Below are 72,089 nucleotides of genomic sequence, written 5' to 3' on the forward strand. Positions count from 1 at the left end.
ATTCACATTTGAGGAAAGATCACTCTTAATGACAAAACCATAAACAGACCACCACCCCCAGACATGTAAGCAAAACAAGAGTTCACAATAAGAGTTCACATTGAGCTGTTATGTTTTATGATCCTCACACTCTTGCTCGCAGACACACACACACACACACACACACACACACACACACACACACACACACACACACACACACACACACACACACACACACACACACACACACACACACACACACACACAAACATACAGCAGCTGAAAGATAACAGCTGTGACAATGTGTGATAAAGCAGACAATGTTTACTGGTGGTGGTAATCCTGATATCCCTACTAAGCAATGCTGAAATCCATGGCGATTTGTGGTGACCGCACCGCTGGTTCGCTCACTCGATTAAAAAGGAGCTTGAGCACAGCTGCTTTGTAGACTCATCGAGTTCAGGCTGAATGTTGTTTTGGCCTGACTGCTGACCCTGATAAATAGTTTGAGTTGAATTTCTCCCTGTAAGCTTTCTGGCCTAGCATGACCTCCTGGCACAGTGGGCTTGTGGGCATCAGACAAGAGCTTTGCTGACGATATCTCTGAGTATTAGCACTCAACGTTCCTTTTGGACTTACATTCCCTACTGTTTTCTCTCAACGCATTTATTGAGCCTTATGACATCGTCATGCTGATAATGTCTACTGTGGATCTAGACTGTAATGCACATGAAATGAAAACTCACTGTATTTTCTTCATTAATACATGCCTTTAGTCCTATTATGGATGATTTGTTGGTCCATATTAAGAAAAAAAAAGCATCAGTTTATACTGATCAGTATACATCATTATATAGTCAAAGGCCTATACTTCCTTTGATTGGTAGCGTACACGAATGCAGGTGGTCGATGTGCTCTGAAAAGCTTAATCTTTTTCATTGTCTGCTCTATTTTTCTCCAGAAGTTATGACCAAAAAAAGTGTATTTGTACTATTAATCTAAAGTTGCAGCTGTCTCATAGCCTTGTAAAAAGTAAAGTGCTTGTAAATGCAGGCTTAATATTAATGAACTAAAAGGACACTGAAGTGTACTTAGAGTACACTTTCATGACTATGTTTCTTAACAGATGTGATCTTTGTAATAAAGTCAAGTTAAAAGTTTTCTTTAAAGTGCATTTCAAATAATTGTTTTGTTAATCTTTTTTATGCTTCAAAGAAGTTAACTTGATGTGTTGACTAATATACTAAAGCGCATGTAAATTACTTGACTAAACTTTTAACTGTATTGTGTTAAAAGTTAATTAAATTTTAATTTATTTTAAATGTACTAAATTGCAGCTTCATCATTACAGATGTGTATTTAAAAACATATTTAAATACATTGGATGTGAGTTTTGATATAACCCTAAAAAAAATATTGTTTTCTAAAGTATGCTTCTTTTTCCCAAGGACCTTTACCAGAATGTGATTCACTGTGGACTCAGATCCACATCTGAATTTATTTCATGATCCAATCAATTCCTTATAAATAAAATCAAGTATTGCCCTACATATTTCCTCGTTGAATATTTGGTTTTTATTCATGCTATGTAGAAAAAATGATTGTTTGTGAATGCATGTTAACTTTAAGTGCTACATTAAGTGCTCTAATATTTTCAGGAAATAGGATTGTTTTTTCATGGTAATCATAGTTTAACTGTAGTATTTGTAGTAAAACTACAGATAAAACCCTGATTTGGGTCCTCATTATCTTGATTAGAAGGATTTGTTTTAAAGGATTTTAGCTGTCATATTGCCAAAGTTGTAATAAAAGTTACTCAATCCCCTAATAGATGATTTAGTACAAAAAAAATTCTACTGATATACAAAAATACCATTACTACAGTTAGTATCATTGTAGTAAACCTCAGTAAGTTTTTGCAGAGGTTGTCTTTCTCTACATATTCACACATACAGAATAAAATGGTGTGAACGATAAGAGAATACTGAAATGGTTTTAGCTGGCGTGTGTTCCTCTTTTGCTGACTTTACATTTTAATAAGGTGGAGGATTAGCTTAATGTCTGTTTCATCTTCTGCGCTCAGAGAGGGGACAATTCAACCCCTTTCCATGTGTTGCCATGGTGACAGACTTCCAGCAAGCCTCTAACTGTAATCTCCAGTCAAAATGTTTGCCTTTGTTTCATTGCCAGTGCCTTGTTCACCATGACAGCTTCTCGACTGCTGGCGGGTTTGAAAATGTGTGCCTGTCTGTAAAAGCCGCACAATTCAGATTTTTATAGAGGCTGCCGTTTGTAAGCTGAAAGAAGAAAGGGGACATATTTTAGGCCACAAATGAATAGTTGTGATTGTGTGTCAGTATTCAAGATGGAGCAGACATTTCTGCAGCCTCTTTTCATTCCCAGAGTTCATTTTCTGATCTGTCATTGCATTGTAAATGCTCACACACACACACACACGTAACACACATGTAAAAAATAAATAAATAAATAAATGTGGAATATGGATAAAATGGTAAACAAGGGTTTTATCCCAGTAGGTGATTGATAGTTGTCTACAACAGGATTAAAGATGTACTACCTATGAAATTTGTTTTATTATGATTGAAGGTGTGTGTGTGTGTCCATACATATTCTTGTTTTGATGTGACACCAATCCTCTGGATTGCGGGGAGTTGAAATAATCTGTCCTGCCCATATTTATTTGATGTAAAGATATTGAAGCTGGGCAGCAAATGTAAACCAAATAACATTTCAGCAATCTGTCACATTTTCTGCTATACTGTACTCGACCAGCTGCCTACTGAAAGACTGAAGGCAAATATTTCACACTTCTTCAATTCTTGTTGGACACAAACAAGGCTGTGTAGACACTATTCACCAGACCCATATAAACACAAGCTGAGCTACGTCTAAATGTGTTATTAGGAAAATACTATTGTGATGAAAAACTGTTTAGGTTGGGCAGTTCAGGCAAAATTTGTGTATGTGTGTATGTGTATACATATTTATAAATATAATATACTGTGTAGATCTGAGATCTTTGAGGCATTATTTACACCAAATGAATTGATTTGAATATTACTGAATCAAATATGACACCATGGAAGTCATTTTTAACAATTACATTTTCGGGAACTACATTATTACAATTTAAATAATTGTTTTCTATTTGATTCTTTTATGAACAGAACCATAAATGAAAAGCATTTATTTGAAACAAAACTAATAAAACCCTTTCCTTTCCTTTCCTTTCCTTTCCTTTCCTTTCCTTTCCTTTCCTTTCCTATCATTTCCTTTCCTTTCCTTTCCTTTCCTTTGCTTTGCTTTGCTTTGCTTTCACATGTATTACATGTATTACAGTCTAATGTCTATTATATAAACACTTACTAAACCACACATTTTTGAACATATGACTGATATGTTAAATGTGTGAATGTGTTAACATTATGGTGTGAGGTAGTAGAGCAAATAGTAAATCTGATATGGAAGCCATCAAATGACTGGTCACGTGACTCTTATTTTAACATTACATTCCATCCCTCATTGTACAAACATTTTTTGTTGTCAACATATTTTCCCACATAATGCTCATCTGTTTTTCCTAAACATAATCTTTGCAGTTAAGTGTACTCAGGAGATTGATTTTAGATTTAGCGTGTGATTCTGGATTAACTCAAGTAATATTGTTTGAAATATTTGTCATCAGTGGTTTGCCATTGCATCATTTGGATACAGGGCGGGGGTCTTGTCTCAATCATCTTGTTTATTGCCTATGTCTTCATGATATCCAGTCCAAAAACCCAAGGCAACAACATTTTCATTTCATGAATGTCCAGACATTTAAAACCAGTTGTGGGAATATGACTCTTTTATAAACCAGATGTATATGATTACATGTGGAATATATAAGGCAAGCGGAGAAATCAATTTTCTAATCTGCCTGAACCAATCAGCAAGCTTCATGTCAACTTTCAGTCACCCAACATCCATATTCAGCTCTGTTTTCCTAGCCGCACCTGCTTAGAGCAGTGTAATTATCTGAGGACATCATGAGCTTATTATGAAAGCTCAGTGGGACGATGCACATAAAAACTGAGAGTAGGTCAGTGGTTAGATGTGTCTAAGCTAATGGGAAAATATGCAATCATGCTTATAAGCTCAGAGCTCAGTTTTAAGTGCTTTCATACTGCAATCCCTTTTCTGACACTGCTTGGGATTTTAATACAAGTTCTCCCATTCCACAAACCTGCTTGAACCGCTTATTGATCTATAGTCCAGTCTCTCTTTATCTGTCACCGTGAAGGAATTAAACGTCTCACTTTGTCTGTTTTCATGGCAGTACAGCACATGTCAGGATTATTTTTTCGATGTTTGTGGCTGGTATTATCTGAACAGATGTATACCAAATGGCATCTGCTGCACTCCCTTTGGCTTATGTAACATGTTTGTGTCCTGAGAGGGCTGTGAAGAGCTCCATGTTAGTCTATGCGTGATTTAATGGAAGCGGTTTATGTGGGTGCATCTCTGAATGTGTCCAACTGTGAAAAGATGGGAAAAGTCTATTTTAGACTGGGCCTTTTTGGGGTATATAGGATAGGATTTCAGCTTAACATATTAATGTTGTGTTGTTATTATAAAACAATAAGATTAATCATGTCCTCATAATAAGTTTGTAAAAGAGTCAATGTGGGCATTTTCATTTTGGTAATATTTATGAACTATTATAGTAGTTATTTTTTTTAAAATGGGTAAACTTTATACTCCAACACAATACCAGTGGTGTATAAAGTACCTGAAAGCCATACTCAAGTAAAAGTAAAGATATCTTACCAGAAAATGACTGGTAGAAGTTGAAGTCACCGTTTAGAATACTGCTTGAGTAAAAGTCTTGTATGTGATATTTACTGTACTTAAGTACGAAAAGTATTTTTAAAATTTTAAACGTACTTAAGAATTGAATGTAAGATACAGGTTAATGCAAAATAAGCATATATATAATTTTCAGTGCACAGCTTGAGTAGAAAGATTGTGTTCAGTTTTAATTCAGTGTTCATTTTGTATTTTGGGGTAAGAATAAGAAGCACTTCATCCAGTACTTAGTGTCTTTCATTCCAACATAAGAAAACATTTCTGGAATCTGCATCTGAAATATCATGTATTTACACAGTTTATCTATCTAAGAGGGTACATGGATTCATTTTAACTGCAGATACATATGTAAAAAAAAAAGGCCTAATGTTTTTGTTTTAACATAAAACATTGAATACTGACATTTGAACTAATTTAAAACATGAAAGAAAAAAAAAAAGTTGAAATGTCAAATTAAAACCGCCAGTAGGTAACAGCAAGTAAATGTTAATGAGTGAGTCATTGAGGTCAAACTGATTCATTCAGAAACAAAGCATTTTACTGTGTTAATGAATGAATCACTGAATCATTTAATCACTGAACCATATTATTGCAGACGATGCTGTATATCGCACACCCCAGGCTCAACTTGAGTGGAAAATGAAATCATCCACGGCTCGCACTTGTTTGAACATGAGCAATGGTGTTTTTAGGAGTCTAACTTGCAAATGCTAGACCACTGATTCGTCAGACCTGCTTTTCTGCAGTCGGTGTTCTTCTGATTATTTTGTAGTAAGTAACGAATATACATAGGGAAAATGTATCGGAGTAAAAGTTTACATTTTAATTAGGAAAGGTAGTGGAGTAAAAGTAAAAGTTGGCTGAAATATAAAAACTCTCGTCTTGGAAATGAGACCTGGCATTAACGCCCTCGGGACTTCCTTCCTTCCTACACTACCTGAAATCTTATTGCTCAATGCCAGTGAAGTTGCAGCTGTCACTGGCCAATGCCACCTCTATATAATAAGCTGTATTGGCGGCATAAGCTCAGAATCTTCCGAATGAACCAACTCTACAGCAGACCTGAGCAGTGAACACGGTGGCCTATGCTTATTTCGTTCCCATCTCTCAGGGAACCAAAGTTACGATAGTAACTGGAGATGTTCCCTCGAGTCACACCATCCACACCTGAAGTTTCCACTACTTGGGATTTAGGTGCCATACCAAGCAGTCCCCTTGAGACAGGAGACAGGTGGCAAACTGTGTTCTCCTCTGTCGCAGACATATCTACCTCCATTTTCCTGAACCATTCCCAGATCAGCCTCACTGTCCCGCACTTACTTCAGTGCGAAATTTGGGTGTAGAGTTTGATAATTCTTTGAAATTCGATAAACAGATCTGTTTTATGCTCTAGCTTCTTCTACCTTTGGTCCCTTTCTAAAATTAAACCATTTCTTTCTGTAGTTTCCCTAGAGTTTGCAATCCATGCCTTCATCCCATCACACCTGAATTACTGTAACTCGCTGTACTATGGCATTTTAAATTCTCAAATCTCTTGTTTACAGGTAGTAAAAATGCAGCAGCTAGATTTCTGAAGGGGTGTAAAAAATTGGATCATGTTACACCTACTCTGAGATCCCTGCATTGGCTTCCTGTTCAGCACAGAATTGAGGTTAAAATTCTTCTATTCGTCTACAAATCATTGAACAATTTATCTCCGCCTTATCTTACAAACCTACTTCATCCCTACATCCCCATAAGACGAATACGATCCGAGGAAAAAAATATCCTCCAGATCCCTAATAGAGCATTTGAAGTGGCTGGCCTCCACTCTACCTGTGTTTAAATCTTGTCTAAAAACTCAACTTTTTACTCTGCTGTTTAATAATTGATTTCACTATAGTCGTGTTATGTGTATTTGACATTATGCTATAACATTTTTTACTTATTGTATTTGTGCTATTGACAGTGTACAGCACTTTGGTTGGTTTTAGCTGTTTTTAAATGTGCTTTATAAATAAACTTGAACTTGATTCTCTTTGAGGAATCCCGTCCCTCGATAGCATATCCACGCCTCTGTTCAGGCAGCCCAGAAAGTGCGCTGCTTGAATGGAGAGCAGATGGTGATCGGACCACAGCAAAACACATGTTGCCTGTCTGTAAAGGGCTTTCAAGTGTACTCCGTCCTGATGGTTTATGTAAGATACCACAACATGTTGTACGTCCAAAACAACAGATGATTCCCTGCATGAGGAAACTCAGAAGAACACAAAGACCGCTCTCACATCAAGGCGATTTATGTGCCAGGTTCTCTAAGACTCTGTCCACTAGCGCAATGAGCTCCCCAGTCTGTCATCGACACATCCATCTTGACCACTTTCTGCTAGTGACCAGCGTGGGCACCGCATTGATACAGGTCAGGGTTCCGCCATGGTTTCAGCACGTTCAAGGACCTGCGGGTGACCACAATGCGGATGCTGCCAATTTTCCACGCCCTTCAGTACAGATATTTTCAGCCATATCTGGAGGGGGCGCATATAGAGTAGACTGAGGTGACACACCATTGTGGCCACCACCATCCGCACCAATAGCCTCTGATATTCCTTCAGTGTCACGGGACAGCTCAGCCTGAATGCATTCAAAATGGACATTAAATTTTGCATGCGCTCCTTACTCAGATGCACTCTCATCAAGATCGAGTCCAACTGCAGCCCCAGATACATGATTGACTGGCTGGGGCCGTAAACTGATACACTATACCTTTGAATGCAAATCTCAGAATGCGCCTGTGACAAGGGGCGATCTGGAAATGAAAATATGCATCCTTCAGGTCCACCAAATAAACCAATCTCCGGGTCGACTCTGCACAAGTATCAGCTTTATCGTTGTCAGTTTGAGAGCACGGTTGATGGGACTAATCTAAGATTGGACGGAGACGACCATCTTTCTTTGGAACGACAAAGTACTGACTGTAAAACCTGCTCTCTTTCACTTGGTTGGACCACTTCTATCGCATGTTTCACAAGGAGATTGAGAATTTCTTACCCCAGCACTGACTCGTTGTGTGCTGTCGACATGACCAAGCCATTGAACCAGGGTGGTCTGTGCCGAAACTGAAGTATGTAGATGCTCTCTATTACATTCCATAAACCAATCCGAAATGCCCGGAATGGACTGCCATGCACTCACAAAAAGACACAGAGGGCAGACTCTACTCCAGAGCAGGGTCTAACCAGCATAACTGGTAATACTTGTGACATAAGTATACATTGATTGGCCAGATGCCATGCCATGATTTAAAACGCAGTGTAAACATACATTAAACATTGTGTCAAAACATTTGCTACAAAGTGCAGGCACTTTGTAGCAAATGTAGCACTGCTAGTTGTCATTGGAGATTCTTAGTCCTCCAAAAAAAGCGCCAAAAAAAAAAACGGCTGTTGAAAATCTAATTACATTTGTGTCAGTAAGTCATAAATAGAATGCAGCATCCAGTGTTGACAGCACCTCTGATTATAATGAGATCTACTGTATATTGTTTTGTCGCGAAACTGTGTGTGTTATGTCACCTTTAATGAAATCGCAATCATCTTACAAGATTAATGCTGATTAATGTTTTTACTTAAACTAATACATTACATTTAAATATATTATGCATCGACATAAATTAACCGTGAACAATAATTTATTTATTAACATAAACCTGCTTAATAAACATTGTAAACCATCTGTTAGTTCAAGCAGTGTGAACTTTAACTTTAACATTAATGTTAAGCTGAATTAAACCTTATTATTAAGATTTTGTCAGTGTGTTTTCATTGTGCATCAAAGACTATTGTTTGAAAGATTAGAATATTTTTCCTGAATGCACCCTTTACGTGCTTTGAGCTCCTTGCAAAATAATTCACATTTAAAGTTAAGTTAAAGACATAAAAAAACTAAGGATAAGATTAAACTTAAAACAAAGCTTAAAACAAATCATCCTGTTTTTATGTACAGGCAGAGATTCTACTGAGTTTTGTTGGTTGAAAGTTAATTTTTGCAGTACAGTTCACAGCAATAGTTCAGTGTTTATGAAAATTATCAAGGGAGAGAAGGAGTTCCTTCAAGTGCATATATAGTACAGCTTTTTGTCACCTTTCATGTCAGTTTGCTGAGAGAGACTGTATTTAAAGCACACTCAGGAGAAACTGAAGTTTTAAGTAAGCAAGCTCGATTAGCATGCTGGGTCAAGAAGGGCTGTAATGTTTCAGGACTCAGGGCTTGTCTGTTTTATAATTGGGTTACTGCTCTTCTCAGATGCCTGTGTGTTCTTGTCCTCCAGGGAGAGTTTGATGTTTTTTTTGTTTTTTTTTCAGCAACCTTTGTCTTCTGCCTGCGAGACGCTATTTCATTCCTTGTATGCTTGCTTAGCATCCTCTTCTGACAACCTCCTTCACCCTGTCTCTCAAACTGACAGCTTTGTTTCCCACAGTCTGATTTGTATGTCAGTATGTAAAAAGCGTCTCGATAGATGATCTTACCGTTTTTATATCATACACTTTGTCATTATTATCATTTTTATTATAATTTCTTTCTCTCTTTCTTTAATAGCTGCAGTTGTTCATGTTGACATCCTTGTTCGTCCCATCAGCAAGTCAGATTTTAAGGTTTGGTTAAAGCTATAGGCTTTGGGGCTTTGTTCATCATTTGTGACACCTTTTATTTTATTTTCCTTATTATTTTTTTCTATTTAAAGGACAGATAATGGTTATGATTGTGCTTCTAGTTTAAAATGCATGTGCCATGATTTTGGAAATGTACTGTTGTGTTTCTGTTGGTTTCATATGATTGATTAATTGATTGATAGATGAATGAATGTTAAATAAATGGATATTTTTTTATTTAATTCAGTTTAATTACTTTATTACAATATGAATTCATGTGAGTGTATACATCTCAATAATTTTTTTATTAAATAAAATGTGTTTATTAGTAGTACAAACTAAGGATGCACGATAGATTTTTGCCGATATAGCTGATATGCTGATATTTAACACATTTTAGAAGATAACTGATGCAGATACTGGTATATTTCCTTTTGTTTGGAAACAATACAAAGTCTCTTCTGTACAGAGATAATAAACTTTTTTTTTTTAATTTTGTTTAGTTTTTTAACAAAAACTTACTGAGAATTAAATAAACCATGATGTTTACACAGTGAACACAATCTTAATGTTATTTGAGTATTTGACTTTCATTAAATTACAAGTAGGCCAACAGTTCCCCTTCAAGTAAATAAAACGACTTCCTGGATGGGCATTAGGACCTGAGGGAGGCTGTTGCTACTGCAGTACTGTACTCGCATTCTCATATTAAATCTTCAAAACTGTGAATCTAAGCATAATTAACTTTTTTGCATTTTAATGATTCTGAAAGGGTCAAACATGCTTTTATCTCTACCCGTCCTGACTATTGTAATGGCCTCTATGTAGGTTTTAATCAGGCTCATCTGTTAACAGGGACACGCAAGCGTGAACAAATTAAACCCATGTTGGCTTCTCTTTATTAACTCCCTCTTCATTTTAGAATTGATTTTAAGGTTTTAGTTTTAGTTTATAAGTCATTATATGGACTGGCAACAAGTTACCTTTCTGATTTAATACAACCGCATGATCCATAAAGAGCACTTAGGTAAGCTGACTGTTTACTCTTGGTTGTACCTCGAACAAATCTGAATAGCTGGGGTGACCGGGCTTTTGCTGTCGCAGCCCCAAAGCTTTGGAATAACTTACACCTATAGTTTAGGCAGGCTCAGACACTTGCTGTTTTTAAATCCAGTCTTGAAACATATTTTTATACTCTGGCGTTTCAAAGGGTATAACTAAATCTCAAATTTTTTTGGAAATTCTCTTACTTTTTTGTGGGGGTTTTGTTACCTTGTTACACTTGTAAATAACAGACTGAAAACAACAGAACAATTTAGTTTTCAGGAGCATGTTCATTATTTTCATGTACACATATGAGCATATGTGCTTGCAAACATCGAGCCCTTGGACCTGTGCATGTATCGATACATTTATACACACGCTACCCAGACAGACACACGTTAATTTGACACATTTGAAAACAAATTATTTTAAGTTGTAATAATATATCACAATCAGTGTTTGGAATAACGGCGTTTAAAAGAACGGCGTTAGGTAACGACGTTATTTTTTCAGTAACGGGGTAATCTAACTAATTACTTTTCCCGTCGTTACAACGCCGTTAACGTTACTGAATGTTAAATGCGGCGCGTTACTATGCATTGATTTAATATGCAATCCGAACGCACCCCTGGCTCACACAGCGAGTGAGCAGGTGGGTTAATAACGAGATAAGCGATTATGATTGGCTAAGGCAGAGTCATGTGTTTCATGGTAGCCAATCAGAGCCAGTGTTTTTACACACACGCGCCAGCGGCGCAAAACACACACAGTCACACACACGCAACAGCTACACAGAGATTCGCAGCAGCAGGAGAAATGGCGAGTCAGCAATCCGATGAAAAGTTTGCATTTTCAAGGTGGAGATATAAGCACTACTTCAAATTCATTGTAGTCAAAGGCAAGAACGTGCATGTAATGTGTGACACACGCATCTACAAAGCTAGTGGCCAAAAACACTTTTCTTACAAAGAGTGCAGGATAAAACTCTTGCTGTCTGTTGACATGCAATAAATCTCGAAAGTTATGTACGAACACCTGTCTGTTCTACTTATTTCAACTGACTTGTAAAACTGCTAAAAAAAAAAATTCTTTGACATATAGCAACTTTTCTTACAGTAACGCAAATAGTTACTTTCCCTGGTAACGAGTTACTTTTATTATAGAGTAATTCAGTTACTAACTCAGTTACTTTTTGGAACAAGTAGTGAGTAACTATAACTAATTACTTTTTTAAAGTAACGTTCCCAACACTGATCACAATATTAAATTTTTTTTCTGTATTTTTGATCAAATAAATGCAGGCTTGATGAGCAGAAGAAACTTCTTTCAAAAACATTAAAAATAGTAATGTTTCCAAACTTTTGGCCTGTACTGTATCCCCCCAAAACTGCACAGCTGTAGAGTAAAACATTAATAAAAAGTGATAATAAAAAATGCGTCTTAAAACTGACATGATTGTACAAAATCACAGTCTGGGGACTCAGAACTCTGCTAACATTAAGTTTAAGGTAAAAATAACTGCCATGAAATTATAGTATCTTACTCCTATGCAATAAATTGTTCATTCACTACATCTCTTTACCTCTGTCTTTATCCTCTTCTCTTCTTTTTGGCACTGTATCTATCACAGACTATGCTCCTTTATAATGTGTCATGTAAATTCGGCCTTCTGTCACAATCAGGAAACTTTCACCGTGTCTAGAACTGGCGCGAGCTGCCAGGCCCGTTTCTACGAGCTGTGTGTTAACAAAAGCAGTGCTGTCTACATTGGATGCGGCGTCGGGCACGCTACACAACAAATTACCAACACCTGATCGTGCGCGCGCTCTGTTTCTGACGCACTTCAAGCACTCGATGGGCGGGGGAAGATTGAAGAGCCGGACTTTGTTTTTTTTTGCTTTATTTGGTAGTATTTCGAATTAATGGGTTTTAAATAGTAGCCTATTAGAAAAAAAAAAATGTAAAAAAAAAAAAAAAAAAAAAATTTCACTCATTCACTCATTCTGGCGCCCCTATGGATGAGTGGCGCCCTTAGCATTTGCCTATACCGCCTATGCCGCGGGCCGGCCCTGGCGACACCTGCTGGCCTTGCTGCTGCTCCTTGTAGCTGTTTTTTCTCTAGAATCTTTATCTTACTATCACTCTTTGTTGTTTAAAGTGATAAAATATAACTTAATTCCCACCATATTTCTGATATTATCGATCAATCTTCGATCAATCAGATTAATTTTGATCGTTCACTTTTATTTTAAATCCGTGAGTGCAGTACACCTGCATTGCGTTAGCACTCGTTAGCCTTTCATTAGAGTTTCCATTTGTACCTATCGCCGTTTTCTTTTATTTTCTCTTCTCCTTTCTCTTGCTACTCTCTCTAGCTCCAGTTTTTCACAAGTTCATCAAACAAATGTGGTAAGAATATTTCATCAAGCACGGTGAGTAATGACTTCTGCTATTGTTATTTGCACCTCTTGCCAGATGTACAGTTTATCTATATCTGTCGCTGATGAGGGATTCACATGTGGTAAATGCAGGGAAATAGTTAGGCTGACAGAGAAGATTTCAGAATTAGAGACACACATCCAAACTTTAATTGAGGACAGTAAGAATGTTAGGGCTCTAGATACGGCTTTGGATGCGTCTAGCTCAGGGATTCCTGTACATTGTTCGGTTCCGGCAACAGAGCCCCTGCAGCTGGGTAACTGGAAGACAGTGAGGCAGCATAGTCATGGGTCAAAACACAGCTCTTCTGTTCCGATCAAAACATTAAACAGGTTCTCCCCACTCCCCAAACAGGTGATGCACCCACTGAGAAACCTGATGAAAGTGCTCTAGTTATTGGCGATTCTATTGTACGGAACGTGAATATAGAGACACCAGCCACCATAGTCAAATGTTTACCGGGAGCCAGAGCGCCTGACATCTTGGCAAATTTAAAAGTGCTGGCTAATGCTAAACTTAAATACAGTAAGATTATTATTCATACCGGTGCTAATGATGTTCAACTTCGCCAGTCGGAGATCAATAAACATAACATTAAAGAGGTGTGTGAACTTGTCAGACACTGTAATATGCTCTGGTCCCCTCCCTGCTTACCGTGGTGACGAGATGCATAGCAGATTGTCATCACTCAATGGCTGGATGTCTAAGTGGTGCCCGCGGAATAACATAGGTTTCATAGACAATTGGACAAGCTTTTGGGGCAGACCTGACCTGTTGTAAAGAGATGGTCTTCATCCCTCCTGGGGTAATGCTGCTCTTCTCTCTAGAAATATGGCACATAGTCTTAGAGTTTATATTTGACTAACTGGGGCTCAGGTCAGGAAGCAGACAGATTGGCTAAACTGACCGTCTGCTAGCTGCCTAACATTACAGAAGTCAGTTAATTCTCAGCACATAGAGACTCTTTCACCTAGATATCCTACTATAGAGACTGTGTCTATTCCCCGAACTAGAAAATACAAAAAACGGCAAAACCAATTTAATTGAGGTTCAACAAATAAAAAAACAGATGCAATACGGATTAACAAATGATAAAGCTTGGCTTATTGAATATTTTGTGCAAACTTCAAATAGCCAAAATTGTAAATTCTTCTTCTTGTCATGGTAGAACCATCACTTCTACCACAAAAGACTGCTTTGTAAGTTATCTTCCTAATGTATCCGAATTCCTCAGCATATCCAAAACCTCAGAACAACTTGATGATGTAACAAAGACTATGGACTCTCTTTTCTGGCTTAAGGAAGGTTAAGGAAAACAGTCTGACAGCATGGTATAATGAGCATACTCGCACCCTAAAGAGAGCACCCCAAAAAATGGAGCGCAGCTGGAGGAAAACAAAACTAGAGGTATATGGTATTGCTTGGTGGGAAAGTAACCTATCCTACAGAAAAGCATTGAAAACTGCTAGATCCGATTACCTTTCTTCTCTTTTTGAAGAAAACAAACATAACACCAGGTATTTATTCAAAACAGTGGCAAAATTAACGAAAAATAAAGCATCAACAATTGTTGACATTTCCCAACATCACAGCAGTAATGACTTTATGAACTACTTTACTTCTAAAATCGATACTATTAGAGATAAAATTGTAACCATTCAGCCGTCAGCTACAGTATCACATCAGACAGTGCACTTTGGACCCCCTGAGGAACAGTTTTACTCATTCTCAATTATAGGAGAGGAACAATTGTATAAACTTGTTAAATCATCTAAACCAACAACATTTATGTTAGACCCTATTCCATCTAAGCTCCTAAAAGAGGTGCTTCCAGAAGTCATAGATCCTTTTCTGACTATTATTAATTCCTCATTGTCATTGGGATAAGTCCCCAAAACCTTCAAACTGGCTGCTATTAAGCCTCTCATCAAAAAAACACCACAAACCACAACTTGACCCTAAAGAACTAGTTAATTATACCGATATTGAATCTCCCTTTTCTGTCCAAGATACTAAAAGTATACTAAAAGTAGGTAGTATCCTCACAATTATATTCCTTCTTAGAGGAAAATTGGATCTGTGAGGATTTCCAGTCAGGATTTAGACCGTATCATAGTACTGAGACTGCTCTCTTTAGAATTACAAATGACCTGCTCTTATCATTTGATCGTGGTTGTATCTCTCTGTTAGTGCTATTGGATCTTAGTGATGCATTCGACACTACTGACAACAACATTCTTTTGCATAGACTATAACACTTTGTTGGCATTAACTGTCATCTTGCATTATTGACACACTGTTTTCCTAATGAATGCTGTTCGGTTGCTTTGACGCAATGTATTTTGTTTATAGCGCTATATAAATAAAGGTGACTTGACTTGACTCATGTAGAACTTTTTATAGTGATGATCCAATCAAGATTTTAGACATTTAGGGCCTGAATTTTATTTTTGAAAATTAATTCCTCACTTATGGTATTTGGGTGTTGTACTGGGGGTGTATGGGTTTGTTCCCCCTCGGCTAAGGCAAAATATGGCAAAAATATCAAGATTTATTTATTTATTTTTTTTTTTTGAAATTTTGAAATTCTTTGTCATTTTGTTTTTTTCTATTTTGCAAGCTGTTTGAGCATTACAGCCTAACTAATTTCCCTATTATAAAGACAAAGCCTTTTAAGGTAGCAAAATATGAAAAAGTATGGCGGATATTTAGGCCAAAGTGGGTGAAGATAAAAATCTTTGTCATTATTTTATCTTCGTTATTAAAAACTGAGAACAAAGATACATATTACAAATACTCATAATATACAAATGAAATAAACAGTGTTTCATTTTCTGGTACAAGAGGTCTATTTATTTAGCAGGAGAATTAAAAAAATCGAATGAACAAATATAAAAATAAAACACTATATACAATGATTACTATTAAAAGAAAGAAATTAATATAGGGATGGGGCAACATGTGAGTGAATAAACAATGAAATAAACAAAATTTTAAAAGTACAGTCGGCAGCGTGTAGCCTACCTGTAGCTCAATACAACGATATTTCTTCAAAAGCAGATCGTGGAGACATTTTTATTATCCACAATCAAAATTCTTCATATCCCACACCCCTACCCTCGGCAGAAATCAAAGACCGCAGGCAGATCAGACTGGAAGGGCACTTAAGCATCATAACTCATAGGGGCAGGGTCTCCCCCAGCCCCCCTCTTGTGTACGCCACTGCAATGTAGACTTTAATTATATGAATTTATGGTGTTATTAGTACATTTTTGTGTCAATGCATGTTCATTTTTACTGCAAACAATGCGCTGTTACTTTAATTCAATGCATGAAAAATACGCAACACATACACACAGCAAACAGAGTAGCGTGAACCAGGGTCAGATTATGACACAGCGGTGCCCTAGGCACAGACTGATTAAAGCCCCCTAACCCCCACCCCCCCAAGTTGAAATTTTGTTCATTTTTTATTTGAGATTTTCTACTAATTAACTATATCATAAGATATCATGATTCTTAAATTTAGGTAAAAACATTTTGCACCTTTATAGATCATGTTAGTTTATCTTAAAGGCGCAATATGTAATTTTTCTGCTTTAAAAATAGCAGATATCACTATATCTATGTTATATATATTTTTTTGTTGTGAACTTACATTATCCCGACAGTTTCCACGAACTTTCAAATCCGGAGAAAATTATAGTTTAATTAGAAGACACGGCACGTTTCTTTATTTCCGTTTTGTCGCCCGTCTAGGGCGTCATATAAACTTTGACCCCTCTAGTTTATCTAACTTCCTGCGGAACCGCCAAATACAAAGGTGAACAGAAGCAAAGACGAGACGAAAAAGAAAAAGTAGTAGCTAGCCTTGATCGAGACTATTATATTTTATATTTATATTGTTTATATTCGTATTTATACCTCAATCAATAACTTAGTTATGGATCATGATTATGCTTTGCCTGCACGTTCTGTGAAGCGCAAACGTACGGGTGAAATAAATGACCTGAGAAGGTTTTGGGACAAAGAAGAAACGAGACACGGGTAAATATTGGAGTTGCATTTCCAAGATAAAGAGAGCTTCGTGACAAGCTGAAACTACAGAGAGATGCTTGCATTCTAATAAACAGGTATGCATCCATTCAGCTAACTATATCTATCCGTATATTTTGTGAAACGATGATGTCTTGTGTAAAACGCAGACGGACTAGCTCTCATGTAGAATATAATGTAAATCTACATGTGTTCTATATCTAGCTGGATAAAGTAGCTTCAAATGCAGTTCACTATCTTGTTCGATATCATAGTATAAACGTAGCCTAATTATAATTATTAACGAAAGGCAACCGTGTTTTTTTTAACATATATTACTACTAGCTAGATGGAATATTGATTTGATAGGGGTCTGATAATTAATATATATCTCCGTTCGAAAATACGTGATTGTCAAAATACTAAGGCCGGTGACACACTGGCTGCGTGGCGTCTCTGCTGTGTGCCAGAAGCGTGGCGCGCTGCTGCTGCTGTAGGTGACATAGAGGGAGACCGCCGACAGACCAGGCTCTTGTCTTCATGACAACAATATCTATACTTCATGTTGAACATATATATAAAGCCTACTGATAAAGGACACCGTCAACAGTATTGACGGCAAAATAGACTGTTTTTGACAGGTGCAATCTTTGAAAATCGATAATTATTTATTTATTTTTTAAATTACATTTGTATCTGAATTTGTCAACCTATAGACTTTCAAACATCAAAATGTCATGAATTAATATGTATTTGTATACAAAATTACATATAAACATATTTTCCTATTATATTTTGCCTGGAAACGCTTCCAACACGCGTGCGTGTCGCGTGAAAAATAGGCGTTGGTTCTATTTCTAGCATGCACACGTTTTCTGCGCGGCTCGAGCTGGGCCTGTGTGTCCAGTGTGTCGCCGGCCTCAGTTAAAATGAGTGAGGAATGTGGGGAGCGACAGAGTGCGTGTTCCAATGAACAACAACTCCCATGAGCCTACGCTCTTTCCCGACGTCATCAAAGTATGTCTCATGTTATTATTTTGATTGAGTGACCCCTGGTGGCCAAAAATTCCATACTGCAAGTTTAATGGCGAAAATAAGACACGGCCTTCATTCTGACCTGGGCCGAGAATTCTGATAAGCTGTCGGACAAGGGCCCAGCAAGGGCCTAGATCTTAGGCCCTTGCATGGCTCTACTCTGTATAGGAGAGACTTGTTGTTTCCAAACAATACGAAATATATTGGTATCGACATCTGCCAGAATGAACTGATCACTTGTGTGAACACACCTTTGATTTCACTACATTACCTGGTGGACAAAAGTTTGTCATGTAATGACATGGAGTTCTTCTAATTTCTTACAGAAACCATCAGATTTTTTATATTATTATTATAATTATTTTATTTTTTTTGTGTGACAAAATTAGCATTTCAAGTAGTCGGTCATGAATGCACATTATGGCCTCAACTTGATTTCAAATGATGCACTAAGCTGCCCTCAGCTGTTTATTTTTAAGCCATGGATGAGACAGTCCTAACAAGTAAGTAAAGTGGCCCTTCAGACGTTCACTTGAAGAGACTAAGAAGCCATCAGTCAATCAATCAATATGAGAATCAGTCAGTCCAGCAAAGCCAATCCACTGTCTTTAAGAATGCCGTTCACACCAGACCACCATTGATCGCAAGTCCATTCAATTATGAACGTTCCACATCAACACTTTATGGACGTACAAGAAAATCTCATGCTTTCAGATTAAGTCGGTGCTGTCGGACTTAAAGCGTATATATATATTACTTTCTTTTTTCCCCCTCCTTTAGAGCTGCCCATCCACAAATCCAAGCTCAGACATAAAAGGCATAGCATGGATTATCTCTTCCCTCTCAACTCTCTTAGCCCTTCGGCCTGCAAAAAAATGACAATTATTTTTGATATGCGGGATATCTTTCATGAAGAATTTACTAGATTTTTTCCCTCCTTTCAACCTCTTTCTGGAGTTTGTCATGTGTTTATCTGCAAAACGGTAATGTTGGGAGAAAAATCCTCATTAATTTTGTAGCAGTGGGGTGCCTTTTGCCAGGTTTGGTGAACAGGGATGTGAGGGTATTGATCTGAAGCTCAATGTGGGTTCACCTGAGTGACTGACTACTCCGCTCTGGACTTCTGCCTTTTATACAAGGGTGGCTTGGTTAGACTTCATTAGAGTATCTCTTCAAAGACACGTCCCCCCGCTCACTTATAATGTGTGATACATTATTCTAATGGAATTGATCATTTAACAAAAAATGTTTAGTGGAGAGGGATGAAAACGTTGTTTATGTGTGAAAATAAATTATATATAGGCTATTGAGTAAATTAATTTGTGCTTCACTTGGCTATAACTCATGAAATGTAATTGTGCTTGTTGAGTCATGGAAAATTCCTGAAAATTTCCCTACATTAGTCTCCGGCACTCATCCAGTCAGGTCCAGAGTGTTGTTCCCCAACAAAGGGCATTTTGTAATGGAATGTTTGAACTTCCTGTGTAACCCTGAGCTGTGTTGACGTAGGAGTTTTGAGATTCATACCACAGTTTGGCATATGCTACACGAGGTGGTCTAACACAACTGGTTATGCAGGAGCTCCGCTGTAGACATGAATTATTTAGTACCCGTGCTCTTTAATTAATGATTCTTTGTATAAGCAAGTGAGTTTTTTTCTTTCACTCTGTGAATTCACAGTGGGAAACCAGCCTTTTTAAGTTTTGAAGTGAAGTGTATTGATCGAAAGACTGAGAAAGTCTAGATTACTTGAGTTGGATTAAGTGGAAATAATATATGTGACCCATATATTATAGGCCAATATTTCTTGTAATAGCCTCTTTTGTTGGTATTGCAGTTTTCTATATTAAAATAGCATAAATGTTGTTTTCTTATGACTATCTTTACCACAGAGAGGAAATGTTTGCACTCAGTGCTGTGAAATAGATTGAATTAGGAGTTAACCCAAATATTCTGTCATCATTAATTTTTTATATTGTTCTTCTGAGGAACACAAATATAGAAGTTTAGCAGAATCTCCTGGGGGGTCATGTCTATGCAAACCATATTTGAATATGCACAAACGCAAATATTATTTTTTTTAGTGAATAATGACCAAAATATGACTAGATATATCGAATGAGGTCTATGAACCAGGGCTATTATAGTTTTTAATTTCTAATTTTGTTTGTATTTCCATTTATTTTAAATTAGCTTTTTCAATTTATTTTCTTTTTGTAATAATCGAGGAACTTTGCTGCAGTACCATGGGTGCAGCAGGTGCAATGATATGACAGCGATTGAAAATACTGCCCAGCTAATTTGTGTTGTTGCAGAGTTGCTGGAGATTATTTTCAGCCACTTGTGTAATATCATTGTACCTGCTCCGGCCATGGTATAGCAACAAAGTTCCTTGATTATTATGCTGGGATGAAAGTATTGTTCCTAGCCATATCACACACAGTTTTCATTTTCCGTCGGTCTTAGTACACGATGTAACTACAGAAGAGTCAAGTTTTAAATAGGAAAAAATATAAAACTCTGTGGGCATTTTTGAGTGAGATGCTAACGGTCTTATCAGATTCAATGGTCTATGTTAAGCTAAGCTAAAAGTGCTACCGCCAGACCCGGAGATCGGCTGAATGGATTCAAAAATGGTAAAACTCAACTATTTAACTCTAGAGGAGTTGGAAAATTAGCATTTTTTTAAAAAAGTGGAGTGTTGCTTTTAGGTTTTTAGTTTTATAATAAAGTGAAAGTGACGTGACATACAGCCATGAATGGTGACCCATACTTGGAATTCGTGCTCTGATCCAAAGTACACACACACAGAGCAGTGGGCAGACATTTTTAGTTCAGAGCACTGTACATTCACTCCCCCACCTACAATTCCTGCCAGCTCGAGACTCGAACTCGCAACCTTTGGATTACGAGTCCAAATCTCTAACCAAAAATTGCCACAAATTCATTTAACTCTAGTTTTTGAGTAGGGTTGGGTATTTAATTTTTTTTTTTTTTTTTTTAATACCGATAACTTAACTCTGATACCGGTTCCTGAACGATACTTTTTCCGATACTAATTTTATGAAAGACATTTAAACATGATTATTTTACACATTACCTCAAAAAACAAAAAATAAAACATTACACGGTACCCACAGTATTTTTTTTTTGAAGGCTTTTACAGACTCGTAGACTGATTTCCTGTGCCACTGCACAAAGGAACAAAATTTAACCAAAACAATAAATAAGTGCAAATACTTCAAATCATAAAAAAAAAAAAAACTTAAAGCTAAGAAACACGCGATTGTGACAGTATATGATTTGTATGTGATTTTCATGAGATTCTGCCTATTTTTATAACAATACCATGTGTTTACATGAGAAATACAAAGCAGTTGTAGCGATTAGCTTGATATAAAAGGCTACAAATAACATATTTCTGCAACATTATATGACCAAAACCCTCATTAGATCGCAATTGGAGGTTATTACAAACCCACAATGGTGGTTTAAAGTGAGTTTTGAGTAAAAGCATAGTAATTTATGTAGCAAGATGCTACAGTGTGAATGAATGGTCACGTAAAACATGTTTTCCTTGATGCCTCCCCAGAGCCAATCATCTGCACATGACTTGGCCACATCACACATGCTGCATGCTTATTGGCTCGCTGACATTAATGACATTAACCCCTTGTAGGTATCAAAATTTGGTACCGGATGATAGGACATGTTACGATACTCAATAGTATTGATGCAGTTCGGTCGGTGCCAAAAACATATCGAACGCGATACCCAGCTATATTTTTGAGTCGTGAAACTTTTTTTAATGAATTAAAATGGGTTAATTTTGTTTTTGTTTGGATAATATGTTGCTATTACTATTTTGAATATATTTTGCTATTACTATATAAATGTTTTTCTTTATTGCATTTTTGATAAAACATGCTTCAGTTGGCTATAACTCTTGAAACTGAATTGTGCTTGTTGAACAAATATTAATACCAAAATCAACAGTCAAAAAACATCTACAACATTTTTTTTTTACATTTCATTTTTGTATACATTTTTGAAGATTGCTTTCTTTGTTTGCTTATCCCAGCTATCTCGGTAAGGCAACGCTGGCTCAATCAATGATGTTAGTTTTGGACAGGGTTACCTTTTTGTCTGACAAGTAGTGGATGAGGGACATATTGCAGAAACCTGTTTGAAACCAGTCATTATTTTGCCATTCTTTTTGGTGGCGCAGAAGCTGCACACTTCTCCTATTGAATGACATACATGATTACCAGGCCTGTGAGTGTGTCAAATCTGTGGTGTGGACTGTTGCTGAAAGATGCATGTAATGTAACCACACTTGTGACCATTAAGTGACGAAGCCTGAAGGTGTATGTGTAAATGTTGTTGCTGGTAGCTGCAATGCTGTGTATGCAGACATGCCAGTTTCAAGCCCTGCAGCGAGAGGAATTCTGCCGAGGTAAGGTAAAGTTTGAGCTCTGCCATGCACAGACATCTGCTTCCTTCCATCCCAGCAGTGTTTAGACATCTGCCCCATATGCGCCCCAGTACTCATAAACTATAAACACGTACTGTAGAATACAGCCTAATGACAAACAGGAATAGATTGGGAGCAATATTCACCTCAGCCCCCTTCCTTTTCCTCTGTTCTTTCCTGTCAACTTTTTGTTTTTTGTTTAACTAAGTAATTTTTTTTAAATTGTATTATCGCTGGCAAGAGTCATTTTTAACAATCATCTTAAGTGGTTTTGAATGAGACCAGGAGAGAGAGAGTCACATAAGGACTGGGAACTGAGGACTGCTTAAATTTTTTAAATAATACTTTAAACAAATGAAATTCAGAAATACCTTTGAATATCTGCATTATTCCGTCGATATGGACTGAACATCATAATAAATGCAATGCAATATAAATAATAGAGCCAATGTTATGAAGTTCAGGTTCTATCATTTATGCACCCTCATGTTGTTCCAAACCAGTGTTACTGTATTTCTTCCCTTGTATAGGGTGCTGCAGTGATGAAAAAAACAAAACAAAAAACTTTAGATTTTTCCATTGGCTTTTGGATTATTGTAGAAAATAAGCTCTGTGGCCAACAAAAGATTCTTGCACATTTTGATAATCTTCCCAATTGAACATCACTTTTATGGATTTTGAAGCCTAAATACCATTGGCAGAAGTAAAAAGCTATAGGCTATACACAAACTACATCACTGTCAAATGACTTCAACGTCACCACTGTTAAGCATCCGACAGCTTGTTCAGTCTTTACTTAAAAATCAATTTGCCTGAAAGTTTGAGTTAGAATAATTTGCAAGAGCACAGTATTAACACAATGAGTCTGTGAAAATGGACTAATGAGTAGATGAGTTTATCTGTTCTGACTTTTAGTGTCCCTGACAACCTCATTTAGACACTTGTAAGCAACCAAATTTTCAACACAAGTAAAACCTTCTAAAAAAGTGTAAGGTGGTATTACTGATGTATCTCATGTCATAGACTAAAGTGTGAAAATATCTTGAGCTTGTGTTCACCACAGACATTATTTCAGGCATTGAACCAAAAACCCATTCAAAGTTCAGGACGGTGGAACCAGAAGTACTAAAAAATGTACTCATTTCTGGCATTTGGCTTACAAAAACAAGTCATCCCTGAAAAGAAGATATGTACAATATAATGATGCACAGGAACTGAAATCCTGTCCTATACTGATAAGCCAGTGCATATTTTGATGTTAACCTGAAAAACTTCATAAATAATAAATCATAAGTATGTTATTTAGTAAATCAATCAATCAATATATATATAATTTAGTATACCATGGATACTTACATAGAAAATATAGACGAATGCTTTGTAAGGTATAAATTCACTAGTTACTTTGTTCATTATTGATTTACGAGTGATTTATGGTTTCACAAGTCACCATGAAAAGTGATGATGCTTCGCTGGTGATTTTTTCCCCTTCTTTTTTTTTTTGGAATATTCTTTTTTTTTTTGGAGCTTGACATTCCGTGATCACAGAACTTTATGGAAAATATCTGCGTGAAGATTTCTCTGAATTGGGGAGAATTCCTTTTTAAGTTCACTGATAAACACATCAGCATCAGAGTGAGTAACTACAGTACATGCAGTGTTTCAGGCTTGATGTACGCAGCACTGCAGCATTTAACTGGTTTAAACTCCCATAAGCAAGTGTTAATGGTGCAGGGTGTGCTTTATTACTGCAGTGAAGGAAGTTAAACATACAGTGTGTATGTGTGTGTGTGTGTCTATAAGACTCAATCTGCACACTGCTTAATCTGACTTGACAAGAACTGTTCTGCTTAATATGCTAGACGCTCTTGTCTTCCTTAGACTAAGCAGCCAGACAAGATATGATGCAAGGCAATCGGGCATATCAGACTGTGATGTTTGAGTTTATTTCCATGTCTGCTGCTCTTATCTCCACATCTCCTGCTAGATTCCAGCAGATAGAGATAGCTGTTAATAACACCGATTTATCTGATTAATTATGACTGTCAGCTAAAAGAAGTTTCACATCCAGTTATTTAACATCTCTCACAGATTTGGAAAAACCCATCCTTCCTTTAAAATAATAATGCTGTACGTGCTATGCAGTCATTCACCCACTTCACTAACACTTATTCCTTCTGTATGAAACCTCATTCACTCATTTTGCGATTTGCATATGCTTTCAAATTAACACCTCTAAGAGAAATCTAGTCTGAAATAGTTTGGTGATCAAAGGTGACTGCCAGGGTGAAGATCCCTGTGTGATTTGAGATTTTTTTATGGAGATGTGGAAGGGGTGTTGTATTAACTGCAATTCTCTGTCCATCCTATAGGTGGCAGTAGAGCTTTTGATGTCAGTATGTGCACATGCTGAGCTAAGCACTCTCTTCTTTGAGCAAATGCAGTGTGTCTTGACAGCTTGTCATAACTAGTCCATGTTCTTTTAAACACTAAAACAAAAGACGTCTTTTGACAAGATGGTCACTTTTTTTTTTTGCAAAAAGATTGGAACAAAGACTGGCTTCAGATGTCTCCCTGCTAAATTCAGCACAGAGCAGCCAAAGCTAGTACTTTTCTCAGACAAAATATCTTTATTACTTTTTCTCATACTTACATGACCTATTTGAACAAACCCTTAACCCTAAGCAGTGCACTACGGATGAGAATGAGACCTGAGAAGAGGTGTGCTTCATAATAAAGCCCATTGTTTTAATAGTATCCTTTGATTGAACCAAAATGTGTCTTCCACGTTTCACACACACACACACACACACACACACACACACACACACACACACACACACACACACACACACACACACACACACACACACACACACACAGATCTTTCTCTTTATCTGTAGACCCTAAAAACTCTGTGATCAGTTGAATCCTTAAGGGGTTATTAGCATAAAACATATTCAACTGAGAGTGCTGACAGAATCACTTTTGACTTTTGTCATGTCATGATGGATGACATTATTCTTTCTTTGTACTTTGGGAGACTTCATACATTAGTTTTTCTATCATGAAACTGAAGTCATCTGGTTTCCCCCTTTTTGGTTAATGATTAGACTGAGGCTGTTCTACATCTGTGAACCATTTATCTATATTGTTATTTTGTGTATGTGTATTTGCATGCATGCACATGCAAGTTTGAACAAGCTGAATGTGGTGTGAATCAAATTATGGTTGTAGTTCACCATACTCAACACCATACTCATCCTCATGTCAATCCAAATATTATAAATACAGTTTTTTTCCCCCTCCTAATTTTTACACAGAATACACTGTTAAAATTTTCTGTGTAACTGATGGTAAAAAAAAATATATATATATATATATATATGGTGAAAATGTTTATTGCATTATAAGGTGGCATATTGGTACTTGTATTTGTTTTACAAAGAACAATTGTACTGTTTTATTAAATAATCTGTAATCATAAGCAGTATTGTGGCGCCCGGGTATGCAGGTGCATATGGGCCGGGGCAGTTTAGAGGCCCGTCGAGCTGGGGGAACTTTTAATTGAAATGAGGGAATGAATAGAGCCCTGCATTGGCCCGGCCCTTCTCCAACAACTTATGCAAATTTTCGGCCCATGTCCGACTGGATCCCATGTCTTTTTCTCTCTCTCTCTCTTCCCCATTACACAGCTATTAAAATAGTTCTGTTTTGTTTTTTAGTGGCAAAGTGGTCATTTTTCTTTTTGTTTCTTTATTAAGTTAATTTAGAAATATATGCAAGTGCTATATTAGTATGTTTTTGTAATGTTATATTTCAATTTCGCAAAGAAACATGCAACATTTTGTCCACGCAATAATAAAAGGACACCTTTAATTTATAATTTGTCTTAATTTAACTTATAACAAGTCAAAAATATTTTCAGGAAAGTATGACACTAAAATAATGCTTAAAATGTTACATAAAACACCCTAATGTGCATCAATGATAACAATAAACAATATGATACAGTATGTGGTGTCACACAGGGACTTCTGGGAATGTGCTTTTACTGTTTTTCATTATAAACTGTTCATAGTTTTTACATACAAAATCCAAATATTTGACCGTATTTTACTGTAGAATTATGTATAATGCATTGTTTAATAGGGCTGCAATATAAATCAAATGTGATTGTCATGCACATCTTTTCAGTAAACCCGGTTCTATAATCAGTAGTAAATCTCCGTCACATGTTTTCAGATAGAGCAGCATTTACTACACATTAAATCGCATTCATAATCACAGATGATATAATCGCGCGATAATGAAATTGAAGAAATTTTCTGCAAACGATTATGAAAGCTGTTTGTGTAGCTTATCAGTGAACTACCGCTATGCATCGTACATGCTGTTCCATCTGAAAGTATGAGAACATCGACATACCACATTTAATAACATATTTTTACTCTAAACTAACTTCATAACGTCAAAGTGTTTGAAGTAAATCCTTCTGTAAGATGATGTGGCTTCTTACACAGAATAAGTTATACCATAGTATTTTAAGCAGTGATAAGGGCTATGTCGATAAGCATTGATTTATTATGTACTTTATAATAATAAACATTATAATAAGACAAACTAAGCTAAACCGTAAATTGTCATAGTCGTGTGTTTATTAGTCACGTTGAATCAATGAATGCGGTTACATTTTCTGTTTATTCAGTAAACGCTCTAAAAATTTCTTGATTTCTACTGCAGAGCGTATTTGGAGTTTAAATGCGAGAGCGCCCTCTGGCCTTCGGAGATTTACTAGTGTTCACAGAACCGTGCTTAACTGAAAGATACGCATGACAATCACAGCTTCTGCTTAATCGCAATTTATAGAAGGTTTAAATATGCTTTGCAGGAAATATATTCAAATGCAGGACATATATTCATCCTCATTAATATTTAAATATGTCACACTTTTTTATTGTTTTTGTATTTCATATTATATGCATTAGCCTGAAGCTGATCCATTTGAGATGCCCAGGTTCCAGGTGTGAGTGGACATCATGGTCCAGCATGGGATTTCACATCAGCTGTTGAATGCCAACTTGACCCGTTTTTCGTTTGAGTGACCCTGTCTATATGCATCGCACTGTGCCTGAACATCTGTTTGAGGTGGCCTGGGACATCTGTGTGATGGACAGACATCTGTGTTTCTGTAAGTATGTGAGAGTTTTTTAGAGCAATGCAAATTCTGATACAGCAAAGGCAGAACATTCGAGATCAAAAGGTGAAATTTAGATTTCAGTATGATCTAATCGCCTAATCCTTCCAGGTAGAGCAAGAGCCAGAGAAAGTGAGAGAGTGAAAGTAGGCCTATTCCTATCCAGTGGCAGCGCACTTGCACAGCAGGACAGTGCGAGGAGCAGGTGCATGGCAGGTGGCTCCACACCTGTCCACACTAAGGTGAGAAGAGAGACAGCTGGCACTCGGAGTCATCTGATGAGGAGAGTTCAATAACCGCTTGTATAAAAGTCTGTCTTTACAGCTCATAAGCCTCTCTGTGAAGTAGATACACACTTCTCCTTGTTGTAGCTAAGTCCCTTAATAATAAAGAGGCTGTCCACCACCTGTGTTCTCTGCCAATTATATGAGGTGTTATGTAATTAACATTCTGTGGGAAATCAGGTTTTATAGTAACCTGTAATTTGAAAGGTGGAAACTTGAATTCATACATACAAAAGTAGAAAATCAGATTTTATATTTTCAATAAAGCTTGGCAGTGCAATAATAGCACTCTTGTGACAATGCAGCTTATTATGGTCTGAAACTTCCTAATTAAATAGGAAGCGATTGTCTGACTGACATGTCAAGCGCTCAACCACAGCTGGCACATACAGTACATTATCATACCTATTTAAATTGCTTGCGTGTTTTAGGATTTGTTTTAGGATTTGTCTGACATATATAGTACACTGGGGAATAAAATCGACTTTTCACTCAGAAATTGCTAGTAAATTTCACAAATAATTACACACAAACGGTAAATAACATGTTAAAATAAATGTGATTTTCTTAATGTAAAAACAGTATTTTATAGAAACACACACAACACACACACACACACACATATATATAATATACAAAAATACATATACAAAAATACATTAAATAAAATAAGATAAATAACAAAACAATAATGATTAAATAAATAAATAAATTTCTTTTTTATTCAGAAATTGCTAGTAAATTTCACAAGTAATTGCAATAAAATGGCAAGTAACAAGGTGAATTAAATGTGTAATTTTAAAGTAGAAATAGCATTGTAAAACATGCTCCAATAATCTTTGTTTTGTTTACAAATTCGTAATATTTATTGAATCAATTTAGATTTGCGTTGTATGCCAATTTGGCTGAAATTAGGCAAAATGTGACCTCCAGTGTTATACAAAAGAGAGAATTATATAGATTTGAGAAAAGAAAGTGCAAATAAAAAAAAAAAAAACAATAAGTAAAATAAGACAAATATAGAAAAATACTTTTTCATAAAATAATTGCTGGTCAGTTTCAAAAAGAATTACAAATAAACAGTAAGCAACACATTGAAAGAAACGTGAATAAAAGTAGAAATAGTATTTTCAGTAACACTTTACAATAAGGATAATTAGTTAACTTTAGTTAACATTAATTAAGAATGAACATTACTTATACAGCATTTATTAATCTTAGTTAATGTTAATCTCAACATTTACTATTACATTATTAAAATCAACACTTGTGCTTGTTAACATTAGTTAATGCACTGTGAATTAACATGAACAATGAACAACGGCATTTTCATGAACTAACATTAACAAAGATTAATAAAACTGTAATACATATATTGTTCATTGTTATTTTATGTTAGTAAATACATTAATTATCTAATATAATCTTATTGTAAATGTTACAGTATTTTCTTGTTAAAATATCATTTGATGATAATTAGGCTAAATTTGGATAACTTGTGACATCCAGGGTCTACTTAGACAGGAAAGACTAATAAAAAGATCATACTAAATATTTAAAAGAGTAAGAAAATAAAAGGCATAAAACAATACATAAAAATACTTAAAACACATAGCAATAAAACTACATCTAAACAGAGAAGATGTCTCAAACTAAATTCTTTATCTTTAAAGTACTTGATTTCGTCAACTTCATGCATTTTGGCAGAGTGTTAATAAAAACCTGCATGAAGTAGGCCAATCAGATTGGTGCATGTTATTTTGAGACAGCCATTGCCATTTCTGTGTGCAATATTCCTCAGATAGTCGAAGAACAGCCAGTGTCCTTCTCTCAGGCATGTCTGTCCATGGCTCAATTTTCCATTTTTACTTATGATGTGTAGTGAGACTGACCCCTGATAGGACAGGGTCACACGGCAATGCTTACATACCGGGGGTCTAAGACATTTACAATTTGTTGTCATGGCAGCAGTATGGAAGGCTGGGAGTGACAGGTCTGTCGAGTGCAGTCTGGATACAGGCCTAAACCAACTGTGAAGAGTCTGGAGATTTGTGGTGTATGTTTAATGTGTTGTGTGTTTCCCTGTGGGTCAGTTTAGACTTTTTTTTCTCTTGCTGCACAGTATGTTTTTCTTTTATTCACCATCCTTAAGGTATCCAGCTTCACAAATAAACCTAGAAACACAGTTTTAGATGCTGAATATTATTTTGCTTTGATCTAATTTCAGACAAAAACACGCATCAGATCAGGTTATTAAAAGTGAACTATGTGCCTAATATTTGTGTACTAATTGCCTAATATGGTAATTTAATATTGCGTGATTTTATAGTGTGTATTGTTTTAGCAATAATATATATATATATATATATATATATATATATATATATATATATATATATATATATCTATATATATATATATATATATATATATATATATATATATATATATATATACATTTCTATTTTCTGAAGAAAATGTGCAAAATTCACTGTTGTGATATAACATTGTTGTGTGGGTGGTTGCCATTTTGTTAGGGTGTTCTGAGTAGATTTTAATAGAAATGCACAATATTTCATACCATATTGAGTACTGGTTGTGTAAAGTTATTTTATATATATATATATATATATATATATATATATATATATATATATATATATATATATATATATATATATATATATACTGTATGTAGTACTATTTATTAATATAAAAATACAAGTATTTTTAAGTATTAGTATGTTTTAGCATATGTATATGTTTAATATGCTATTTAATAGTTGTGCTTCAGACACAAAAAATAAATAAATAAATAAATAAATTAAAAAAAAAAAAAAAAAAAACATAAATAAAAATCCATCAGGTAATATTGTTTCTTCTACTTGCAGTTGTACAGCACATGGTTTTCAAATAATTTCCAGAATTCAGCGTTTCAGTCACTGTATACTGTCTCAGTTTGACACTATTGTTCCCATTCCTAAGTCTTGCTTTTTTTCCTGTTTATATTCCAGCACACTCTAGCTTGTTAGTCTGGGTAGCAGGCAGAGATGAGGTCTTCCAGTTTGAGGTGTATGAAGGTGATGTTCTTGAACAGTGGCTGTCTGTCTGTTAAAAGGAGTCCCCTGCTTCGCTCTGCAGAGACCCTGATAATAATAATGCATCTGTGAAAACACACACAGACACACACACACACACACACAGCCAACAACACAAGGAAATTACCGTGCATTATGCAGCCAACACATCCACTGGAAGGTGATCCAGAATGGATGTACATTTACATCAGCGGCATTCCTATTACATTCTGTTTAGCAATCCTAGTTTTCCAACCTTTTTTTTTTCTTCTTTTTCCAAGGCTGTGTCCTGCTTGGCTTTGTCCACCTTGTGCCTGTGAGTCCCCACAGTTTTGGTTATGAATCACTCCTGGACAACACGTCTTCAATAGAAGTAGGCTGGTATTGTGTTGAGGCACTCTGCTATGGATCTTGTTATAATAGAGCTGAGAGTGCATCCTGCAAAAGCAAATGTCAATGCCACTCCCTAGGGCTGTGCACAATAGCTTCCTGTTTTTCTCTACCACGATGCCTCAGCGACAACCAGCATACACAAAGCCACATGTAACTCGGCATGCTGTTATTGTCAGGGTTTCCATGGCAACATGCGAAAGGGACATTAAATGAAATCCCATTTAGTCTTGTAACTCTCACCTGTGGCGTTGGGGACAGTGGTGAAGTGTGGAATGGACAGAGGAAGTGTGGAAGTATAATCAAAAGATGGTTTTTTTTGCCCCCCAGGTGGTCCAGCATTGAGTACAGAGCCCATCTGATGCTTTTTAACCCGGGTTTGGTCCATGAAGGCTGTATTAGTGTGTTCACATTCGACCGTAAGTGAAGAAAGTAGCTGGGATGAAATATTTATAATGAAATTAATCACACCGTAGGGCCTGAGAGAGTCACAGCCAGTGACACTTCCCTCCAAATGTGTGTGTGTATGTGTTCGGTCATCACAGGTTTTTCCCCTCACAGACTCTCATTGACCCAAAAGCCCATTCAACCTTCTGAGGCCATGCCTTGGGTCAGAAAGGGTGTTAAGTATAGATGAGTACAGGCCCATCTTCACAGATGGAAACTTCAAACAGACATCATATATATCATTTCAAAGGGAATTTTTATAAAAGCCCATCAGCCATATGACAGGTTTTCTGAGGACTCATGTGTTGTGACAGGCCTTAACACCCTCTGGCAGATCTGTGGTTGTTTGAATGACTGAAGCATGATGTTTTATGTCTTAATGGGACTAGTACTGCTTCTCTACCTCTGTCTGCTTGTGGCTAAGAATTTAAGCTCGTTGAACCGTAAATCAGTCCATAAAGTGGCCATATGTCAGGTATACATATTTTTTTTTTTTCGTGCTTTTGCACACAATGCTTTGTGATATCTGGAAAAATCTCGGCGGTGGTTCCACAGAAACTTTAGATTATGGAAGAACATGATCAGAATGTAGATCTGAGTCTGAATTCAGAACCCAAATGTGAATTTGAATTCAAATTTAGAATCTTAATTTGAATCTGAGTGAATGAATAATTTGAAACTGAAATGAATCAAATTTAAATTAAGTTGATTTTGATTTTATTTAGATCCGAATATATATTGGCATGCCTTTCCGTTCTTGCAGTTATTGTCCTTATTTAATTAATTTAAACAACCTGATTTGCTAAAATGAGTTTCCACACTAAAGTACAGTAGATTAGCAGAATATTTTTTTTTGGTAAAAATATTTAAACATTCACTAAACAGGCATATATTAGTATAATTAATTTATTTTAAGAATTGATATCAGTGGTAACATTTGCCTAGTATATATAAATGTATATATATATATTGGCATCGGCCGATAAGTGTCGGGTTGGTACTTATATTTTGACATCCATGGAAATCTAGAGTTTAATTCCCAGGGAACACATTATGTAAAAAATGTTAGCCTTAATGCACTGTAATTAGCTTTGGATAGAAGCGTCTTCTAAATGCATAAATTTAATTTAATTTTAATTTAATGCATTCCATTTTACATCTTCATTACAGAATCAAGAAGTTGCTAAATTATAAATCGGTTCGAATTACAGATTTATTTACTAGTTTAAATATTTTTCTTTGCAGACATTATGCATGTGTTATTTTAAATGAAATTGTGTGATATCATATTGGCCTATATCAGCTTTATATTGGCCATGGGCATTGGTCTGATATCTTAGATGATACATTTGTTGACCACTAAGTTTTATCAAATTGATCTATCAAACATTTTTTTCCATCTATTTTTTTTTTTTTTTTTACTAAAACGATGCACTTGTATTACTGTTGATAGTGACATCGTTGCATTTATGTGAATGTGTGCAGAATTGAACTTGTGGAATATGTTAGTTATATTTATTCTTATAAATATCTACATATATTACACTCACAGAGTCACCGGCTTGGTTGCCCGCGGCAACATCCATAGCAGATTCATTGTTGTGCATCATGTTGTCCTCTGGACTGGCCTGAAAAGAGTCTCCTTTTGGACGGTGGGACAGTTCTGCTTCAGGGTCTGGCATATCACAGCCTACTTCTGATGCACAGGGGTTACAAAAACAGAAGAGGTGTTGGGATTGGTTTCTTGATTGTGGGACATTAATTAGGTGCAATCGGGCTGCAATTAGATTAATTTAGTCTGCTGCATTTATGCAGCATATCAAAGTGCCCCAGAGAGAGTAGCGAGGGACCGCCATGCCACACCACACCATACCACACTTTTCAGCCATGCCATCTTTCCCCTCTCTGAGGGATAGTTTTACAGACAAACAGTGTAATGCCAGATCTCAAACCGTGCCAGTTCTCACTGGGAATTAAGAAGTTTAGCGTTCCAGCTTTCTGATGCCACAGAGAAGCAGGAAAATGAGGATGGGTCTACTGGGGGAACTCTGGGTAGTCTGTTTGAAATCTGACACGCTGAAGTGATTTCAACGTAGGGTAGCCCTGTTTGCTTGAGAGTTGTGTGTTGGGTTAATTAAGCTTTCTTTGAGAGTCACTTCTAAATAGATGACAGTGATGAAGTAAATGGTTCCATATTTGTATATTTCACATGAGCAATCACAGCATTGTTCTTCTGTTGAGTATGAAGTTAACAACGTTTTCTGGTGACAATGCCAGGAAAGGGCATGGTTTTAGTCTGTGCAGGCCACCTCTTACACCTCCACACCCCAACAAGACACCCTGTCACCTGATCCAGGACATGTTTTGAAAGCAGAAACCATTATGTATGTCCTCAGTGTTGCTGTGAGGGAAATGGTTATGACAGCAACATCAGCTCAGACCAACTCGCTGACCTCCGTCTCCCTGTTTCCCTCCCTCCCTGTAGATCTACTGTGCATATCACTAAGAGCAAAGATAAACAAGATGTGTGAGGACAGATGCGCAGGGACTAAGAAGAGAGGATATGAGACAGGAGGAGATGAGACAAATTAAGATGAGACATAACAAGTATAGATGTTGGAAGTTGAGATAAATCAAGAAGGAAAGAGGCAAAAAGAAAAGAGGAATGGGACGAGACAAGGGGAAATGAGAGGTGAGAAGAGATCAAACTGAGATTAGACATAGTATGTAATCTGAGATAAGAGGAAAAAAAAAAAAAAAAACCAAAAGGCACACTGAATTGATGAGACAAATTGAGAAGAGACAGTGATTTGAGACAAAAATGAATGGAGAAGAGGTGGGATTATAAGAGAAAGATCAGGCAAATTGAGATGATACAGAAAAGACAAATCAAGAGGAGTAAAGGGTTTAGGAAAATTAAGAGGGCAGAAGAGAGAGTGAGACAAGTAGACATACAGTATTTCACAATTGCGAAAACACATTTCTTGAAACCTTCACCCATATTCTCAAAACTTTAAACACAAAACCCAGTCTTTAAACCATATTCACTAAACCCCTGAGTCTTCTGGCAAACACTTGCCTCAAAACCATTTGATCTGTGCTAAAAAAAAAAAACAAAGCTTTCAAAACATAAACACAGCCAGTCAATATATAAACACTCATCAGCATTCATTAGACACTACATCAAAAAATTGACAACACAGCGTCCAGGGCATGTAGTTACAGATAATTTTTTTTTATTGCATATAGAAAATTTTGCCATAAATAATTCAAAACTCAGTACAGCAAATATATTGCATACTGTAAGTACTGCAAGTAATACATTATAGAATTTCTGTATTTTCAGCATAAAAATAAAGTAAGCCCAAAGAACAAAGACAACTCTAAATGCAAAGCGTATTACACAAAACATTGTGCAATTGCAAAATCAAAGTCAATGAGAGACTCATTCTACCGCAGCATCCCGATGGTGGAGAACCAGGGATGCGTGCCACTGTTGATGTTGAGACCTGATGGATATTGTTGAAACTGACGTGGTTATTGACAATGTTAGCTTGGAGCTGATTGAGTGTTATAGCATTGTTGGCCAAAACCATGTTTACTATCTCCCTCTCTTGCTGTTCTGTGAACATAGGAGGCCTTCCCCCCCTTGTCGTTCCTGACCCTCAATCCTATGTAGAAAAAAAAAAAAAAAAAAAGTATACAATAGTACAGCAATTTCACAGGAAAAGGTAACAGAAATGCTGATAGTGCATAGAATACAGTACTGTAAGCAGTTACTGAAACCGTGCAGATGTTTTTGATATGATGATGATATTTTTACAATACCTATTATCCAGTCGAAATGTTCTTATCACACTTGCCACTGTATATCGGCTTAGATTTGGCTGTACTCGCAGTCCAGCCTCCCTCAGCGTCAGGCCGTGGTTGACAACGTGGTCAACCAGTGTTGCGTGGATCTCATTCGTCATATTCCGTCCTCTTTGAGCACCTTCTTGTCTTCGTCTTCCTCCTCTTCTTCCTCCTCCTCCTCCAGCATGGCCTCCATCTCTCCCTCTGTTGATTCCTCTTCCTCCCCTTCCTCCTTGTCCTCCTCCTCCTCGTCTTACTCTTTCTCTGACTCTTTCTATTGAACTCACCTGCTGCTTTTTATAGTGCTTATACACCTGATTGGTGTGTCTACAATTAAGCAAACAATTGTTTCCACACCTGATGACTGTGTTGAACCAATTGGTTGGACGCTGTGGTAATTTGACAGTCAGTGCTTTGGTTTTGCAAGGTAGTGACTTCATGATAGATTTTTGTGTGTAATGTATGTTAAGTGTGTTTAGTGTTTTGCAAATCACTGTGTGTAGAGTTTTGCAACAAGTGTGAGGTTGACAATGTGCTTATAGTTGTGCAAATATGGGCTGATGTTTTGCTTCTTGAGTGTAGTTCTTGCTAATAGTGTACTACTTTTAATTTTAGTGTGTAAGCAATCCAAAAAAACTGTAAGGTGGCCACAGTTTTCCTTGTACTCTTCCTCCTCATCCACCACCTCTTACACGAACTCTTCCTCCTCTGCCTCTCACATAGTTCTATCCATTGTGGTATCAACAGTCAACATACCTGGGCCACCTGTACTGGCTTATATTCTAGACAACTGATTTGATCACATCATTAGAAACAAGTGTGAACAATTTTGAGTTGTTGTGTGTAAACGATGACAGTTGTGTTGTAGTTGTGTTGAACTTTTTGCCACATGTATTTACCATTTTGCAACACAGTGCAAAATGTGTTTTAGTGAGTAAGAATGTGTTTAGAGTTTGGCAAAAAGAGTGGATGAGATTTGCAAACAGTGTCTTAACTACCTGAACTTGTTTAAGATTTTGCCTACAAAGTGACTGATTCGACAAATATGTTTAGGCCACTGAGCATTGGCTTCAGAGAATGGGGTTTAGTGTTTTAGCAATTGTGAAATACTGTAAGATGAAATAAGAAAAGATGAGACATAATGAAACAAAAAGATTAGATAAAATGAACTGAGAAGAGAGAAGGCAAAGTGAGATGACAACAAGAGATCAGCCATATTGAGATGAGAGGAGATGAGAAAAATCAAGAAGAGAACAGATGAGATGAAAAAAATATTTGAATTGAGATGAAAAACATGTGTAAGAGATGAGACAAAGTGAGGTGACACAAGAAGATATGAGTCAAATTAAGAAAAGGACAGAAGAGAGTGAAGTGAGAGAAGTAGACTGAGATGAAATGAGAGGAAATTAGATCAACTGAGATGGGACAAAAACAGAAGAGAAGAGAAGAGAAGAGAAGAGAAGAGAAGAGAAGAGAAGAGAAGAGAAGAGAAGAGAAGAGAAGAGAAGAGGTGTACTGAAAGGGAGAGGATAGGCATAGTATTGTTTTGGAGTGAGCCTGCTGTTCTCCAGGAAGTGCTGACTATTGGTATGCCTCTCTCTCTTCCTCTGGCTCTTACAGCTGTTTCCTCCCATCAGCTCCTGCAGGAGGCCACAACACCACACCGATCTGTATTACACAGCACCCATCCCTGCCTGCCACAATACAGCTCATTTTCATCCCAGCGTGTGCTGTTTCTAGTTCCACAAACAAACTACACACACACACACACAATTCACATTATTCAGAAAGGAAAATGCTGTCATTCCTCTAAAGTGAGGTAAGCTGTAAAAGTGGGACTCAGCCAGAAGGTAAACATCTCAGTCTTGGATCAGACATGGAAGTTTACTGTGACTCTTGAGCTGAAATGAAACCTGCAGTTTTAAATTAATGACAAATGTTGTAAAATTATGACACACAGAACAAGAATTATGTTTGAATAGATATGTATATACTTTTTCCCCATTGTTCTTTCTTATGCAAGTTATTTTTCTATACATTATCCCAAGTATTAAACTTGAGAATGTAACTCGTCCTCCATTTTTTTGTGTTACTGACATAAAGTGATCAGATTTAAAGGTGCCTTCAGTAGTTTAGCTAGTGTTCGCTAACCAAACCATAATGCCGTTAGACGCTACATCGCCGTCAATCGAGGATCATCATGATTGTCTTTGAGTTTTATAATGATTCTTATAGCTCTTTTTTTGTTTTTGATGGTCTTATTGTGTTCTTCAGCCATAAAGGTATTGATTCTCCAGTTGTCTCCACCAGTAAAGCACAATGATGTTGCACTCTATAATTTTTGTTGTTCGAAAACCACCTAGCAACCACCTTAATTCTCCAGCAAACATCTAGCACACTTTTTGAATGGTACATTAATGATGCAAAACATTTACAATGTCTTAAAGGGTTTGTTCACTCAAAAAAGAAAATTGCATCCATTTACTTAATCTCATGTCATTCCAAACCTGTATGGCTTATTTTTTTTTCCTCTGTGGAACACAGATGTTTTGAAAAACGCCTTTGTCTATACATTGAAAGTCATCGAGATTCAGTTTTTGTTTCCCTCCACATTGACTTTCTTTGTATGTATGGACACATGATTTACATGTCAATGTATTTTCCGTTCCGCAGAACACAATATTAAGGTTAGTAAATGATGACATATGTCTCTTTTTTGGTTGAACTACTGTACCTTTAACATGAACTTAGTGAAGTCAAATTTGACAGATACTTTGTAAGGAAACACTTTGTAAACTCTTTTCAAAGGGAAATGTTATACCATGTTCTAGAGCTCAGCAAGTTTCTTCAAAACTGCAGCTGACAGCCTAAAAAGCCAAGTAGCAGACTTATTCATGTGAACAATAAGACCGTTATCTCTACTCTCCTTCTTCCTTTCAAAAAACATAGAAACACTGATCTCCTGTGAGCCTTCTGGGCTTTCCAACACAGCTTTAATTACTGTCTCCTTCTGTGGTTCAGACCATCCGTGTGAGTGTGTTTGTACCTGTGCACATGGTTGTAAGGGAGGAAGGGTGTTTGATCAGTCTGGTGAAGTTGTCTTGACTTGTGTGACTTTGCTAGGCTGCTCTAGTTTTGATCCATCTTCTGTATAGTGCTTTTTCCCTCCTGTAACCTTTTGCTGCAACCCTACAACAAAGTAGATCCTCCCCTGATGTGTCAAGGCCTGTTTTTCATGTCGGTGCATTCTGGACCTAGTGAGTACCCTCTCGATTTCCCAATCCACCATCCCACAATGCCCTCCACATCGTAGTTTCTGGATGCTGTCCTCTATGTTGTGGTGGTTGAGTCACTTTATGTAATAATTTTGTCTTTAAATTAATGTAAGTGCCCCAGGAGAGAGATATCAGCTGTGAGGTCATGCCCACTGAGATATGAGATGACTCAAAGATTAGCCCTGCTGATTTCCTCGTGTGAGATGCATGGCTAATTGTCACCACAGTGCATTGGCTTCACTCAAAGGGAATTTTAGAGAGTGACTGCTCCTCATCAAAGTGCCATTGTTTCAGAATGAGATAGATATAGAGAATGACACACACAGAGTTTGTCACAGATGACAATCAAATCCAGATACCATCAACCAACTTAGACAGTCTACTTTGCTGGAAGCTTTTTAAACTGTAGCTTCCACAACCACAAACTACTCATTATGTAAAGTAGTTTTTGAAAATTCTGTCATCATTTACTCACCATCAAGTTGTTCCAAAACTGTATGAGTTTATTATTCCCTTTGTTGAGCAAACGCACAAACACACAATATATATAGTGTTCCTGTATATATATATATATATATATAGCATTGCACTATCAAGCGCTGTATATATAGCATTGCACTATCAAGCGCAAGGTTGGGGGTTCGATTCCCCGGGAACACATGATATTGATAAATCGATAGCCTGAATGCACTGTGAGTCGCCTCTGCTTAATGCATAAATGAAATGAAATTAAATTAAATTATATAAAAAATCCCTGACCGAAGGAACTCTCGGCACTGATGCACTGGCACACAGCTGGCCACGGATCCTACGCAAGTATGCGTTTCCCCCAGTGAGCCTTCTCGCAGAGACACTGTGCAAAATGTCCGGTAGGACGAGGAGCAAGTCTTGCTTGTGGCGCTGTATGGCCCACACGGACCTGGTTCCCCGAGCTAGTGCTCTTCGCGACAGCCCCTCCTTGGCCGATTCCTCTGAGGAAGGATCTACTGACTCAGAGACAGGGCACCATTTGGCACCCGCGTCCAGACCATTGAAAACTCCATGTCTGGTCCCTGGATGGGACGCAGAGGTTCTAGGTGAACTACCCCAAGAGGTAGTGAACACCATCACTTTGGCAAGAGCACCGTCTATGAGAAACGTTTAGGCCTTGAAGTGGAACCTGTTCGTCGAGTGGTGTTTTTCTCTCCGAGAAGACCCCCAAAAATGCCCGATTGTGGTCATGCTTTCCTTTCTACAGCAAGGGCTGGAGTGAAGGCTGCCTCCCTCCACCCTCAAAGTCCAGGTTGCTGCTATTGCTGCGTACCATGACCCCGTAAATGGGAAGTCTTTGGGTAAGCATGACCTCATCGTCAGGTTCCTTAGAGGGGCCAGGAGGTTAAATTCTTCCTGGCCCCCTCTATACCCTCTTGGGACCTGACTCTAGTGCTTAAATCGCTACAGCAGGGCCCATTCGAGCCTTTGCATTCAGTGGAGCTAAAGTTTCTTTCATTGAAAAATCTGCTCCTGCTTGCACTGGCCTCCATCAAGAGGGTAGGGGACCTGCATGCATTTTTGGTCAACGATTCGTGCTTAGAGTTTGGGCTGGCTGACTCCCAGGTAATTCTGAGGCCCCGGTTTGGCTACGTGCCCAAAGTTTCCACTACACCCTTCAAAGACTTAGTGGTGAACCTGCAAGCGCTGCTCCTGGAGGAGGCAGACCCAGCCCTGGCTTTGCTCTGTTCCGTCCGAGCATTGAGATGCTACGTGGACCAGACACAAAGCTTCAGGACTTTAGACCAGCTCTTTGTCTGTTATGGAGGCCGGCAGAAGGGGAATGCAATCTCTCAGCAGAGGATGGCCCACGGGATTGTGGATGCCATAAACCTGGCTTATCAGGCTCAGGATGTGCCCTGCCCATTCAGGTTGCGAGCTCACTCAACTAGAAGTGTTGCATCCTCCTGGGCGCTGGCTCGTGGCACCTCGCTGACAGATACTTGTAGAGCTGCGGGCTGGGCGACCCCTAACACGTTCGCTAGGTTCTTTAGCCTTCGTGAAGAGTCGGTATCCTCCTGTGTTCTCACCTCAAACGGGTAGTGGCACTGAGAGGCCCCAGTTATTGTCAGCTTGCTTAAACTGCTCCAGAGTGTCCACACTGTAGACCCCGTTGAGATCCTCCATCACCCTAGGCAGTTGGACGCAGCGTAATGACAGGCGCCAGGCCTTCACGATGAATCCGTGAGAACCATGGAAGGCTGGGTTCCATATTGAGACCTAAGCGTTACTCGTATGTGTATAGTCCATGGTATAGCCTTACAGCCTGTGTTTCCCCGGGAGACTTCTGCCTTCCCAAGAGGGTTTTAATCACCTCACATTTCTCCATATACACCTAAACGGATGCTATATGTGTATTTGCTCCCGAGACCTCCTTCGGGAAGGATGGGGCTACCGCAGTGTCCCTGTTCCAAGCAGAACGGGTACATTTTCCCAATTGTTATCCATTCTCACCCAGTGAGGTAGTGCTTTGACAATGGTGAGTGGAACAACTTGTTCCGAGCCCCGGCCTACACCTAATAGGGGCACAGGCTGCTCGCACAGGGCACTGAAAGGGGCATCACCCATGGCGCTTTGGTAGGGATCTCATTTTGCGTCGGTCACCAACGTGGCGTCGAGAGTGACCGACTGAAAGGGAACGTCTCGGTTACGTATGGTAACCTTCATTTCCTGAAGGAGGGAACGGAGACGCCACGTCCCGTCACCATGGTTGTTGTACCGCCGCTGAGCTGCCGGGTCTCCGGCTCGGCTCCTCAGCGAAAACCTAGTATGCATTGCACCTGCTGCCTTCTTATACACGCAGCAGCAGCTGGATGCAATAATTGCATGCCAATGTGCATTGGCTTGTTTAGTTTACACTCGAAGTAGATTGGTCTATTGAAGCGATATCCCATTTTGCGTCGGTCACCGTCGTGGCATCTCCATTCCCTCCTTCAGGTAACGAGGGTTACCTATACACAACCAAATCGTTTGTCAAAAAAAAAAAAACATTATTAAAACCGCTAATCTGCAGTCACGATAATGAAAAAATTTGCTTTTAGTACATTCAGTCAAGGTCTGTCTTCAACTGCCTCTCTTTCCCCCTTTTTGTTCTCCTCTCATATGCATTTAGGTCTTTTCTGTCTCCCTTTGTACTTATTTCCTGGTCTTCTGATTCTCAAGGTCTGACTAATATTAGTCATTTTAATTGTCACTTCAGTTTCCTTCACACAAATAGTAGATGCTCAAGACAAGCCATTTCTGCATCTAACAACCCCATTATATTCTGGGATAAAGGATAGCTGCAGGCAAAGAATATCTTGGAAGCATAACTCACTCTGTCTGAGCAGACAGACAGCGGCTGGTGCCAGACTCCCAGCCTCTCCCACTTTACGTCTGTTACCCCCAGAGAAACCGGCTCGGTCCCATTGATAACTCCATTGAGACCTGTACCAGTAGCTATTAATTTATATTAGCTTAAATATAGTGCAGTTGATTTTCCTATCCATCTCTCCAGTCCTCTCTGTACATCTGTGGCTCTTGGATTAATTTTCTTTGGACGCAATGTATTTCACCCTCTATATTTGCTGAATATGACATGGCAAAATGCCAGAAATGGGAAAGATGCTCTTGCATTTGACATTTGAATGGAAAATCTTGGCTTAAGCCAACAGCTTTAAAGCGCCATAGACAAGAGCCGCATGAAAACATAAACAGGATAGCAGCGCAACCTTAAATTACATTATGTATGAACGTGATGTAATGAGACGTTCTATTGCTGCAACACTGTTGATCTGGCCTACTTTCTATTCTACCCACGCTCTGTAAATGTTTGTTATCCCCATGTCTGAAGTTTGCAAAAAAGGAAACATTCCTACAGTGTAAACATTTAAATAAGTAAAGTCTGAAAGTCTGAAGTTTGTCAAATAATGGATGTCATAGCTTTAGGGCAATGCTTTGTATTGTCATCCAATTCCTGTTGTTTACAGGCTGATTGCTCTCTGTACCTCTGTCATCATCCTTCTTATTAACCCTTACAGAGATGTAAAAACAGTTTGTTTTAAAAATTTGCAAGGCTTTCAGTTGATGACAGCATGTGTGTTTTTGAGGACTTGAATAAACGAGGCTACTAAGGATTGGGGATGCTACTTTGAAACTGTATTTTGTCGTGTTACTATATATATATTTATTTATTATTTTTAATTTAGTAGGAGTACATTCAGATATACTTACACTAAATACTACCACTGTTTTGAGCTATTTCATATAAATAAAATAAATACGTTTTAGGGGTGTAACGGTACATGTATTCGTACTGAACATTTTCAGTACATGTCTTTCGGTTCGGTACGCCTGTGTACTGAACAAAAACAGCATTGTTTTAACCGCTGCATGTGTGGAACTACAATGGAAACTTCCAGTTTTATATATTGTTACTTTAGATAAGAAACAAAGTGTCATCTTTCAAATTATGTTTTTTTATTATCTCAATTGAACTTCTAGAAAGTGGGATTCATATGGAAGAGTGTTTGATTCATATGTTTGATTATTACCCCAGTATGCTCTGCAAATACAATATTACAAAAATATATATTTAGCGCTGTCACACTACACTGCTACTTGTTGGAAAAAAAGTGAAAACTTTCTATTTTCAAAACAGCTGAGCTAGTGTCACTCTACTAAAACTACTTTTAGTTTGTTACTCCGCCACACTGCTGGTCCTGTAATAGTGACAGATGTCAACTGTTGTTGCTTCTCCGAGTTGAAGTGTGTGTATATTGGAGATATATTGGCATCTGTGCACCATGTACCTGTGTGTGTGTGTGTGTGTGTGTGTGTGTGTGTGTGAGAGAGAGAGAGAGAGAGAGAACCTTCTCTGTAATGTGCAAGTATGAATTATTCCACTTTGCCTGCCATGGAGCGGTGTTGATTGACGTAACCCCTTGTGACATTTCAGCAGTAGAGTGAACTTTGTTTAGTGATGCTAAAAAGTGGCGGGTGCACAGCGTGCACAGTGCATTGTAAAGAGAATATCAGATTACATGCACTCTGGCCTGATTGTGATGGACAGCACAGCATGCAGGCTAATACAATAAGACCATTAATTGGGTCTGGCTGGGCTGTATTGGCCCCTAACTATGGTGTATGAATCGCATGCTCTGTGGTTATATGGTTACAAGAGTCTGGCCTGAAATTAAATGCACTTCATTCATTCTTTAGTTCTTAGAAATCAGATCTTCATCCATGTCTCCATAGATTCTTAAACCATTTTTATCTCAAGAAGGTCAGTGCTTACATTGGTGTAGTCTTGTGGCCTTGTTGCTCTACTAATTTATTTATTTGGAACTGTGCCCTGCATGGGTCACTGTGACCTGATTCCTCTTCCATCTAAAATGTATCGGGTCTCAGATTTGGATCCAGATGTTTGCCCTCAGGCATATGACAGGACGGCTGCTTAGCCTCAAAGACCATCAATCAAAACACTGGCAGGACCTCAAAAACCGAGTCACATCTCACAGCAAGTCACGTGACCTCTTTTGATTTTATCTATCGCAGAAATATCTAGGTAAACAAACCACACCGTCTTCAATGCTACCCATAAGCCATACTTTCAGCTCCAGCTGCGTTCATGTAGGTTCCAGTGGCTTATTTTAAAAGGATATCCATCCCTTATGAAAATGGCCCTTGAACCCCAACCGTCCCCATCTTGTCTCAATTTGGTTGTCCCTTACCCCCCTCTTTCTGCTGTCCGTCTTTTGATTGAAAACCAGTCCTGAAGGTCTTCCTGTCTCTGCACTAACCAAAGGCAACATTCCCAAAGCAGCATGTATTTGTAATGGATCTCCAGGCTTTTTCCAGATTGGTGTTTGCTGGTCTCGGCGGGGCGGCGATGGGGACAGTTCTCTCTTGCTCTTGAGCTGGAGAGAGGGCAATTGGGCTTCTGAGGATGTTGACTCCACAGATATGGGTCATGAGAGGATTTTCCAGAGATCAAGGGGATGGAGGGGGGTAAATATGGCTGTTGTGTTGGGACTTTATTGGAGTCATTGAGTTTATTGTGCTTCAGTATCATTAGGAGGCACATAGTCTTGTATTGAAGGCATTATTGCATTTAAATGCAGCCAGAGGGAGCAACAGACTGAAGTACTTTTAACACAGCATTATAAACGTGGCATTCGTTGTGTGAGACTCTTATGAATGTTTATTTGTTTCACATAGCCTAACTTTTGACAATGTCATAAGGTCTGGGCTATATTGCATCTTATTCTGGCCGAGAACTGATCCGTTAGACAGGATGAGACTGGACGACTGACATGTAAAGTGACTCTATGGTTTGTTTTAGTTTTAAAGGACTGGACTGCTGCTGAGTGGTCCAAAGTTATGTTCTCTGATGAAAGTAAATTTTGCATTTCCTTTGGAACTCAGGGTCCCAGAGTCTGGAGGAAGAGAGGAGAGGCACACTATGTTGCTTGAGGTCCAGTGTAAAGTTTCCACAGTCACTGATGGTTTGCAGTGCTATGTCATCTGCTGGTGTAGGTCCACTGTGTTTTTTGATGTCCAAGCTCAACACAACCGTATACCAGGAAGTTTTAGAGCACATGCTTCCTGCTGCTGACCAACTTTATGGAGATGCAGATTTCATTTTCCAACAGGACTTGGCACCTGCACACAGTGCCAAAGCTATCACTACCTGGTTTAAGGACCATGGTATCCCTGTCCTTAATTGGCCAGCAAACTCACCTGACCTTAACCCCATTGAAAATCTATGGGGTATTGTGAAGAGGAAGATGCGATATGTCTTTATTTTATAAAAAAATTTTTTTTTTACCCTTGTGGAAAATTAGCTTCCTGCACTTTGCAGTGTCTTACTGTCAGATATTTGCTTTTTAATTTTTGTTAATTTAATCAATTTTTATATATTGTTTTGATCAAATATTGCGAATACCACACATTACCATTTTTTACACTCTTGACTATAGATATGTATCCCATAATCAATGATAAAACACTTAAATCTCCAACATCCATAGTCAACTTACCCACATGTTGAAATGTTGTGTCGTTATTATGACAACCAATATGGACACTAGAAAAAATGCTGTTTAAACAGAAATATATAAATAAATAAATAATCTGTCACATTAATATGCAGTTTGTACAGTCTGTGTAGAAATAGATTATATATATACTGTATATCATATTTAAACTTCTGATTTAGGTCAATGCTTGTCATTGTCTGCAGGGATAATGAGAGGAAATGGATGTTTACAGAGTCACCTGAGGACAACTTGTGCACCGTCAGCCCTCAGCAGTTTTTCCATTGTATAAGCCTTTTAATATGAGCAGTTACACGTCTGCCGAGTGAGAGCGGACCATCACTGCGGCCTCTAACAGCATGTGCCAATCAGCTTCAACAGATCTGTCACTTCTGAAATGCCACTTTCTCTTTCTCCACCTCCTCATTTCGTTTATCTCACTGTTTTCTCTCTCTATCCCACTCACTCACTTCAACGCTGACTCATATTCTTACAGAGGCTTCGTGTCTCAAAAAAACAACAACACTAAACTGAAATGAACTCCCTCTTTATTACTTTTCTCTGTGCTTTACACCATTCCTCACTCCTTCTCATCTCGTTCTATCCAAACGATAGAGCTGGCAAGAGTTTCCAAAACAACAGCTGGATCGGAATCATCCGGGGCAGGGTGGGAGTAGAATCAGATAGGATCAGAAGGATAAATGGGTAAATAGAGAATATATAATGCACAGGCACAGTCTAACCTTACATAAATTTGATATGTTGGTGAACATGAGGTGGACATTTCTGCAGCAGTGAACAAATCCGGTCATATACACAGTCAGCTCTATTCTCTTAAGCTTGTTTTTTATTTTATTGTTTTATTTTTTTGTGCCTCAAGAAACATTCATTATTATTATCAATGCTCAAAACAGATGTGCTGCTTAATATTTTTTGTCAAAATCATAATAAAATCATAATTTAGTGCATTCTTGCAGAATTAAAGTATTAATTAGACTTGCACTCTATTCATTTACTAGCGGCTTGTTTTCTAAAAACAACAACAATGAAAACATTACCTTCTCTTACGTTTTTGTATTTTATTTGTTTTCTTTTAATTTATTATACAATTAACAAAAGCAAAAAATGCCTCTAACACTAATAGCTCGCGCTATTCTTTTTCTATTCTGTTTTCTTTTTATTTATTATGTACGTGTACTGTACAGCTGAGACTTGTTATAGCACTTGCATATCATTGCTCTCTTGTTGATTTTGATTGCTTCCATTGTCCTCATATGTAAGTCGTTTGGATAAAAGCGTCTGCTAAATAACTAAATGTAAATGTATTTGAGGTATAAACCTATCGATCTTTCTTAAATGTAGAAGGTTAACTTTGTATCTTGTCCATCTGTTTGGTAATGAACGTTGGCTTGTAACATTGTATTTAGGACACATTTATGCAGGTAAGAAATTGACCTAGTGAAGTCATCCATAGACCATAGTTATATAGTGGGACACAACAGTAATGAAGAAAGTGTAAAAATGATGCTCCCAAAGTCACCAGTATTCATAATCTTTTGTGCTTTTTTTTTTTTTTTTTTTTGCAGAAAATAAATCTCACAGGGGACCATCCCCCTCAAACCCCTTTTGAAATTAAGGGTTCGTTTCTGTACTTGAAGCAAAGCCTGTGCCCCAATCCTGATAAAAAGGCTATAACACCCCTGGGAGAGAGAAGCACATCTCCTCTGTTTGCACCCTAAAAGAAAGGTATTGTAGCATGCATTTCCGGGACTTTTAGCTACATACATCTACTGTATCTGTCCAGGCTCTCGTCATCCTCCAGTCTATTAAAATCATAAACAGAGAAAATAAATATATAGTACTGCCGCAAACAGCCTGCTTATTAATTATACTTTAGTGTACTAATACAGTGTTTTTTGCTGAGTGTGAAGCACATAAGGTTCAATAGAACAACAAACCATGAGGAAAGGCTCTGTTGTCATTGAAAACTCTCATTTCTTCCTCGCAGTTGTTTTTCTTGATTTGTACAGAACAAACACACTGTGTAATTCTCATAGGAAAGACAAGTCACAAATGAAGTACTTTAATCTTGGTTGTTTCTGTCACGGACGTACACACAGACAGAGAGATCCAATAGCAGTGTTTAATAGGGAGAATCCAAAAATCGTTATCCAGACAGGCAAGAGGTCAATAATAACAAAAGCACGAAATACACTAGAAACACAAAAAACAAGAAACACGAAAAACACTAGGGAACACGAGAAAGCAGGGTGACATAAACCAAGGACTCCATGAAACAGATAGAAATAGACTGGGTATATATAGACAGGTGAAAATGATGAAAGTGGAAACAGCTAAGTGCAATTAACAGGTGTGCAATTAACAGTGATGAATCGGACAAAGGCTTGTGGGAAATGTAGCGCCTGCAGTGGGGTGACTATGGGGAAGTGAGACCACTAGCTCACCAGGGCAGCGCAGAGGACCACCAAAGCCGTGCGGTCGAGACGAGATGGTAGATAGCCTCCATGACCATGACAGGGCAGGCGGTGAGTTCATGGATGGCCTCCATCGCCATGACAGGATAGGACGAGCACTCTGGAAGTTCGGCTAAAATGTGGCGAGGCTCTGGAAGTTCATCTGAGACGTAACGAGGCTCTGGTAGATCTGTGGTGATTTGACTGGTTTCAGGAATTTCAACTGTGGCTTGACTTCATTCAGGAAGATCAACTGTGGCTTGACTTGACTCATGAAGGTTAATGGTAACCTGACCTTGTTCAGGAAGATCAACTGTGATTTGACTTTGCTCATGAAGATCATTGGTGAATTGACCTTGCTCATGAAGATCATTGGTGACTTGACCTTGCTCATGAAGATCATTGGTGACTTGACCTTGCCCATGAAGATCATTGGTGACTTGACCTTGCCCATGAAGATCACTGGTGGCCTGACCTTGCCCATGAAGATCATTGGTGACTTGACCTTGCCCATGAAGATCATTGGTGACTTGACCTTGCCCATGAAGATCATTGGTGACATGACCTTGCCCAGGAAGATCATTGGTGACATGACCTTGCCCATGAAGATCAGGAGTGACTTGACTTTGCCCATGAAGATCAGGAGTGACTTGACTTTGCCCATGAAGATCAGGAGTGACTTGACTTTGCCCATGAGGTCTAACTGTGGTCTTGCTTGACTCATGGGTTTAATGGTGACTTGACCAAACTCTGGAGGGTCAATGGGGACCTGACCCGACTCTGGAGGGTCAACGGGGACATGACCTGACTCTGTGAAATCAGCGGGGACCTGGTCATTGGGGATCTGACTCGACTCTGGAGGGTCGATGGGGACCTGACTTGACTCTGGAGGGTCCACCGGGACCTGACTCTACTCTGGAGGATCCACGGGGACCTGACTCGACTCTGGAAGGTCCACGGGGACCTGACTCGACTCTTTGAAATCAGCGGGGACCTGACTTGACTCTGGAGGGTCAACAGGGACCTGACTCGACTCTGGGAAGTCTCCTGTTGCTGCCATCTTGTGCAGTGGCGCTGTGCCGGTGGCCATCTGGTGTAGCGGCGCTGGACCGGCGGCCATCTTGGGCTGTGGTGCTGGGCTGGCGACCATTTTGTGCAGTGGTGCTGGGCTGGCGGCCACCTTGTGCAGTGGCATTGGGCTGGCGGCCATCTTGTGCGGTGAATCTGGGTTGGCGACCCTCTTGTGCCGTGGCGCTGGGCTGGTGGCCATCTTGTGTGGAGACACAGGCCTAGAGTCAGCCATCGTGTCTGGAGAAACAGGTGTGGCTGGGGTATCCTATTGAACCTGGTGAACCCCCAAAAGTCCAGGATCTCCAGCCCCTTCGTCTCCCACTCAGGCACAGGGTCATCTAGGCAGGCGTTAAATAGGTCTTTAAGTGCCTCATCATTATACCCCAGTCCTACTGCCATCGTCCAAAAGTTTTGAGCCAAACCACCCACCTCAATCCACTTTTGATGGAGGTTGGTTAGGTTCAAAAGTCTCCCCATCTATTCCTTTATGGTGGCTGGGTAACGGATATGAAATCCCACACCGCTGGATCTGGGCATGATGGAGTCCTTCTGTCACCAACTTACACACAGGCAGAGAGATTCAATAGCAGTATTTAATAGGGAGAATCCACAAATCGTAGTCCAGACAGACTAGAACAAAAACAAGTAACACAAAAAACACAAGGGAACACGAGAAAGCAGGGTGACATAAACCAAGGACTCCATGAAACAGATAGAAACAGACCGGGTATATATGGAAAGGTGAAAATGATGAAAGTGGAAACAGCTGAGTGCAATTAACAATGATGAATCGGACAAAGGCTTGTGGGAAATGTAGTGCCTGCAGTGGGGTGACTATGGGGATGTGAGACCACTAGTGGACACCCAGGGATACACAGACCAGACACTGTGACAGTTTCTCCTTGAGAGCAAGGAGATTAAATAAAGAGTAAATAGAAACTTTTGAAGTCATTTTGCTTCTCAGATAGAGGTATTTCTCATGTGAAAAAAATAAAAAAACACAATGATCTTGTGTATTTCAGAAGAGACCTTAGCAGTGTCACAAACTGGGTTTATTTCTGCCCAACCTAAAGAAAAGACTGATCACAAAGGAGATATCTTTAATATCTCAGTTGTTTTTCATAAACAGCCATGAGCATACCTACTTAAAAATAAGCTAGATAACAAATTAGCTATCTTTAACAAATGCAATCTTGAGGCCAAATGGAGAGCCAATTACATTTGCTCTTGTGTTTTTCTTGACAACTACTTACTATCTAAATTGTTACTTATAGACAGCCTTGAGACTAAATGGAAGGAAAATTTAGACTTTTGAGACATTTCAGATGTTTCTCTTGGCAAAGCACACAATATCTTCTAGAGAACCAGAAGAGATCTTGACTCACAATTTTTATAAATGCTAGTTCAATCAGGACCACTTCCATCAAGTATATTTATGACAATTATAATTGCATACAGTTAGTGTTGGCGGAATGGTTATGTTCTGGGCAACACTCCACATGCCTGTCCATGCAGCCATGCTTGGACAGAGTGGGGAGAGCAGCAAGACAAACCCCCCTGGGGTACAGAACAGAACCATTATAAGCATACATAATTACAATTCACAATTACATGAGTTGTAAACAAAATGTGAAACAGACTGCTTCCAATGAAGACACTGTAAAGAAAGAACAAAGTAAGATCAGATTACAGGTTCAGTTGGTGGAGTTGGGGTTGGAGGAGGGACTTAATTGCAAGCAGCGATGCGATGGAAGAGACACTGAAGAATGGGAATTTAAATAGACCCCAGGTGATAGGTGTCAAGACTGGATTGGTACACGTCAGGAACAACTGTCAGCTAATGCAAGCATGACTAACGTGGCCTGACTGAACTAACGCTATGCTCGATGTTAAAAACAGCCATTTCTGGGTTATTTGGAAACCCAGCGCTGGTTAAACATTGGGCAGAACACATGCTGGATTATTTTGACCCAGCTGTTTAGGTTAAATGCTTGACCTAACATGCTGGGTTGTTTTATTAACTCAACTATTGTTTAAAAATTATTAGAAATAAAACACAGAATTGCTACAGGCAACATAATCAATCATTATATTCAAAAGATTAACTTTTTATTAATAAGCAAGAACACCTATGGAAGAATACAACACATTGAACTATTGAACTACATTTGGATGAATACAGCATAGTTTACAATATTACATATATTAAAACCCATTTAACAAGCATTAAAAAAATGTCACTCAGCTAAATGTGGAATCAGGAATAAGGTGGATAGTCTTTAATGGTGACTTTCCATTGTAAACACTGTTTACAATGTTAATACCTAAATCAAATGGTTGGTCAAATACTCTAGTTCTTTAAGGAAGAAAAGTGGGAGAGGTCCATTCTTGGAAGACCTGATACATCAGTGTGGGGTTTAACACCACAACAGTCAATAATGCTTATTGAGGGACATGTGTTGTTCTCACATTTTCATTGGTGTTTGTGTACTGCAGGAAAGTTCCCCAATGCTTATTGAGCGACATGTGTTGTTCCTCTCACAGCCTCACAAAGCTCCTTCGGCTCGGTTATCAGAGAGACCAAGCCCACTGCCATTTGAGAGGGTGAGTCAGCTCCCTGCAGTCTGGATCAGTTTCTGAGTCCTTCTGTCTCTTTATATCCCTGCTGTACCCCAGAAGCACATGCTTGCTCACATGCACACACGCACCTGTACATCTTTTTGTCTGTCCTCCACCCTGCTAATGGACAGTTGACACCAGAGATGACCCATCCTCATGCTTTCTGTGAGAGACAAAAGCTGGCCTTACCTTAGGGATGCATGCATTACCATTAGGTAACATTAGTTGGTTATTTAAGTGTGTGTTTACCACTGAACACCGCATACTCACTGGAGCGGTGAGTATAGTGAAGATTGATAACAGTACTTCTACTCTTTTTAAATCTTTCTTTAAGCAAGAAAAAGCATGTTTTTCATTGCTGAGAGCAGTGTTTTGTGGAAAGGTTTAAACCAAGATGTGGTTTGGATAGATGACATGCAAACTTTAGGATAAACCTAAGTCAATTTGATGGTGATGGTTTGAAACATGGGCTACATTCGCCTCCACTGTCTGTCTTTTTCTTCTCTCTTTTTCACTTTAACCTAATGATAATCTTGCCAAAAATACCAGGATGCACTTTCAGGCAAGTTGATGCTGGTTGTTACAGGTTTTTACAAGCTTGACCATGTTGTTCCCCAGCAAAATAAGTTGAAGCTGGTTTACCAAGGATGTTGTAGTGGTAAATGAGACAGTTTATCCAAAAATGAAAACTATGTCATTATTTACTCATCCTCATATCCTTCCAAACCTGTATGACTTTATTTCAAAAAGAGATGATTTGACGAGTATGCTGGTCACTCTTTTCCGTGCAGTTATAATGAATTGGGACTGGAGATTTCAAGCTTAATAAAAGATGGAAAATCAACATAACAGCATCTCAAATGACTTGATTATGATTATGACCATGATTATGCTTTCATTGGTGTATCTGTCTCATTTTGAAAGCTTGGAAGCCCATATTCAATGCAATTGCACAAAAAGTACACTTTAGCATACTTTAAAATTACTGTAAAAATAATGTCATTTATAATAATATACTTTATTGTGCTTTATGACCCAGTTAATTACATCTTTATATATGATTTAAATGAAATATGGTTAAAATGTGCCGCCAAATCTACTGACAAGCTATTATTCTAAACTAAAATAGACTATGTTCAAATATATATGTAATTTGTAATGATGAATATGAAATTTAGTACATTTAACAATTAGCACCTTTAAATGTAATACTCGACAAAATTATAATCAAGTTTTTTACATATGCTTTAGTATGTTAGCCAAAATGTACTTCAGAGCTCAACAAAAGATGATTAAAACCCTGTTTAAAACGTATGATAATGTAAAACTTTTAATTTGATATTATTACAGACTGCACTTATTAAAAAATGTAAATTCGTGTTTAGAAACAACCATTAAAGCTTAATTCATTAATATTCTATTATCTGAAACAATTATCTGTATAACACATAAGAATGTAAGTATTACAGGTTTGGAACAACACAATGGTGAGTAAATGAAGACAGAGATTTCATTTTCAACATTTTAAGCTTGTTGAGAAGGCTGGAGACACCAGGACACCCGCAGCCCCCCAAACACAACATATGCTGGTGACAGGCTGTGCTGGTCTTTTCATCAGGGAATAGAAAGATGTTAACTGTTTCTGTTTCATGTGTGGATGTGTTGTGTCATAACAGATGCCAACCCAGAATGTGTGTCTTTTAACATCCTCTGACTCACCAAACCTGGCAACTGTCCGCTAGGAAGAGATATTATATGAATGGGCCGTGGCATTGTGCGCCATTTGCTGTTTTCAGCCAACCAACCTGTCTTTCACAGTCCTGACTATGTAGACTAGCTGTTTGAATAGCATAGTAAGCAGCTGTTACAGGTAGCGCATACAAAAAGACACGCAATGTGAGTAACCAAACACTGGTCTTGCCCAGTAATAAAAGGTAAATGGTGACTCCAAAACTCCAGATGTTAATCTGATAAGGATAAAAGAGAAAAGGGGGTTTAGGATTCACTCGATCTGTCAAAGTGCTTGTGGGTCATAAAAGCATACCGTGCCTTTGATGGGACATGAGGGTATTGTGCTCAGTCTGTAGTACAAACACTAGCTCACAAACCAAAGACCAAACAGTGAACAAGAAAGAGAAATAAGTGAGAGTAAGTAAGAGTCTTCTGGCTCTGTTTGCACCTTGTTGATTTAACTCATTGATCCCTTTTTAAGTGCTTGTTCACTTGGACCCCGGGCTATTGATATCCTAAGGAGGTAAAAGGGCTATTCACTTTTTCCTCTTCTTTTGTTTCTTTCTTCAAGGAAGAACTCACCTGGCATTTCAACTGTTTTTTTGGTGTCCCGAAAGAAAAAAAAAAAAAAAAAAACTTTTAACAAGATAGTATTCTCACACAGCATCTTGAGTCACTAACTCCATATTCTAGCCTTCAAGCTGATGCTACAAGTCACTCATGCTACAAGACTCACCATGCACTGAAAAGTGTCTTTTAGTCATGTCTCGGTTTCTTTGACAATTTACATCTTGTCTAACTTGCACTGTCAACACACTATCAATTTTCAAATCAGCCGACAAAGTTTGACACCCATTTAAAGACAAGCAGTATAAGCCGGAATTGCTATAGCGGACACTTGTATTGTTGGTTTCATTGAACCATAAAGTTTATTATTTTATGTCAGCTGTTTTGCATGCTGCATGTGAAGGTACAGTAGCCTGGAGGTTTGTTTAGGAGTTACTGAATCTTCCAAGGCAAATATGTGCCAAACACCTGATGGCATGCTGCTGAGGTGATTTGTTTGCAAGATTGGCTAATGATTTAATGATTTAGCCACACAACCTGGAAACAAACTTTGTGTTGTTCGACTTATAATATAAACTTTCCTCCACAACCATGGCTTACTTGAAGTCATAATATTTCATAAGAGTTGTCAGAAGCCTTTGCTTACATGACTCCCTGAAAGCATCTTTTTGTTGGCTTTGAAAACTTTGTGTCAGCAGTGTTCAGACTGTTGGTCTATATGATCTCTGTATCAGTTTTCTTGTGTTTAATGTGCAAATCCACTTAAAAGTCGTACTTTGAGACTGGACTGACCACTATACATCAACAAGTCACACTCCATTAAAGGTTGGAATGAGGTTTAACTGTATGTGTATCACTAACTGCTTGGGGACACAGCAGTTTAATGTTTACAGTCCATACAGCCAAGGCCAAGAAGCTTAAAATGCAAAAAAAATAAAATAAAAAATAATAATAATAAAAACCAAGAAAAGAAAATAAAACATTAAGTTGCTTTCACAGAAAAAAAGATACTTTGAAGAATGTTCATGGTGCGCTTTCCGAATCGCAATAGAAAATCAAGAAAAATCACAGTTTCAGCCTTGTTTTGCCTCGTGAAACTCTCAATGTACATAGAAAATCATGAAATAAATTAATTTAAATTACACAGTGTTTAGCTACTACGTTTGCACAAAATCATGTTAAAGGAGATGAGAAACCAAAGCGAGACTCAAAAGTAGGCTAATAAGTAAACAAAGCTAGCTTGCCAGTGTGGGATTTTTTTTTTCTTTTTTTTTTGGTTAATGCAAAAAAATAATTTTTTTTCTTCTTTCCAGTTAAACGCTCTATTTGCCTGCTTTACACTAGTAGTGTTATCACTAACACTACCATTGTTATTTTATTTTATTTATACATAAGAAATGACAAAAGATGACACACAGTATAGTAGTATAATAGTCAATCACATACTGTTCTCTCTCCTAAAACATAAACAAGTGTAAATGCCAGGAGCATCATAAAGGATTAAGGTCTGTGAGGTAATACATTAATTTAGTAATTTAATCAGTCTGCTATTGTATTCCAACTGTTTGGATGTTTTTGTAAATATTTAGGGTATAGCATTATGTTTCAACTGTGTTTAATGGTAACTTTCGTATATTTAGTACTAAGTTGTAACTTAGCTGGTTCAGCTAGTCCCTGCTTACTACATGCCCCATTGTATGTAAACATTCTTCAGAATTTCTCCTTTTATGTTCCAGAGGAAAAAGTCGGAAAAAAGAAAAAAAAAATTTGTACGTTTTTTAATGACATGAGTAATGACAGACTTTTCATTTTGGATGAACTGTCCGTTTAACATACATACTACCCACTACAAACTCCTCCTGAGCTTAAAGTTCTGTTGCAATTGCAGTTACATGGACTGCATCTGACCTGACCCGAGGAATACCCCCCCCCCCCCCCAGGAAGATGATAAGAACATCACGAACCAGGTTCACCTGAGGCCAGACACTGTGTGAGAGTCATTTAATCACTCTCTTGCTTTCTTCTCTTTCGAAGACTGTTTTCCTCCTCTTTCTGCTTCTCGTCACATCTCTTCTTGTCTCTTCTGGCTACAATTAATGGCATTGCTTTATCAGACGAGTTTGTCCTTAGATGATATGCTGAAGATTGGCATGCATGTCTTGTAAGCACTCTTAAAGGTCCCATTCTTCGTGATCCTATGTTTTAAACTTTAGTTAGTGTGTAATGTTGTTGTTGTTAGAGTATGAATAATATCTGTAAAATTCTAAATCTCAATGGCAAGTTCAATGCCAAGCGAGATATTTTATTTAACAGAATTTGCCTACAAAAAACGACCCGTTTGGACTACATCCCTCTAGTTCCTGCAGTAATGACGTCACTAAAACAGTTTTTTGACCTCCGCCCACATGAATACACAAACAGGGGGGCGTGGCCTTGTTGCGCTCCGACAGAGAAGAGGAAGAGCTGCGTTTGTGTTTGTCGCCATGTCGTCGAAACGCTGTTATTTTCATCTCGGAGTCCAATCATCTTTGTTTGGGCTTTCCAGGGACACTGTACTTGGAGATTAATGGTTACAATTTATGTTTGACTCGGTTCCCGAAAATTATAATCCACATGTAAAACTATGTGCAGCACATTTTGCTGAGGACAGCTTCCTCAATCTCAATCAGTTTAATGCCGGATTCGCACAAAGATTATTCTTGAAAGATGGAGCAGTTCCCTCTTTGTCTGGAGAAGGCGTTGTTTATGGACCACAACCGGTAAGTGTATTTTATTATTTAAGTTGGTGCGTTTAACACTTTCTGTAACTTATTACACAAAGGGCAACGCTGTTTATCTTTGTTAACTAGATATTAGGGCTGTGCAAAAAAATCGAATGTGATTTTCATGCACATCTCGTCAGTAAAAACGCTCCTGTGATTAGAAGTACATCTCCAGCACATGTTCCTGCCCACTTGCTTCTCAAAACTAGCCCAATCGCGTTTCCAGGAGGGCAGCGTGCGGTCAGCTGCTGTCGAATCACAACACAGGAACCGCTGGCACAATCAGAACTCGTAACGTATTTCTGAAGGAGGGACTTTATTGAACAAGGAAGTCATCAGCCCGTTTTTATGACAGCGAAAACAGCGGTATACAGATAGGTGAATTGTGTGGAAAATAATGTTTTTTTTTACATCCGAAACATGAACACATGTTATATTGCACACTGTAAACACAATCAAAGCTTCAAAAAAGCACGAAAAACGGGACCTTTAACCGACCCCCAGAAAGAGATGAAGACCATGGAAGATAAGATGAAGATAATTTCTGTGCAGTCCACGTGGCTGTGCTTATCTAATAGAAATGATGCAATCCACATCATGTCACAAAGAGCCAAAAATAGATATGAAAATTTTTCTGTTCCTTGCTTTCATGGCAGATCATCTTATTGCAAGTCATATCCAGAGGGGGTTTTTGGGACAAGGGGACTTCCATCTGCTGTTTATAAATTCCAGCAAGGTCATTCTGAATTCTTTAAGTAAACAGGGCACGTGGAAAATAAATGTCTGGGTGTTTAATATTAAATGTTTTTTTCTTTTATTTTCTTTTAATTGCTGCTGTTTTTGTACATTGTAATAAAGTGCAGAGTTATTTTTTTTCCTTCAGTAAGTTCCTGGTTTTGTTAACTATCCAAATGGCAGTGAGTCATTTATGAGGCCGTATGTCATGTGCTGAACAATTAAAGATACATGCTAACATTAGAGTGCTTCTGGATTTTACTGTCCCCAACTGCAATGGGTCCAGCAATGTTTTCCCGTAAACCCCTGTGGGGCAGAGATTCAACTATGACTGGCCAAGGCTTTCATTATGTACTAATAATATCTGTGTTATTTATTATCAACTGGTCAGATGCTCGTCTCTGTGTGCGTGCATGTGTGCGTGTGTGGGACAAAAGCTCCATTCAGACAGGATTAGTTCTCTAAACCATTATTAACATGGATGTCTGTGATGTCATTTACTGATTCTGGTTGGGTTGGAAACTGTAATTACAAAGAAGGCAATGTCTTTTGTCTGAATGTTGACATTATGGCAGGTCATGTGCTAAGCATGTGAATAATTAGAACATTGTGTAAAGGGATAGTTCACCATAGTATTAACATAGTATGTTATTACTATAGTATTAACATAGTATATTAATAATTTACTGCCACATATCATTCTAAACCTATATGACTTCTCTTTTTTAGGTATTACAAGAATAAAGTCAAAATATTATAAGAATAAAGTCAAAATATTACGAGAATAAAGTCGAAATACTTCGAGAATAAAGTCAAAATACTTCGAAAAATAAAGTCAAAATGTTTCGAGAATAAAGCCAAAATATTACGAGAATAAAGTTGTAATACTACGAGAAATGTTTTGAGAATTTAAATAATAGAAATTAAAGTTGTATTATTTTGACAGTAGGCCCTTATTGCGCATGTAAATTGAGATCACCGGTAGAAACTGCGGGCCACCAGGATTGATTTTAATATTGTTGCATCCGAGCAGCCTTATCATCTTACTGGGATGAGGTAGAGTCAATTTTAAGGACTCACAGAATATGAATATGATATTTATTAACAGACTTTTGCTTTAATGCTTCTCAAAACATTTTGAATTTATTCTCGTAGTATTACGACTTTATTCTCTAAACATTTCAACTTTATTCCCGAAACAATTAAACTTTAGTCTTGTAGGATTACGACTTTATTCTCGAAACATTTTGACTTTATTCTCGTAATATTTCGACTTTACAAAGTGACGTGACATACAGCCAAGTAAGGTGACCCATACTCAGAATTCGTGCTCTGCATTTAACCCATCCAAAGTGCACACACACAGCGGTGAACACACACACATTTAGACTTTGTTCTCATAATATTTAGACTTTGTTCTCGTAATATTTCGACTTTATTCTCAAAATATTAAGACTTTAATCTCGTAATATTATTATTCAATTTTATCAACGTAGCACTAAAACACTGTCTTAGGAAATAAACAATGACAATACATTTTTTTGTGTGAACTATTCTTTTAAAGGTACTGATATACTTCCATTTAAGGGTGCTGAATTAGTTGGCATCGATTGCTCATGAATCGATTTTCCACTTACGCGAAGGTGCAATACAGCGTTAAGAAAGACAACACGTTCTATGCAAATGAAACATTCCTCAAATTATTACAGTAACATTTATTTTAACATAGTTTAAGTTATCAGTAAAATATAGACTATAAATTAAATTATCAAAGGGTCAGTAATGTTCACACGATATGTTGTGATGGTAAGACAAACCGGGTATCCCTCGCTAATCATCCATCCCGTTGTGCCAAATGTGCCGCTTTCTTGACATGGGTTTAATGACTTAATACACTTTTATATTAATGGCAAGTTACTTTACAATTAGAATTGATTGGCAAGCAGCTGCAGTTACTTCTGTTTAATGTGGTATTGATTGCAATTGGTTTATGTTTTTATTAAAAAGCAACCTATCTACAATGAACAGAGAGAGAGAGAGAGAGAGAGAGAGAGAGAGAGAGAGTTAGATACAAAATATGCTGGGGAAGCAACGTAAAAAAGGGCACCAAGCCTGTCGTCAGAGGAACTTGAAGTGTTGCTGGACCTTGCCACCAGGTCAGATATCACACCCCTATGGTCCACTATAACCTGAACATTTATGGCCGCGTCTTCCTTTCACTATAAGTAGCCTACACCTGATCAATCACTGATGGATTGGCGATAGGGATGAGTGCCATCCACCAGGATGCAATCCCCGGCATGGCGCAGAAGGGCGTTGGTGACAGTGTGGACGCACTTCCACACAGAGGTCTTGATTAGGCTGTAGAAAAAAAAAAAAAGTAGCGCTGGGCTTCAGGGCTTAAAGCAGAATTCCGCCGCGTTAGCCTGGCCAGCGCAGGTCTGAGGAGGTCCAGCTGCTCCACAATGAGTTGTCTTGGGAGGGGATTTTTTTAATATAGTCACGTCAGGCAAAATGTCAAAAGGGCTTAAGTTTTGCCGAATAAAAAAACTGACATGGACTAAACGGCTCCGAGTCCGGCTCCGTCTTTGATTCAATACAAGGACATGTTGGATCGCTGCCATAGTTGGTCGCTTACTGGACACCACCATGCTTAGCCATTTATAGATCTTATCCATTTAGAGCCAAATTGTTTGCCAGATTTTAATTATCAAAAAATGATTGCCAATTCGCTTTAATTACATTACGAAAAAGCCTAGGCAAATTAGGCTACCACCTTATTAGTTCTGTAACCACATAAAGTCAACTTCATAAATAGGCCTGTATCCATTGCGAAAATAATTTATTATGAGTCTTAAAAAATAACAGAAAATCATTGTTGAGCCACAAAATTGTCAACATACCATAGTTTGACTTGTACTTTGCTGCGCTGGTTTCTAAAGACTGCTGTACAGAAGCGTCATGAGCTCAAATAACGCTAAGAGAGAGCTACGAATGGTCCAGACCAATCTTACGAAAGTGTGACTTATAGAAGATATATTTAGCGTATATTTAGAACTTCAGACAAACTTAATTTGGTCTGATTTTGTTAACACCAGTTCATTCTTCGATTTCACTTTAATATCAGCAAAGACTTAAGATATTCAAAGATAGTGCACTCATATTACTTATATGGGGAAGAAGTGCAACTGACAATACGGCAGAACAGTCCTGCCTTATAATTAAAAGAACTAATCGCTAATTGGTGAAGTCTGTCACTGCAGCTGCCGTTACAAGCTCCAGTTGCTATAAGCTGGTGTCATTTTGGAGGCTGCATCATCCGGAGGTTGAATTTGTCAGTTGCATACATCAAGATGATTTAGAGGTGTAAAACAATGTTATTTTCGTTAATGACAACTAAGATGAAAACTATTGATAAAATATATATATATATTGATAAAAAAAAAAAAAACTTTTGTAAACTGTAAAAAAAAAAAAAAGAAATAAAAAATAATTATCAAAAATAATGCATTCTCAACCCATGGCAAATAAATAAATAAAATAATTAGGAAAATACCTGTAAATGGTGCATCGTGGATGTGAGGTTATATCTGACAGGAGAGACGCAAAGTGTTTTAAAGATGCAGTAACAATAAGTTGTAAGCCTGCGGAGAAAGTCACTGTCCTTCTGCGCATATTACTACAACAATTTTAACTGTTATTTAATAGTTGAGAAAATGAAACATGAAAAATCTTCTGTATTTTTTCAAAAAACAAAAAACAAAAAAAAAACAAAGGTGCAGAATTGTAGCTTTAGTTACAGTATTTAACAGTGTTCTAAATAAATGAAAATGCAGTTAAAATACTGTATAATATTCCTTTTTTACTGTCCAAGCAGTCAAATTTTTTCAGTCTAGAAAAATCACCAGCTCAGTCATAGACAGCAGTACAATTGCATCTCAAAAATTTGAATAGAAAATTATATTATATTCTAGATTCATTGCACAAAAAATAAAATATTTCAAGAGTTTTTTTGTTTTAATTCTGATGGTTACGACTTTAAATTAAAAATTCTGTATCTCAAAAAATTGGAATATTCTATTTTGAGCTTGATTAGTTTGATAAATTTTAAGTATAAATACTGGGTACCTCTTGGGCTTGTTTAGAACATGCAACCACAATTATGGGAAAGACTACTGACTTGACAGTTGTCCAAAAGACGATCATCAACATCCTCCACAAGGAGGGTAAGCGACAGAAGGTCATTGCTGAAAGGGCTGGCTGTTCGCAGAGTGCTGTATCAAAATATATTCATAGAAAGTTTACTGGAAGGAAAATGCGTGGTAGGAAAAGGTGCACAACCACAGGGATGACCACAGCCTTGGGAAGATTGTCAAGAAAAGCAGATTCAAGAACATGGGAGAGCTTCACAAGGAGTGGACTGAAGCTGGAGTCAGTGCGTCAAGAATCACCACACTCAGACGTCTCCAGGAAAAGTGCTACAGCTGTTACATTCCTAGAACCAAGACACTCCTGAACCAGAAAAAAATATCAGAAGCATTTCACCTGGGGTAAGGAGAAAAAGAGCTGGACTGTTGCTCAGTGGTCCACAGTCCTCTTTTCAGATGAACGTAAATATTGCATTTCATTTGGAAATCAAGGTCTGGAGTCTGGAGGAAGACTGGAGAGTCACATAATCCAAAGTCCAGTGTGAAGTTTCTGAGGTCAGTGATGATTTGGGGCGCTGTGACGTCTGCTGGAGTTGGTTCATTGTGTTTTATCAAGTCCAAAGTCAATGCAGCCATCTACCAGGAGATTTTAGAGCACTTTATGCTTCCATCTGCTGACAATCTTTATGGAGATGCTGATTTAATTTTGCAGCAGGACTTTAACACCTGCCCACAGTGCCAAAACCACTTACAAGTGGTTTGCTGACCATGATAGTACTGTGCTTGATTGGCCAGCCAACTCACCTGACCTGAACCTCACAGAGAATCCATGGGGTATTGTGAAGAGGAAGATAAGTAACATCTGACAAACAATACAGAGGAGATGAAGGCAGCTATCAAAGCAACCTGGACCTCAATAATGCCTCAGCAGTGCCACAGGCTGATCGCCTCCATGCCACACTGCATTGAAGCCCCAACCAAGTATTGAGTGCATAATTAAACCTACTTTGGAGATCTTGAACATTTCTGTTTGTAAATCTTTTCATGAATTTGAGAAAATATTCAAATTTTTTGAGGTACTGAATTTTTTTTTCTTCTAAGCTGTAAGTCATAACCATCAGAATTCAAACAAAAAACTCTTGAAATATATTTTAGTTTGTGTGCAATTCATTTTTTAGTTAAATTACAAAAAATAAAGAACTATTTCCATGACATTCAAATTTTTTTAGATGCACCTGTATATAATCACTATGGTTACCGCTACAGGCACAATTGAGTCAGCTACCAGCTCCTCATAGGACCCTGGGGTCAGGAGTCGTAGTACATACACACACAGAAAACATACACGTCGGTGGCAGCACCATCGTCATGTGTGTTTATTGACAACAGAACAGCATGTAATGAAAACATGGATAAAGTAATGGTTAGATTATTATTGTGCTGCAGCCTCTCTCAGTCTGCCTAACCCGATTCTTTAGCACCAAAACAAACATGCCCATACCCCAACAGGACCTGTTGCAGTGGCCAAAAGAGCTAAATGCTCTGCAAATGAAAAAAACAAAAAAAAACACCTGCAAATTAAGAAAACATCTTCATCAATTTCACAACACGTGCTACAAATACTCACAACACAAGCAAATAAAGAAAAGCGCTGCAAAAACATTAACACGCTGCAAATACTCACAATACAAACAAATAAAAAAAACATGCTGCAAAAACACAGACCACATCGGAAATATTTAAGGGAATATGGGAACAAGCAAAAAATGCTTGTAATCATGTAATCATTAACAAATTAACCATGGATTTACTATGTTATACAAAGCAACGCTCTGCAAATACTCAACACAAACAAAATTACCCCAACAAAAAGATAACCAAGGAATTTTTTTTTTTTTTGAGTATTGGTACTTGGTTAATTTTAATTTTGTTGGGGTCATTTTCTCTGTATTAAGTATTTGCAGAGTGTTGCTTTATTTGCTTGTGTTGCGAGTATTTGCAGCACGTGTGCTGTCAAACTGATGAAGATGTTTTCTTAAATTGCTGGTGCTTTTTCTATTTGAATGTGTTTTGTGAAGTTGAGCTCTCTCGGCCATCATGCCTCGCCCTTATTTTGCACCCCACACGTAGGCTACATACGCAACCATGGCGACGACAATCGAGGAAACAAGCGAAGATGACACACAAACATATTCAAACAAAAGCCAACATGAATTTGTTGTGTGAAACAAAGCAAAATCAATGTTACTCACCTATCAAAAAGAAACAAAACAACCTCTGCGTCCGATTCGATCCATTCCTTGAGTTTTTCTCCACCGTTGGAAAGCTGCCCTGATATTTACGTGGCGGGTCCTTACTTACCTCTTGCCTGATTTTAAACCCTCTGTTTTATCCGCCGTCTCTCTCAATCTGTAGTCGAACTGCTAATATGCTAATTTGGATAAACTTTCAATGCAAGTCAAAGCATTAAGTAGAGGTGGGTAGTAATGAGTTACATTTACTTCGTTACATTTACTTGAGTAATTTTTTGGGTAACTAATACTTTTGGAGTATATTTAAAGATGGATACTTTTTACTCTTACTTGAGTAAATTTTTGGGGAAAATTTTGTACTTTTACTTCGTTACTGTGAGCGACGCTCCTCTCGTTACTTTATCTTAATGCAATAAATGTTATAAATGCTTCAGTTTATTCCAAACGCGACGTCTACTTTTCTCTGGACAATGAGAAATGAGCGATGCACATTCGCGAATGATTCATTCTTTTGAGTCAATTCTGTTTAAAGGCTTGATCAAACCAATTGGCAAACGAGTGAATTGGTTCATGAATCAGTTTGAATGATTCGTTCAGTTCCCTGCCGCACGCACTGAGAGTCTGAAGCGGTTCACTCAGAGTTGTAACGTTTAAGATCATCAGCAGCGTTGAAAACGTGGCTATGGAACTGCACTGAATTGAAAGCAAATCTGCAAAGGCTATTATTTGCTAGCGATGAAGATCTTTATTAGATGAACACCGCGTGTGCTGTCTACTGGTCAACAGGTAATAACTTGGGCTACATTCGATTACAATACACGATACCACTGTGACATTAGTTTGTTGTACGTGTGACTTATAACAGAAGGGAATCAAGTTGAATGCAGCTTCCAAAAGACAAAAAAATGCCGATTAATATTTTATTAATTTTAATACAATCACACCGGCGTGAGTACGTTAAGCGAGTCATATCATCAGCTGCTAAATTCAGATCTGTGTTGGCTGGCTGGCACTGAGCCAGAGACAGACACGTTTTTACAGCGCTGCACATTATAACCAATCACACAAGATAATGTTGAGCTTTTGAATCCAATGGCCAATCAGAGGCGTTCGGATGAGTCATCGCTAAAATGCCGGTGCTTCCTTCACTCGCTCGCTGACTGAATACCTCTTTCTGGCGAATTCTCTCGTCAGAAACAACAAAGTGCAGATGTGTGTGTACGAATTTACAAATAAGATATTGATTTCACAGTGGCAACAGTTTCAGTGATTTTAATGGGAGTTTCTGAGAGTGATTGAACTCTAGACTGTCAGTGAAAATTATCTTTGATAATGTAAATGTTATTTGCTCTCTTTCTGAACAATGAAAGATTAGTAGCAGCTTTTATAACACATTAACTTTCAATGTTAAATTCACATTCAATATAAAAAGTCAGCTGTATTAAAAATATGTTATGGAATGACACCTATATCTGTTACCTAAGTAAACAGACATGGTTTTATAATAAATTACATAATTAGGCTACTTTGACCATCGCATATTATCATTAATAACAATCTATGAAATGTGAGAATCGAGATATTTCATTATATAGTTCATGCATCTGGGATCAAACCAAGATGGAAGATGCGATTTGGAGAAGAATTGTTGAATGAAGTCGCTGTTTTGGTTTTGTTTGCACAAAAAAGTATTCTTGTAGCTTTGTAAAATTATGGTTGAACCACTGATGTCACATGGACTGTTTTACTGATGTCCTTACTATGTTTCTGGGTCTGGGAACATTCCAGTTCTGTTGCTTACCGTGCAGGGTCCAGATGTGTGTACCATTTTCTGCTTGCCTGTATTTCCCATAAAGAGATTAATGACTGACTTTTTTTTTTTCATGTAATTTTAGGAGAAAAAAAAACAAAGGCTAAATTTGGTTGTTTTCATCTTCAGACTAATGAAATTGAAGTATCCAAATGAAGACCCTAGCAGTATGGAGTATATGGTGAGTTCAAGGTTAATAAATGATTTGTTAAAGTTAATACACAAGAATTTGAGTTCTCCATCCTTTTAAATACTTCTAGGATACAGACGTTGGCAGCAATCAGGAGGTGATCCAGAAGACTCGTGGGAATCTATTTGAAGCTGCATCATTGAAGATAGTCCAGCAGAAGTTGGAGTTTTAAAGGATAAAGTTCCTCAGGACATATAGCAGTTTACAGTCTGCAAAACCATGTTGCTGGGACTGATATATGGACTGAACTTGAGCAACCCTCCTGAACTCAGGTACACATTTGGGATACTGAAGAAGTTATTTCTGGAGCCAGTTCCTGTTCCTGGAATAAGGTTTGATTGGTTACCCATGAATGCCAAGTAGAAAATGAGTAGTTTGATATTTCTGCTATTTTGTGTAATTTTTTTGTAATTCTGTAATGTGGTTTAAACTGTATTTACTGTAACTGTGTGTAATTATTTATTGCTTGTTTAACAAATACACTTTGATCATTTGTGACATCTTGTCTTTTGACTCATTACAAGACAAATCACACAAAAAATGCTTTGTTGAAGTGAGTAACTTTAAATAGAAAATTTTTAGTTAAAGTAACTAGAACTAATTGTGTGGAACCACTGTCCATAATTGAAATGAATAATTTGAAACAAACCTCCTTATGTTGATAGAGTGAAACAAAATTGGCTAGATTGTAATAAACCAAAACATGTTCAGTTAACTTAACCGGTTTAAGTTGAAGCAAAGTGAATAAATTGATTTGGTTGGACATTACTATTTCACATAGATTCTACCTCATTCAGTTGTGTTGACACAACACAAGGAGTTTGCATATATTCAACAAATTCCATTAATGTTATCAAAACACAATTTGGTTGTGTGGAACCACTGTCCATAATTGACTTAAGTAAGTTTAAAGAGTAATTTTTTTGAGTGAATGCCTAGACACAATAAATTCTGATATTTCCACAATATTTACGATAGAGGAAGTCATGTGCATTTGGTTCGTTATGTTTAGATGTTCGGTAACTTAGCAGTCATGTGAGGAGTTTTCACTCTTCTCTGTGTCAGAGGTTATTTATACACATATAATACATATATAATTTACTGTGTGAGTCAAATCAGAATTTTCATCAACTGTTACTACAATTTTCAGAGTTATGATCCTTCAAAATATAAATCTAATATTGATTTATTACCAGTGCTGGAAACCGTTTTGCTGCTTAATATTTTTTTGGAACCTGTGACATTTTGTTTAGGATTATTTCATGCATAGAAAGATAAAAAATAACACCATTGATAGTAAATCAACACATTTGAATGAATTCTGAAGGATTATGTGACATTGAAGACTGGAGTAAAGGCTGATGAAATATATATATATTTATACACACACACATACATTACATGCATTTTATATATATATATATATATAAATAAAAATAGACTGAGTATATATGACCCAAAGTAACTAGTAACTAACTACTTGAGTAGATTTTTTATCCGATACTTTTTTACTCTTACTCAAGTAACTATTCAGACTAGTACTTTTACTTTTACTTGAGTACAGTTTTTGGGTACTCTACCCACCTCTGGCATTAAGCTACATAAATAGGAAATAAGAGCACAGAGAATGCAGTATGCACAGTGCTGCACTCTGCACTCACTCACTCGGACAATAACAACACATATGTTAGGATGTTGTTTGCTGACTTCAGTTCAGCATTTAACACCGTCATTCCCTCCAAGCTGACCACAAAACCTGGAGACCTGGACATTAACACCTCCCTCTGAAACTGGATTATGGACTTTCTGACCAACAGACCTCAGCATTTTAGGTCAAGCCACACCCACTCCACCACCATCACACTTAAGACCGGTGTACCACAGGGCTGTGTGCTGAGCCCATTACTTTACTCCCTTTACATCCCCGACTGCAAGCCTGTGCATGGATCCAACTCCATCATTAAGTTTGCAGATGGCGCCACTGTGATTGGCCTCATCAGAGACAACGATGAGACTGCCTACAGGGAAGAGGTACAGCACCTGGCCACATGGTGCGCTGACAATAACCTGCTCCTTAACACCAGTAAGATAAAGGAGCTCATTGTGGACTTCAGGAAGAAGAAAGGAAGCACGCATTACCCCATCCACATTAACGGGATGGTTGTTTAACGTGTCTCCAGCTTCAAGTTCCTGGGAACCACCATCTCGGAGGACCTGTCCTGGACCACAAACACCTCTAGCCTGGACAAGAAGGCTCACCAGCGCCTCTTCTTCCTCAGGACACTGAAGAAGAACCAGCTGTCTTCAGCTATCATGGTGAACTTCTACCGGTGTGCGATCGAGAACATCCTGACCAGTTGTATCACAGTCTGGTATGGGAACTGCTCAGTGGCTGACTGCAAGGCAAAGCAGAGGGTGGTGAAAACTGCCCAACGCATCACAGGGACACCAAGGTCGCTGTGATTTTGCCAAATAAGACATGATACTGGATCAACATCTTTTGTTGATCATGGATCAACATTATTATTAAAAATATAGATTTAACCCAATCCCTACCCCTAAACCTAACCCTACCCATAATTTATTCCTAAAATCAGTGGGAAATTATAGCTGATTAACAAGAGTGTAGAAGCACCTAACCGATTGGTTGATTGGAATGTTGGGTGGCAGTGTCTCAGTGGTTCATGTAGGTTGGCTTCAGGAGCCTCCGGACAAGGACCACAAGATTCAGAAACAGCTTTTTCCCTACAGCTGTTTCCTTGCTGAACTCTGCCCTATGACACCCCTCAACAACCCCCACACCACCACACACTCCTCCTCCTCCTCATCACAACATCTGACTGATTTATTTATTTATTGACAAGTAAAAAAAAACAGTAAACTTGTTATTTCTTGCATTACTGTCTGTTCATCCAGAAACACTGAGTAATCCATTGGCACACTGAAAGAATTTTCTATGCACTTTACTGTCCATGCAATAGTGTAAATGATGTTCATTTGTTCAAAGTTCTTCCAATAGTGTACATACACTTTTACATAATCCATTTGTATAGTATGTTCATAGTAAACCTATCTGTATATCATGCTGATAGTATTTAAAAATCTGTAAATTATGTCCATAATACTTATTATACATATTGTAGACCTTCTATATTCTGTACTTACTTCTTTTTGCACTTCTGGTTAGATGCTAACTGCATTTCGTTGCCTTGTACCTTATATGTGCAGTGACAATAAAGTTGAATCTTATCTAAAGAAGGAAGTATTTTTATTTCCCCCTTCATTTGTATTCCTGGCGCAGTCTGTCATTAATGTTAATCAAACAACAAAATACTAAATCACTCTTGACTGAATAACTTTTGTAAATGTAATTTTAAGGATTATTATTATTATTTATTTATGTTTATTTTTATTTGAAGTGAATTTACTGCTTTTAATTTTTAGTTTATTCTTTTTCTGCAGTATTTCTGTATCTTAATACTACGGTTATCCACCAAAACTGTTTCCAAATGAAATTCAGGGTCTGAGTTTAATTGATAATACTGTTTAAACAAATGACAGTACTTTGCGTTCGGCATTCAGTAACTTAAGTTCTGTGCATAGAGTAGGCTAATTTTTAAGCACAGTCTCAGCTTGTGCTTATTATTAAAAATAGAATACAAATAGCATTAATATTCATTAATTATGATACATCTGAACATTCACATAAAATAATGGAGTACTGGGTCATGAATATTGCCTTAAAAGACATGGAAATGTATTGGTTAAAATGTGTGCGACTCCTCCTCAGGGAAAACTAGTCCTTGTCTGAATAGGATTAAAGAGAGAGATTGTATTTGATGATTTTATAAACTTATTTTAATACATGAATAGTCCTTCTCAGCAGCACTTTTCACTCAAACAATTACCGAATCCATCAAATTTGTATTCACTTGTGTATGACACAACAGAAACAAGAGTAATGGAAGATATGCATCTCTTTTTGTTCTTTCCAGATCTGAACATCTGGAAAACATATTCATTCAGTCTGATGAATATCCACATACTTGCCTAAAATTTTAGCCGTCAGTCACACAGACTCCTGCATATTAAACTGCTGTGCAGTCACAACACCACAAACTCATCTGAGTGACATGTTGTGAAACACAGGCACTCAGAGATTAGGCGGCTCTTATCTACATAGCTGAGCTGCTGAATCAGCATTGTGAAGCACTAGACTGAGCATGCTCTCAGGACTGACGCCGGGTTCAGTGTGGCAGTTGTTTATCTCTGCAGGAAGTTAGTAAGGGCCCCCGGGAGCAGGGTTATGGAACAGGCATGTCTCCAAGTTTAGATAGTTTAGTTTATTTATTTATAAAGCACATTTAAAAACAACAGGAGTTGCAAGCAAAGTGCTGTACAACAAATAAAAAACTGAGAGGAGAAATTGGCTAGATAACCGAAGGAACACCATAGGAGATTTGAGTCTGAGATGAGAAACAATTCCCCAAATTCACAGAAAATGATCTGTCCTTGAGGTAAGAAGCAAACCAATTCAGCACAGATGCCTGGAAACCATCTACCTGATCAAGTCTTTGAAGAAGGATGTCATGATCTATTGTATCAAATGCTGCACTTAAATTAAGCGTGATTAAGATCAGTGTTTGGAATAACGGCGTTTAAAAGAACGGCGTTAGGTAACGACGTTATTTTTTCAGTAACGGGGTAATCTAACTAATTACTTTTCCCGTCGTTACAACGCCATTAACATTACTGAACGTTAAATGCGGCGCGTTACTATGCATTGATTTAATATGCAATCCGAACGCACCCCTGGCTCACACAGCGAGTGAGCAGGTGGGTTAATAACGAGATAAGCGATTATGATTGGCTAAGGCAGAGTCATGTGTTTCATGGTAGCCAATCAGAGCCAGTGTTTTTACACACGCGCGCCAGTGGCGCCAAACACACGCAGTCACACACACGCAACAGCTAAACAGAGATTCGCAGCAGCAGGAGAAATGGCGAGTCAGGAGCAATCCGATGAAAAGTTGGCATTTTCAAGGTGGAGATATAAGCACTACTTCAAATTCATTGTAGTCAAAGGCAAGAACGTGCATGTAATGTGTGACACACGCATCTACAAAGCTAGTGACCAAAAACACTTTTCTTACAAAGAGTGCAGGATAAAACTCTTGCAGTCTGTTGACGTGGAATAAATCTCGAAAGTTATGTACGAACACCTGTCTGTTCTACTTATTTCAACTGACTTGTGAAAACTGCTAAAAAAAAAAAAATTCTTTGACATATAGCAATTTTTTTTTTTTTTTTTTACAGTAACGCAAATAGTTACTTTCCCTGGTAACGAGTTACTTTTATTATAGAGTAATTCAGTTACTAACTCAGTTACTTTTTGGAACAAGTAGTGAGTAACTATAACTAATTACTTTTTTAAAGTAACGTTCCCAACAGTGATTAAGATACATCAGAGTCTAGGGAAAGTAAAATATCATTAGTAACCTAAGAGGGAAGATTCAGTATTATAAAATGTTATATGTAGAATTCTATACATCTTATGTAGAATACAAGAGCTTCTAGAGGAGTACTGGGTGTCATAACACTGACTCATGACCCAGTACTGAAAGAGGCACAGCATCGCACATACATCCTTTTTGAATTA

This window comes from Carassius carassius, chromosome 25 (assembly GCF_963082965.1).
Source record: "Carassius carassius chromosome 25, fCarCar2.1, whole genome shotgun sequence".
NCBI classification, from domain to species: domain Eukaryota; kingdom Metazoa; phylum Chordata; class Actinopteri; order Cypriniformes; family Cyprinidae; genus Carassius; species Carassius carassius.